This window comes from Hordeum vulgare, chromosome 6H (assembly GCF_904849725.1).
Source record: "Hordeum vulgare subsp. vulgare chromosome 6H, MorexV3_pseudomolecules_assembly, whole genome shotgun sequence".
NCBI lineage: Eukaryota > Viridiplantae > Streptophyta > Magnoliopsida > Poales > Poaceae > Hordeum > Hordeum vulgare.
Genome location: NC_058523.1, coordinates 145,525,837 through 145,597,925, shown reverse-complemented (window position 1 = coordinate 145,597,925; position 72,089 = coordinate 145,525,837).

Genomic DNA, 72,089 nt, shown 5'->3' with positions numbered 1-72,089 from the left:
GCTTATAGTGGTGCAATAGGAAGCTCGTTTAGACTATGGCTTAGACTTTAACATGTCATGTTAGATATTATCTTAATTATATGCTTAGTAGTTATTAATGTAGCATGACTTGTCTAAAATAGTTGAGAGTGCTTAATGTGTCATTGAAAGAATCATGTGTTGTTTTTATCATATCGAAGCATAATATTGTGGTATTCTCCTTTACTACTTTATTTGGGTTGACTTGGCGCATGCTCACACCATGTTATGACTACAAACTAGTCACTTATAGCCTTTATGATCATTTAGTTTTTGACTTGTAATATCATTTATTCTTTGATTAATAATGTTTTTGTCACTACGCATGATTATGGCCATTATTTCTCTCTTAATTTGTCGCTCTTCGTCTTTTGCTAGCCTCCACCTGTACTGAGTATGAGCTCTACTCGTGCATCCAACTCCGAGAAACCAAAGTTTACCAAATGTGTCCACCATACCTACCTACATCTGGTATTTAACCGCCACTCCAAGTAAATTTCTCATGTGCTACCTTTGAAACTTTCAAAATTATTCCTGTTTTGTGTCTCTGTTTTAGCTCATGAGGAAGTAGTAGATAATTCATGATCTTCTTATACCGGACAAGCTTTATCTTGGGTTTGCATGTCTAGTCCGTGAATCCCTAATACGAGGAGGGACTGGCATGAGTGCGCCCAGCTCGTAAAAGATAATAGCAACAAACAAAACCTCTTTCACGCTTTGTTCATGAGAAATCAGAATAGTGATAAACAAAGGAGACTAAGGGGATGTGATCGTCCCCACTTTGGGAGTCGTTCCTCAAAACTTGTCCAGCATGAGAAGTATTGGGCTATCTGCTAGCATTCGTTGACGAATTATGCACCTCCCAAAAGCTTGTTTTACAATCTTATTGATTTCAAAAATCTCTAAAAGCTCTAGCACATGAGTAATCCCTGCTTCCCTTTGTGCAGGGCCTTTCTTTTACTTTTATGTTGAGTCTTCATCTTCTAACTTTATGCACCAATTAAGAGAGCATAGTTGTCATTCTGAGTATAATGTGCATAGTCCCAAAATTTATTATTGATTGATTCATGATGTGTTATTACTTGCTCTCAAATTATTTGTTCTAGTTATCCACTTGAACTTTGAAGGTGTCCTGGCATTTATGTTTTGCCCCACTCTTAAGGACAAGCGAAATACCACTTTGCTATGTTTTATTTATGCTCGAAACAAACGTATAACTTTCGAGTGCATTATTATTCATGATCTTTTGTTTGTGTTACCTTTCATGTTGCAACATGGTTGCTAAGTTTCATTGTTAGAATTATATCTATCATGCCTATGTTTAGAGTGCTATGATCTCAGCTTACAGATCCTTTTACAAATATGATGATCAAGATTATGTCGGTAGCATGTCACCTCAAAAAATATTTTGTTTTTATCTTTTCACCTACTCGAGGACTAGTAGGAACTAAACTTGGGGATGTTGATACGTCCAAAACATATCTATAATTTTTGATGGTTTCATGCTACTTTTATGCTTTTGATAATTATTTTTGTATTAAGTTTATGATTTATTTGGACTAACCTATTAATAGTTGTAAAAGTGCACAACGTTCTTCTTTTACACTTTTATGTGTAGGAACTATCAATAATAGAAGAGGAAACCTTGTTGGAGTCGAATTGGGACTTTCCTGAAATATGTCTGAAAACTCTTTTTAAAGATTGCCATGTTATGGGTCGAATACGACCTCAACTCACAGAAGACACAAGTGCGGGGAATTTTATGCTGATAATTCTAGACATAAAATTAGGCCCATTTGGAGTTCGGATGCTCCAGGAAAGCCCGTTTTACTCGAGGACAGTTACGAGAATCGGTGACGTGGTTGAGTCCAACTCTTACCATATTTGATGGATTCGGCCAAGCCATGACTTTGGGACCTCATTAGGGTTGAGAGGGGTCACTAGGAAGGTTCAAGAGGTGCCCAAGAGCCCTTGGATCAAAGGGGCATCCCAGGGATTGACCGGCCCACCCAATCCCCTCGGCTCGGCAAAATACTATACTCCTTCCCCGGTGCCCTAACCCTTACCGACTACAAACCACAACCTGGCTATCCAGCCGGCGAGTGCACAAGATGAGGGGCGGGGCGGATAGGAAAAGTCAATAAGGGGCAGACCGGGTCCGGCCGCCCTACTTGGTTCGCTCAAAACCCAACTCGCAAGAGCCATAAGTACCAACACCCTTTCTCCCCCCAGCCTACTCCTCGCCCTGTCACAGTCCGCAAGCCAGCTGGCTGGTAGGAAAAGAGGCAAAGGGAGGAGGGCACATGGGAAAACCGACTAAGGCAAGAAAATTACCGAATGAACCAGCAGACGACAACCAAGTTAAAGATAAACTGCAGCACGTAAATAAAAGATAGAGGTGCCAGGCCGAGAGTGCATTACATCAAACCTACTACCCTAGTGGGTGGATGAAAGGACGTGGATGTCGCCTAGGGGGCTGATACGCCTCCAACGTATCTATAATTTATGAAGTATTCATGCCATGTTTACAATAATTCTATATGATTTTGGTATGATTTTATTAGAACTGACCCGGACTGACGTTCTTTTCAGCAGAACTACTATGGTGTTATTTTTTGTGCAGAAATAGAAGTTCTCAGAATGGGCTGCAAATTTACAGTGATTTTTTATGGACCAAAAGAGACCCCCAAAGCACCAGAGCTGGACCAGGAAGTGGATGAGGAAGCCACAAGCTTGCAGGGCGCGGCCACCCCCTAGGTCGCGCCCCTATGGCTTGTGACCTCTCGGGAACCTTCCTGACATGAGACCGACACCAAAAATTCCTACAAATACCAAAACTTCCAGAAAGAAACCTTGATCGGGAGTTCCGCCGTGATACGTCTCAAACGTATCTATACTTTTTGATGGTTTCATGTTGTTATCTTGTCATCTTTGGATGTTTTATGTACCTTTTATATCTTTTTTGGGACTAACTTATTAATTCAGTTCCAAGTGCCAGTTCCTGTTTTTTCTGTGTTTTTGGCTCTTTTCAGATATGATTTTGGAACGGAGTCCAGACGGAATAAAATCCCCGAAATGATTTTTTCCCGAACAGAAGAAGATCAGGGGGCTTGTGGGCCAAGCCAGGAGGGCTACAGGGAGCCCACAAGCCCCCCATCCGCCACCAAGGGGGCGGCGGTGGGCAGGCTTGTGGCCTCCCTGGCGCCCCCTGACCTAGATTCTTCGCCTATATATTCCCTAAAATACAGCAAAAAATTAGGGGATCCACGGAAATACTTTTCCGCCACCGCAAGCTTCCGTTTCCGCGAGATCTCATCTGGAGACCCTTCCCGGTGCCCTGCGAGAGGGTACTTTGGAGTTGGAGGGCTTCTTCATCATCATTATCGCCCCTCCAATGACTCGTGAGTAGTTCACTTCAGACCTACGGGTCCATTGATCTACTTGCCATTTTCATTTGCCTTTCTCCTTTGCCATTTTCTTTTGCCCGTTTCACTCTCTCTTCCTGCTCGTTTGTGTGTGAGATAGTCCATCAATGGCTAGACGCACCACTCCAAACGATACCCCTGAGAATGAAGTTCTCAATTTCAGGCAGAATGAGGAAGAAAATTTAAAGGACGCTTGGTACAGGATTTGCAATGCGTAAAGTAGATCTACTCGTAAGCAATCCACTATCGTCCTCCTTCGCAGTTTCTATGTTGGGATTTCTCCTTCGAATAGGTACATCCTAGATACCATTGTAGGCGGGAATTTTTTGGGGAGCCATACTGTTGACCCCTATGGAGCTATCATGAATTTGGTAGGCTCACCCCCGCTCATGGTTAATGGAACTACCTTGACCTTGGAACACGTGATGCAAAGGCTTGACGCTATTGAAAACAAAATTGCCACAGTTGAACTTATTGAGGGTTTGGATAGAAAGATCCACAATCAAATTACTCAGTACGGATCCAAAGTGGGAAATTTTTTGAAAAAATTAAGGGAGAAGGAACTTGTAGTTAATGATTCTTCTAGAATTGGCAAACTAGAAGATGTCATAACCAACTTGGGTTCCGCTTTTGCCGCTGTGCAAAATACTCCAAATCTCACTCTCAAAAAGACCGTCAAGTCTGTTTTTGTTCCTAAATATAGTGGTGAGTCATCCAATAAAGATGAAGATCTTAAGATGATAAATGATCACACTACTTATGGTTTGAGCACCAAAGATGACTATACGTGATTCCATCACCTTTTGCCTAGCCAAGGGCGTTAAACAAAAGCGCTTGTTGGGAGGCAACCCAACAAATCTATCCTTTTTCTTTCTGTGTTGTGTTTTCCACACTTTCGTAATTCTGTTATGATTGTGTTTTTTGTGTTTCTTTTTGCGTTTGTGCCAAGCAAAACCGTTATGATTAGTCTTGGGGATGATCGTTTGGTCATGCTGGAAAAGACAGAAACTCTCTGCTCACGAAAAGGATTTTCATTTTTTTCAGTAAGAGATTTTGAGTTGATTCGTTTTGCTTATGATTGCTATGCAAATTCTTCAGACTATCGTAATTTTTCAGAATTTTTGAAGTACCAGAAGTATACGAAATATGCAGATTGCTACACACTGGTTAACAGATTCTGTTTTTGTTGTGTTGGTTGCTTATTTTGATGAAACTATGGATAGTATCGGGGGGTATTAGCCATGGAAGATTGAAAATACAGTAACCCAACATCAGCATAAGTAGAATTTAAGTTTTCTGCAGTACCTAAGGAAGTGGTGGTTTGCTTTCTCATACTAATGTTATCACGAGTTTCTGTTTAAGTTTCGTGTTGTGAAGTTTTCGAGTTTTGGGTGAAGTTCTTATGGACAAGGAGATAAAGATTGGCAAGAGCTCAAGCTTGGGGATGCCCAAGGCACCCCAAGAGATTCAAGGATGCCGTAAAAGCCTAAGCTTGGGGAAGCCCCGGGAAGGCATCCCCTCTCTCGTCTTCAATCCATCGGTAACGTTACTTGGGGCTACATTTTTATTCACCACATGTTATGTGTTTTTGCTTGGAGCGTCTTGTATCGTAGGAGTCTTTTATTTTTGTTGTGTCACAATCATCCTTGCTGCACACCCAGAGAGAGACATGCACTTACCGTGATTTTGTCGAGCTTCAGTTATATCTTTTCGTAGACAATTCAGCTCACATGTGCTTCACTTATATCTTTTGAGCTAGATACTTTTGCTCTATGTGCTTCACTTATATCTTTTAGAGCACATCGGTGCGTGGCTTGGTAGTTGATCTATGATTTGAAAGTAGTCTCAAAAGGGGTAGTTATCCAAAGGGATACGAAAGCTTCTACCTTCATGTGCATTGAATAATTAGAGAAGTTTGATTCATCTCAATTAGTTTTGAGTTGTGGTTTTGGTAATATTGAAGTCATGCTAATGAGGTGTTGTGGATCTAGAAATACTTGTCTTGAAGTTAATGATTCCCGTAGCATGCACGTATGGTGAACCGCTATGTGATGAAAGCTGAGCATGATTAGTCTATTGATTGTCATCCTTTGCGTGGCGGTCGGGATCGCGCGATGGTTTATACCCTAGGTGTATGCGTTGAATGCTTTGTTTCGATTACTAATAAAACTTTTGCAACAAGTATATGAGTTCTTCATGACTAATGTTGAGTCCATGGTTTAGATGCACTTTCACCTTCCACCATCACTATCTTCTTAGTGTCGTGCAACTTTCGCCGGTGCACAAAACCCACCATTAGCCTCCCTCAAAACAGCCACCATACCTACCTACTATGGCTTTTTCAAAGTCATTCCGAGATATAGTTCCATGAAAATACCACCATGACATGTGCCACCACGTCTACATTGCCATTGCATGATCATAAGATAGCTAGCGTGATGTTTCCATTAATGTCTATGCCATGCTAGATCGTTGTCATGATACACTACCGAAGGCATTCCATATAGAGTCATCGTTGCTCTAAGTTTTGAGTTGAAAGTGTGATGATCATTATTGATGGAGCATTGTCCCATGTGAGGAAATAAAAGAGGCCAAAGAAGCCCACCAAAAAAAAGAGGCCAAAGAGCCCACCAAAAAATAAAAAATAAGAAAATGAGAGAAAAAGAGAGAAGGGACAATGTTACCACTTTTCCACACTTGTTCATATTAAGCACCATGATCTTCATGATTAGAGTCTCTCGTTTTGTCACCACCGTATAGCTAGTGGGAAATTTTAATTATATAACTTGGCTTGTATATTCCAATGATAGGCTTCCTCAAAATTGCCTTAGGTCTTCGTGAGCAAGCAAGTTGGATGCACACCCACTAGTTTTCTTTAAGAGCTTTCACATACTCTTAGCTCTAGTGCATCATTTGTATGGCAATCCCTACTCATTCACATTGATATCTATTGATGAGCATCTCCACAGCTCATTGATATGCCTAGTTAATGTGACCATCTTCTCCTTGTTTTGTCTTGCAACCTCCACCACACTCCACACCATCTATACTGCTAAAACCATGGCTCACGCTCATGTATTGCGTGAGACTTGAAAAGGTTTGAGAAAGTAAAGGTGTGAAACAATTACTTGGCCAATACCGGGGTTGTGCATGATTTAAATTCGTTGTGCAATGATGATAGAGCATAGCCAGACTATATGCTTTTGTAGGGATAACTTTCTTTTGGCCTTGTTATTTTGAAAGTTCATGATTACCTTGCTAGTTTGCTTGAATTATTATTGTTTCCACGTCAATATCAAACTATTGTTTTGAATCTAATGGATCTGAACATTCACGTCACATAAGAGGAGTTACAAAGGACATCTATGCTAGGTAGCATGAAAGCATCAAAAATTCATTCTTTATCACTTCCCTACTCGAGGACGAGCAGGAGTTAGGCTTGGGGATGCTTGATACGTCTCAAACATATCTATAATTTTTTATAGTTTCATATTGTTATCTTGTCATCTTTGGATGTTTTATGTACCTTTTATATCTTTTTTGGGACTAACTTATTAATTCAGTGCCAAGTGCCAGTTCCTGTTTTTTCTGTGTTTTTGGCTCTTTTCATATCTGATTTTAGAACAGAGTCCAAACGGAATAAAATCCCCGAAATGATTGTTTTCCTGAACGGAAGAAGATCAGGGGGCTTGTGGGCCAAGCCAGGAGGGCTACAGGGAGCCCACAAGCCCCCCATCCGTCACCAGGGGGCAGCGGTGGGCAGGCTTGTGGCCTCCCTGGCACCCCCCCTGACCTAGATTTTTCGCCTATATATTCCCTAAAATACAGCAAAAAATCAGGGGATCCACGAAAATACTTTTCCGCCGCTGCAAGCTTCCGTTTCCGCGAGATCTCAACTGGAGACCCTTCTCGGTGCCCTGCCGGAGGGGACTTTGGAGTTGGAGGGCTTCTTCATCATCATCATCGCCCCTCCAATGACTCGTGAGTAGTTCACTTCAGACCTACGGGTCCGTAGTTAATAGCTAGATGGCTTCTTCTCTCTCTTGGGTCTTCAATACAAAGTTCTCCATGATCTTCATGGAGATCTATCCGATGTAATCTTCTTTGGCGGTGTGTTTGTCGAGATCCGATGAATTGTGGATTTGTGATCAGATTATCTATGATATATATTTGAGTCTTTGCTGATTTCTTATATGCATGATTTGATATCCTTGTAAGTCTCTCCGAGTCTTGGGTTTTGTTTGGCCAACTAGATCTATGATTCTTGCAATGGGAGAAGTGCTTGGTTTTGGGTTCTTACCGTGTGGTGATCTTTCCCAGTGACAGTAGGGGCAGCAAGGCACACATCGTGTAGTTGCCATCAAGGGTAACAAGGTGGGCTCTGTCGTAGATATGAGATTGTCCATCTACATCATGTCATCTTGCTTAAGGCGTTACTCTATTCTTTTGGACTTAATACACTAGATGCATGCTGGATAGCGGTCGACTTGTGGAGTAATAGTAGTAGATGCAGAAAGTATCGGTCTACTTGTTTTGGACGTGATGCCTATAGATATAATTGCTCGACTTTGCGTGGTTCTATCAATTGCTCGACAGTAATTTGTTCACCCACCGTCTACTTGCTTTCATGAGAGAAGCCACTAGTAAACACTACGGCCCCCGGGTCTATTCACACCTATCGTTTCCACTTCCGCTTTTACTTTGCTTTGATGCTTTTAGTTCTCACTTGGCGAACAATCTATAAGGGATTGACAACCCCTTCATAGCGTTGGGAGCAAGTTTTAGTGTTTGTGCAGGCACTTGTGATACTCCTTCACTGGATCGATACCTTGGTTCTCAAAACTGAGGGAAATACTTACCACCGCTGCGCTACATCACCCTTTTCGCTTCGAGGGAACATCAACGCAAGGCTCCAAGGCCACGGGGGAAATCCTTTGCATATTTTCCTAGGAAGTCCCTTAAGGCGTAGCCGTAGCAGAAGGATTCCTGGTGCCATCGACACACCTATTTCTGGCGCCGTTGGAAGGTCTTTTGTTGCAGTAGCAGAAGTATTTCTGGCGCCGTTGCCGGGGAAGGAGAGATCTATCCAAGTATGTCTCACAAACTCATCTCTTGCATTTACTTTTTTGCCAGTTGCCTCTCGTTTTCCTCTCCCCCACTTCACATTTGCCGTTTTCATTTGCCTTTCTCCTTTGCCGTTTTCTTTTGCCCGTTTCACTCTCTCTTCCAGCTCGTTTGTGTGTGAGATAGTCCATCAATGGCTAGACGCACCACTCCAAACGATACCCCTGAGAATGAAGTTCTCAATTTCAGGCAGAATGAGGAAGAAAATTTAAAGGACGCTTGGTACAGGATTTGCAATTCTCAAAGTAGATCTACTCGTAAGCAATCCACTACCGTCCTCCTTCGCAGTTTCTATGTTGGGATTTCTCCTTGGAATAGGTACATCCTTGATACCACTGTAGGCGGGAATTTTTTGGGGAGCCATACTGTTGACTCCTATGGAGCTATCATGAATTTGGTAGGCTCACCCCCGCTCATGGTTAATGGTGTTGGGTAACGTAGCATAAATTCAAAAAATATCCTACGCATGTTCAGATCTTCCTATGGAGAGACCAGCAACGAGAGAGGGGTAAGAGCATCTTCGTACCTTTGAAGATTGCTAAGCGGAAGCGTTGCTAGAACGCGGTTGATGGAGTCGTACTCGCGGCGATTCCGATCTAGTGCCGAACAACGACACCTCCGCGTTCAACACACGTGCAGCCCGGTGACGTCTCCCGCACCTTGATCCAGCAAGGAGAAGGGAGAGGTTGGGGAAGAAGTCCAGCAACACGACGGTGTGGTGTCGGTGGAGAGACGAGGTCTCCCAGCAGGGCTTCGCCAAGCGCCGGCAGAGAGGAGGAGGGAGAGGAGCAGGGCTGCGCCCAGAGAGAGAGAAAACGGTGTTCTCCAAAAGCGAAAAGTGCCCACTATATATAGGGGAAGGGGAGAGGGGGTGCCACCCCTAGGGTTCCCACCCTAGGGGGTGCGGCAGCCCTCCCAGATGGGTGGTGCGGCGGCCAGAGGGGGAGGAGGGGTTGGCGCACCCACTGGTGGGCCTTAGGCCCACCTGGCCTAGGGTTTGCCCCCCCTTTTTCTTTCCCTTGCGCCATGGGCTGTGTGGGGAGGCGCACCAGCCCACCTAGGGGCTGGTTCCCACCCCCACTTGGCCCACCTTACCTCCCAGGGTCGTTGCCCCCCTTCGGTGGTCCCCCGGGACCACCTCCGGTGGTCCCGGTGGTCCCGGGACGTTACCGGTGATGCCCGAAACACTTCCGGTGTCCGAAACGATCCGTCCTATATATCAATATTTACCCCCGGAGCTCCTCGTGACGTCCGGGATCTCATCCGGGACTCCGAACAACTTTCGGTAACCTCGTATAACAATTCCCTATAACCCTAGCGTCATCGAACCTTAAGTGTGTAGACCCTACGGGTTCGGGAGACAGGCAGACATGACCGAGACACCTCTCTGGCCAATAACCATCAGCGGGGTCTGGATACCCATGGTGGCTCCCACTAGCTCCACGATGATCTCATCGGATGAACCACGATGTCAAGGATTCAATCAATCATGTATACGATTCCCTTTGTCTGTCGGTATAGAACTTGCCCGAGATTCGATCGTCGGTATACCTATACCTTGTTCAATCTCGTTACCGGTAAGTCTCTTTACTCGTTCCGTAGCACGTCATCGTGTGACTAACTCCTTAGTCACATTGAGCTCATGATGATGTTCTACCGAGTGGGCCCAGAGATACCTCTCCGTCACACGGAGTGACAAATCCCAATCTCGATTCGTACCAACCCAACAGACACTTTCGGAGGTACCCGTAGTGCACCTTTATAGTCACCCAGTTACGTTGTGACGTTTGATACACCCAAAGAACTCCTACGGTATCCGGGAGTTGCACAATCTCACGGTCGAAGGAAAAGATACTTGACATTAGAAAAGCTTTAGCATACGAACAATACGATCTAGTGCTAGGCTTAGGATTGGGTCTTGTCCATCACATCATTCTCCCAATGATGTGATCCCGTTATCAATGACATCTAATGCCCATGATCAGGAAACCATGATCATCTATTGACTAACGAGCTAGCCAACTAGAGGCTTGCTAGGGACACATTGTGATCTATTCATTCACACATGTATTACTGTTTCCTGTTAATACAATTATAGCATGAACGATAGACGATTATCATGAACAAGGAAATATGATAATAACCGTTTTATTATTGCCTCTAGGGCATATTTCCAACAGTCTCCCACTTGCACTAGAGTCAATAATCTAGTTACATTGTGATGTATCGAACACCCATAGCATTATGGTGTTGATCATGTTTTGCTCGTAGAAGAGGTTTAGTCAACGGGTCTGCAATATTCAGATCCGTGTGTACTTTACAAATATCTATCACTCCACTCTGGACATGGTCCTGGATGGAGTTGTAGCGGCGCTTGATGTGCTTCGTCTTCCGGTGAAACCTGGGCTCCTTGGCTATGGCAATGGCTCAAGTGTTATCACAGAAGAGTGTCATAGGACCCGACGCGCTTGGAACCACTCCAAGGTCGGTGATGAGCTCCTTCATCCAAATTCCTTCATGAGCCGCTTCTGAAGCAGCTATGTACTCCGCTTCACATGTAGATGCTGCCACGACTTCTTGCTTGCTGTTGCACCAGCTCACTGCCCCACCATTCAACACATATACGTATCCGGTTTGTGACTTAGAGTCATCCGGATCTATGTCGAAGCTAGCGTCGACGTAACCCTTTACGACGAGCTCTTCGTCACCTCCATAAACGAGAAACATTTCCTTAGTCCTTTTCAGGTACTTAAGGATATTCTTGACCGATGTCCAGTGTTCCGCACCGGGATTACTTTGGTACCTCCCTACCAAGCTTATGGCAAGGTTTATATCAGGTCTGGTACACAACATGGCATACATTAGAGAGCCCACGGCTGAAGCGTAGGGGACAGAACTCATCTTCTCTCTATCTGCTGCCGTGGTCGGTGACTGAGTCTTACTCAATCTCATACCTTGCAAAACTGGCAAGAACCCTTTCTTTGAGTTTTCCATATTGAACTTCTTCAATATCTTGTCAAGGTATGTACTTTGCGAAAGACCTATGAGGCGTCTCGATCTATCTCTATAGATCGTGATGCCTAATATGTATGCAGCTTGTCCAAGGTCCTTCATTGAAAAACTCTTGTTCAAATAGGCCTTTATGCTCTCCAACATCTCTATATCATTCCCCATCAATAATATGTCATCCACATATAGTACGAGGAAAGCTACAGAGCTCCCACTCACTTTCTTGTACAGACAGGCTTCTCCGTAAACCTGTATGAACCCAAACGCTTTAATCACCTCATTAAAGCGAATGTTCCAACTCCGAGATGCTTGCACCAACCCATAGATGGAGCGCTGGAGCTTGCACACTTTGTTAGCACCCTTAGGGTCGACAAAACCTTCTGGTTGCATCATATACAACTCTTCCTTAAGGTTCCTGTTAAGGAGCGCTGTTTTGACGTCCATTTGCCAAATTTCATAATCATAAAAGGCGGCAATTGCTAACATGATTCGGACTGATTTCAGCTTCGCTACGGGAGAGAAAGTCTCTTCGTAGTCAACTCCTTGAATTTGTCGAAAACCCTTTGCGACAAGTCGAGCTTTGTAAACGGTTAGGTTACCGTTTGCATCAGTCTTCTTCTTGAAGATCCATTTATTTCCTATGGCTCGCCGGTCATCGGGCAAGTCCACCAAAGTCCATACTTTGTTCTCATACATGGATCCTATCTCGGATTTCATGGCCTCAAGCCATTTGTTGGAATCCGGGCCCGCCATCGCTTCTTCATAGTTCGAAGGTTCACCGTTGTCTAACAACATGATTTCCATCACAGGGTTGCCGTACCACTCTGGTGCGGAGCGTACCCTTGTGGACCTTCGCGGTTCAGTAGTAACTTGATCCAAAGCTTCATGATCATCATCATTAACTTCCTCTTCAGTCGGTGTAGGCGCCACAGGAACAACTTCCTGTGCTGCTCTACTTTCCTGTTCGAGAGGGGGTGTAATTACCTCATCAAGTTCTACCTTCCTCCCACTTACTTCTTTCGAGAGAAACTCTTTCTCTAGAAAGGATCCGTTCTTGGCAACAAAGGTTTTACCTTCGGATCTAAGATAGAAGGTATACCCAATAGTTTCCTTAGGGTATCCTATGAATACGCATTTCTCCGCTTTGGGTTCGAGCTTTTCTAGTTGAAGTTTCTTCACATAAGCATCGCAGCCCCAAACTTTAAGAAACGACAACTTAGGTTTCTTGCCAAACCATAGTTCATACGGTGTCGTCTCAACGGATTTAGACGGTGCCCTATTTAAAGTGAATGCTGCAGTTTCTTATGCGTATCCCCAAAATGATAGCGGTAAGTCGGTGAGAGACATCATAGATCGCACCATATCTAATAAAGTGCGATTACGACGTTCAGACACTCCGTTGCGCTGCGGTGTGCCAGGCGGCGTCAGTTGTGAAACGATTCCACACTTTCTTATGTGTGTGCCAAACTCGTGACTCAAATATTCTCCTCCACGATCAGATCGTAGACATTTAATTTTTCTGTCACGTTGATTCTCAACCTCACTCTGAAATTCCTTGAACTTTTCAAATGTCTCAGATTTGTGCTTCATCAAGTAGATATACCCATACCTACTCAAATCATCGGTGAGAGTGAGAACATAACGATAACCACCGCGAGCTTCGACGTTCATTGGACCACACACATTAGTATGTATTATTTCCAATAAGTCAGTTGCTCTCTTCATTATTCCTGAGAATGGAGTCTTAGTCATCTTGCCCATGAGGCACGGTTCGCATGTGTCAAATGATTCAAAGTCAAGAGACTCTAGCAGTCCATCAGTATGGAGCTTCTTCATGCGCTTAATGCCGATATGACCAAGGCGGCAGTGCCACAAGTATGTGGGACTATCATTATCAACTTTGCATCTTTTGGTACTCACACTATGAATATGTGTAACATCACGATCGAGATTCATCAAGAATAAACCATTCACCAGCGGCGCATGACCATAAAACATATCACTCATATAAATAGAACAACCATTATTCTCTGACTTAAATGAGTAGCCGTCTCGCATTAAGCAAGACCCTGATACAATGTTCATGCTTAAAGCTGGTACTAAATAACAATTATTAAGGTTTAAAACTAATTCCGACGGTAGATGTAGAGGTAGCGTGCCGACGGCGATCACATCGACCTTTGAACCATTCCCGACGCGCATCGTCACCTCGTCCTTGGCCAGTCTCCGCTTATTCCGCAGTTCCTGCTTTGAGTTGCAAATGTGAGCAACAACACCGGTATCAAATACCCAGGAGCTACTACGAGCGCTGGTAGGGTACACATCAATAACATGTATATCACATATACCTTTTACGTTGCCGGCCTTCTTGTCCGCTAAGTATTTGGGGCAGTTCCGTTTCCAGTGACCCTTTCCCTTGCAATAGAAGCACTCAGTCTCAGGCTTGGGTCCGTTCTTTTTCTTCTTCCCGGTATCTGGCTTACCGGGCGCGGCAACAGCTTTGCCGTCTTTCTTGAAGTTCTTCTTACCCCTGCCTTTCTTGAAACTAGTGGTCTTGTTGACCATCAACACTTGATGCTCCTTCTTGATTTCTACTTCTGCAGACTTGAGCATCGAGTACAACTCGGGAATGGTTTTCTCCATCCCTTGCATGTTGTAGTTAAGCACAAAGCCTTTGTAGCTTGGTGGGAGAGACTGGAGGATTCTGTCAATGATAGCATCATCCGGAAGTTCGACTCCAAGTGAAGTCAGACAACCGTGTAACCCAGACATTTTGAGTATGTGCTCACTGACAGAACTGTTCTCCTCCATCTTACAGCTGAAGAACTTGTCGGAGACTTCATATCTCTCGACACGGGCATGAGCTTGAAAAACTAGCTTCAGCTCTTGGAACATCTCATATGCCCCGTGTTGCTCAAAACGTCTTTGGAGCCCCGTTTCTAAACTGTATAACATGCCACACCTGACCAGAGAGTAGTCATCACTCCGCGCTTGCCAGACGTTTAGAATGTCCTGGGCTGCTGCGGGAGCGGGAGGGTCGCCTAGCGGCGCATTAAGGACATAAGCCTTTTTAGCTGCTTCAAGGATGAGCTTCAGGTTGCGAACCCAGTCCGCATAGTTGCTACCATCATCTTTCAGCTTGTTTTTCTCTAGGAATGCGTTGAAGTTGACATTGACGTTGGACATCTACAATATTTGTAAAGACAACTTTTAGACTAAGTTCATGAAAATTAAGTTCATTTAATCAAATTAAGTATGAACTCCCACTTAAATCGACATCCCTCTAGTCATCTAAGTGATACATGATCCATGTTGACTAACCCGTGTCCGATCATCACGTGAGACGGACTAGTCACCATGGTGAGCAACTTCATGCTGATCGTATTCAACCATACGACTCATGTTCGACCTTTCGGTCTCTTGTATTCGAGGTCATGTCTGTACATGCTAAGCTCGTTGAGTCAACCTAGGTGTTTCTCGTGTGTAAATCTGGCTTACACCCGTTGTATGCGAACGTTAGAATCTATCACACCCGATCATCACGTGGTGCTTCGAGACAACGAACCTTCGCAACGGTGCACACTTAGGGGAATACGTTCTCAAAATTTTAAGAGGGATCATCTTATTATGCTACCGACGTTTTAAGCAATAAGATGTAAAACATGATAAACATCACAATGCAATCATATAGTGACATGATATGGCCATTATCATCTTTGCTCTTTCGATCTCCATCTTCAGGCATCGCATGATCATCATCGTCACCGGCGTGACACCATGATCTCCATCATCGTGTCTCCGTGAAGCCGTCACGCCAACTACTACTATCACTACTACTATAGCTAACCGTTAGCAATGAAGTAAAAGTAGTAAGCACATGGCGTTGCATCTCATACAATAAATTAAGACAACTCCTATGGCTCCTGCCGGTTGTCATACTCATCGACGTGCAAGTCGTGAAACCTATTACAATAACATGATCATATCATACATCATACATGCAACATCACAACTTTGGCCATATCACATCACATGTCAAACCTTGCAAAAACAAGTTAGACGTCCTCTAATTGTTGTTGCAAGTTTTACGTGGCTGATTTGGGTTTCTAGCAAGAACGCCTTCTTACCTACGTGATAGCCACAACGATGATATGCCAAAGCTATTTACCCTTCATAAGGACCCTTTTCATCAAATCCAATCCGACTAGAGTAGGAGAGACAGACACCCGCTAGCCACCTTTATGCACGATGTGCATGTCTGTCGGTGGAACCAGTCTCACGTAAGCGTACGTGTAAGGTCGGTCCGGGCCGCTTCATCCCACAATACCGCCGGAAAAGAATAAGACTAGTAACGGCAAGCAAATTGACAAACCATCGCCCACAACTTTTGTGTTCTACTCGTGCATAGAATCTACGCATAGAAAACCTGGCTCGGATGCCACTGTTGGGTAACGTAGCATAAATTCAAAAAATTTCCTACGCATGTTCAGATCTTCCTATGGAGAGACCAGCAACGAGAGAGGGGTAAGAGCATCTTCGTACCTTTGAAGATTGCTAAGCGGAAGCGTTGCTAGAACGCGGTTGATGGAGTCGTACTCGCGGCGATTCCGATCTAGTGCCGAACAACGACACCTCCGCGTTCAACACACGTGCAGCCCGGTGACGTCTCCCGCACCTTGATCCAGCAAGGAGAAGGGAGAGGTTGGGGAAGAAGTCCAGCAACACGACGGTGTGGTGTCGGTGGAGAGACGAGGTCTCCCAGCAGGGCTTCGCCAAGCGCCGGCAGAGAGGAGGAGGGAGAGGAGCAGGGCTGCGCCCAGAGAGAGAGAAAACGGTGTTCTCCAAAAGCGAAAAGTGCCCACTATATATAGGGGAAGGGGAGAGGGGGTGCCACCCCTAGGGTTCCCACCCTAGGGGGTGCGGCAGCCCTCCCAGATGGGTGGTGCGGCGGCCAGAGGGGGAGGAGGGGTTGGCGCACCCACTGGTGGGCCTTAGGCCCACCTGGCCTAGGGTTTGCCCCCCCTTTTTCTTTCCCTTGCGCCATGGGCTGTGTGGGGAGGCGCACCAGCCCACCTAGGGGCTCGTTCCCACCCCCACTTGGCCCACCTTACCTCCCCGGGTCGTTGCCCCCCTTCGGTGGTCCCCCGGGACCACCTCCGGTGGTCCCGGGACGTTACCGGTGATGCCCGAAACACTTCCGGTGTCCGAAACGATCCGTCCTATATATCAATATTTACCTCCGGAGCTCCTCGTGACGTCCGGGATCTCATCCGGGACTCCGAACAACTTTCGGTAACCTCGTATAACAATTCCCTATAACCCTAGCGTCATCGAACCTTAAGTGTGTAGACCCTACGGGTTCGGGAGACAGGCAGACATGACCGAGACACCTCTCTGGCCAATAACCATCAGCGGGGTCTGGATACCCATGGTGGCTCCCACTAGCTCCACGATGATCTCATCGGATGAACCACGATGTCAAGGATTCAATCAATCATGTATACGATTCCCTTTGTCTGTCGGTATAGAACTTGCCCGAGATTCGATCGTCGGTATACCTATACCTTGTTCAATCTCGTTACCGGTAAGTCTCTTTACTCGTTCCGTAGCACGTCATCGTGTGACTAACTCCTTAGTCACATTGAGCTCATGATGATGTTCTACCGAGTGGGCCTAGAGATACCTCTCCGTCACACGGAGTGACAAATCCCGATCTCGATTCGTACCAACCCAACAGACACTTTCGGAGGTACCCGTAGTGCACCTTTATAGTCACCCAGTTACGTTGTGACGTTTGATACACCCAAAGCACTCCTACGGTATCCGGGAGTTGCACAATCTCACGGTCGAAGGAAAGGATACTTGACATTAGAAAAGCTTTAGCATACGAACAATACGATCTAGTGCTAGGCTTAGGATTGGGTCTTGTCCATCACATCATTCTCCCAATGATGTGATCCCGTTATCAATGACATCTAATGCCCATGATCAGGAAACCATGATCATCTATTGACTAACGAGCTAGCCAACTAGAGGCTTGCTAGGGACACATTGTGATCTATTCATTCACACATGTATTACTGTTTCCTGTTAATACAATTATAGCATGAACGATAGACGATTATCATGAACAAGGAAATATGATAATAACCGTTTTATTATTGCCTCTAGGGCATATTTCCAACAAATGGAACTACCTTGACCTTGGAACACGTGATGGGGAAAGATCCAAGCATATATGGCCATTCAAATACATTTGATCATGAATTATTTTTGTTGACAATTATCTATATGATAAATAAGTTGGGAGGCAAACTTTAAGCCCCTATCTTTCTCTGTGTTCGACGGATTTCATTTGCTCTTAAAATATGCTTTGGGTGTTAGCAATCATGGAAGACTATATGATAGTTGAGTATGTGGAATTTGCTAAATCAAAGCTCTTACATAAACCCTTCCTGAAAATAAGATGAATTGCAATTGTTCGATGACTAGGATTATGGTTTGTTAGTTTTCAAGAAAATTTTTGGTCTATACTTTAACAAGTGCATAGCTTATTACTTGATCCTGAGAAGCTTTATGAGATGCGATACTATTTATGGTTTATATTGATGCTAGAAAAAGTGATTGGAAGTATCATTTGTCAAACTTGTGCACTTGCTAGCATTCACACTTCATAAATTATTTCTTTTATCATTTACCTACTCGAGGACGAGCAGGAATTAAGCTTGGGGATGTTGATACATCTCCAACGTATCTATAATTTATGAAGTATTCATGCCATGTTTACATTAATTCTATATGATTTTGGTATGATTTTATTAGAACTAACCCGGACTGACGCTATTTTGAGCAGAACTACCATGGTATTGTTTTTTGTGCAGAAATAAAAGTTCTCGGAATGGGTTCAAAATTTACAGTGATTTTTTATAGACCAAAAGAGAACCCCGAAGCACCAGAGCTGGGCCAGGAAGTGGATGAAGAAGCCACAAGCCTGCTGGCGCGACCACCCCCTAGGTCGCTCCCCTGTGGCTTGTGACCTCCTCGGGAACCTTCCTGGCGTGAGACCGATGCCAAAAATTCCTATAAATACCAAATCCTCGAGAAAGAAACCTAGATTGGGAGTTCCGCTGCCGCAAGCCTCCAGAAGCACGAAAAACCAATCGGGAGCCCATTCCGGCACCCTGCGAGAGGGGGAAACCATCTCCGGAGGCCATCTTCATCACCCCGACAGTCTCCATGACGAGGAGGGAGTAGTTCACCCTCGGGGCTGAGGGTATGTACCAGTAGCTATGTGTTTGATATCTCTCTCTCTCTCTCTCTCTCTCTCTCTCTCTCTCTCTATCTCTCGTGTTCTTGAGATGGCACGATCTTGATGTATTGCGAGCTTTATTAATATAGATGAATCATATGGAGTTTTCCCCTCTCTATCTTCTTGTGCTGAATTGGGTTTTCCCTTTACTAATATAGGTATGAGGAATCAAGTCTTTAAGGATTTTAGAACACTTGATGTATGTCTTGCGATGGGATATCTGTGGTGACAATGGGATGTTCTATTGATCCACTTGATGCATGTTTTGGTGATCAACTTGCGGGTTCCATGACCTTGGGAATCTATACATAGGGGTTGGCACATGTTTTCATCTTAACTTTCAGGTAAAATCTTTGGGGTGCGCAAACAAGATAAGAATGAATAGTAATGCATATTACAGCCTAAAAGATATTAACGAAGCATCAACCAAGCAAAGCGTATGTTCACACATCCATGTTACTCTGTTTGACTATAGTGGTCAACTCTCTTACCTTCACATCCATGTCATGAAACTAGTTTCCACGACTCTCTCTAAGCTCTTCCGATTTTGCAGCATCTCCGAGATGTTACTCTCCATACCTTGGACAGAGCAAACTAGAAATGCCATTTGGTCAGCTTGAGTTCTAAGCTGTGGAACTGGTGGTGGCACATTTCTAGCAGCCTCAACTTCTACTGCCTCTGCTGCCATTATAGCAGCAGCTGAGCTGGGATCATTGCCATCCACCACCACTTCTTTTTCTTCAAATTCTAGCTGAAGAGGTAAATGGGGACAATCAAGGAGATATGCATGCTTGCCTAGCTTGGCATTGATAAACATCTGAATATACGGGGCATATCCACAAGATCTTTTCTAATCAGCAGCAGTCCTCCGGATAGTCTCTACTATCAAGCCCATCACTCTGAATCTAGTGTGAGAGTCCAAATGGTGCAGCAAGTTAATGGAGTGACCTCTAATCATCCTATCATCACCTCATTTAGGCATCAAGGCGTGTCTCAGAATGGTGATAATTGTGGGTATTCCTGCTTGCTAGAAATATACCGAGCCCATCTTGTGAGTTGCCAAATACTTGTGAGGAATTGGCTTGTACATGCTGGCCATGGAGTTGTGACTCATCTTCGGCTCATAGTACACATCAACATCACTCTCTTTCTGCTTAGAGCACCACTGATTGTGGCCCACTCATCAATAGTTGACTCATACTTGTGACCATCAGTCATCCATGCAATAGAACCATCACCATACAAATGAGCAGTTGAGTAGAATTGCATAATTAGTTCATCATTCCATGGGGTCATCTCTTTTCCAACAAAATCTTCAATGTCTACTGACTTGAAATTGTCTTGCACAAGGCAAAAGAAATTTGCATTGGCTTTGATGTAAGCCCAGTCAACATACCTCATGTCACTAACAACTTGAATTTTGTCATACAAAACCGTCTCATAGAAATCTTGTTGTTCCTTTGTGTAAAACCTTGGATCAACAACAGTTCTTCTCCTTATGGCATATGGATCTGCAACTCCCCACTTCCTCAAACCTCCATCTTTCCTCTTCTTCATATCTTCAACTACTCGATGAGTAGCATTGTGAAGTGGCAGATTTGGTTGTAGCTTTCTGAGAATGGGTGCATTCTCTTGTTCTTCGTCTACAGCAAAGGTACTGGAAACAAGGCCTTTCTCCTTGGTAGTCGCAGGAATATCCTTTCTAGTCTTCTTATGAGATACAACGTCATTAGCCTTAGAAGGAGGCTTAGGAGCAGATTTCCTAAGCATGGCATCAACCATGAGCTTCTTCTTCTTAGGAGGAGCTAGGATCTCAACTTCTGAGCAGCATCTTCTGGGTCCTCATACATAGAAGTTTTTATCCCTACAATATGAATCACCCTCTTCCTGGCTCTCTTCACACCAGCCTTCTTAGCAGGTTTATCAATGGAGAGTGCCGCACTCTTCCTTGCAGACTCAGGAGCTCTAAGATCAGCAGGTCTTGCATACTCTTTCCTGATAGTCTTCTTAGGAGCCTTTGGAGGAGCTGAAGTTTCCTCTCGCACAAAATCTGAGTCCTCTTCATCTGAATTAAGCTTCTTCCTCTCCCTGATGGCCGCCTTGGGCAAGCCATGGGAGCTATAAGAACAAGGGTCAGAGTCTGTCTTCTCAGGACTTGTTCCCGAGTCCATGTCAACACTGTTTTTCGTGAAATCATTCTGGCTATCCTCAGATCCTGACATCTTGGCAGACAAGCAACAACTCACAAGCAAACCAGGAAAGAGCAACCCTTTGAAATAGATATAGATGAGCAGAAGGGTTGAGCATCACAAAACATAGAAGGATTTTTCAAAATTTGAATTCAGAAACTTAGGGTATGATCTTGTGCATAACATAAATCGGTAGCACCGGGTTGGTCATTTCGGAGTCATCAAGAAAATCTACTTGAATAATAGAGAATTGGCAGTCTTCTCGGTGTCATCGAAAAGAATTGTTCGGTCTCACCGGGTTGCTTCTCAGGAACCCTAAAATTGAAATTGGTGGAACCGATTTTACCAACTAGGTATCACCAACTTGCATGGTGCGGGAGATCAGATCCTAAATTCCATCGTTCTCTATGCTACGAGATTCTGTGGTGGAAAGGAGGGGTTTGCACATGGTGGCTTGTAGAGAAAAATTCCTAATGCGCATGAGTTGGATTAAAGGAGCTCAAGAAGAGATCAGAACAATACCCTATCTCGGTGGCGGCCCGACTACAACGGCGACAACGGTGAAGATTCCGTCGACAGTGGCGAATCCCAATGGCGGAGGTGCTTGGGGAGGCAAAGGTGATGACAAGTGGTCCTTCAGCGGCAACTTAGGGTTCGGGAACGAAACGTTTGAGGAGTGGATTTCAAAACGTCTGGTATGCGAGATTATATACCCGTCATTGTCGGTGTCACCGAGATTATAAACTTGGTGTCACCGAGTTCCTCCATTGTGAGCTGACAGGGAAACTCGGTGTAACCGAGTTGGTGATTTCGGTGGTACCGAGATTGAAAAACCAGATCAACTTTGGGAATTCGATGGAACCGATTCTGTGGGGTTGGTTTCACCAAGATTCACAAAGAGGTTTTGGAAGGCAGACTTTGACGATACGGAACTCCGAGTACTCCTTCACACAGAGGGATTGACAAGTGCTTGTTCAAGTTTTGTGATGAAGCATGAATAGAATGTAAGATGAGATAGCATAGATAGCTAGAGGGGGGTCATAGGCATTATTGTCCATCCAATTGGCAAAAGATAAATCAAGAGCCAAATAACAACAATTGGATGTCCTCGAATGAGAAGAAATATGGAGACCAACATGCTCACACAATAAGATGATAGATAAAATATGGTGAACATGCACAAACATCCTAGTATCTATCAAGCACTTGGGCGATGACAAAGTCATCTATATATGAGTATATTGACTTAGGAGCCAAGTAAGAATACTTGATCACATGTCATACTCATCGTTAAGCACAAGTGGGGTTACTACTTTTACATAAGCATTAATGTGTTCATATCCTTAGGAGATTCTTATACTCAAGATTTAGAGTAAAGCTCCCCCTTGACATGACATCCCCCCTAAGAGGGATAAACTAACCTTGGGTTTTGTCATAGAAGACTTCAAGTAGGTGAAGTAGTGGTGGATGCTCAATGTTGATGAAGATCATCTTGAGTTGGGAGCAATCCTTGTTGTTTCTTACTCTTCTCACCGACATGGTTTAGTCCCAAAGCACACGGAACATATGCAAGAACATCTATGGACATGGAGTGAAGTACATATGAGATGATGTCCAAAGATACATTAATTACCTTGTTCCTTGCTTACCTTTGAGGGAATGTGTGATTCCTTGAACTAATGCGTATGGTTGAGGTTGATTGCATATAGTTCTTGCCAAAATGAATAAGAGTAAATTTCATTGGCGGAGTCACCCCTCAAGACCTTTCTAGTTCTTCCTCTTGGGGATCCACATCAACTTGATGGGAATCCTTGGAGTTGTGGTAGCACTAGATGAGGTAGTGCTAGTAGTGTCCTTGGGAAACCACTTGACCTTGACTTGGGGTTCCTCTTCAAATAAGTCAATGTCCACTGGAAGCTTTCGCTTGCCCTTGTGGTCTTGTGGTAGAAGGCCATCTTGTGAGCTTGTTACTTTGGGAGGAGTAGGATCATACTTCTCATCTTGAGGAACAAACTTAGGAATGGGATATGGACCTTCTTTGCAATCACCTCCATTGACGTTGAAGTAGCAGACACCTTGTTTATTCCGATGTCCTCCTTTCTTGCGCATAATTTCCTCAAATTGCTTACTTACGGCAAGACTCTTGAAGACACCTCTCTCTACAATCCCTTTCAATAAATCATTTTCTTGCTCAAGTGTAACTTGGCTAAGAGAATCATTAGTGGAATCAAGAGAGCTACTAGCAACAACATCATTAGATTTAGCTTTAGCATTGTTGTTACTAAACGAAGAAACTTTCTTGCCTTTTTTACTAGTGTTCTTAGGTTTAAGTTGTGAAACAAAAGTACACAATAGTAACTGTTTGGCTCGATAAGAAGAACTCTTACTTCGAAGATCTTCATTGATCACTTTTATGAACTCATGCACTTGGTCCAAACTGAGCTTCTCGAATCGTAGTTTCTCATGAGTTCTTCCAAGCTCTCTATGATCTTCTAGAGTAGTTTCATGAGTTAACTTCAGAGTATATAATTCTTGAGTCAATCGTTCAATCTCTTTCTTATCATCATCACTCATTTTCTCTTGACTAGCATGATTATTAGCAAGTTCATTTTCAGTGCAATCACTAGTTTTATCAAAGAACAAGTCATCTTCTCCTAATAAGTCATTCTCATCACTACTAAAATCAAGATACTCGGGGTGTGATACCTTGTGGACTTTAGCCATGAAGCAGTTTCCGAACCCCTCATTTGGTGAATCAAATAAGTCGTAGGAGTAGGTGGAAACAAGTGCAATGTCGGCAACACCTTCATCTTGACTATAGTCGGAGTTGGAGTGGTAGCTTCTCTCGGATTGGTTGTCAAACTCAGAGCCAGAAACCCATTCACCAACATGAGCTTGATGTCTTCTTCTTGAGCCGCTCTTTGTGTATTTTTCCTTCTTCTCCGATTCCTTGCCTCTCCGTGAGTGTCTTCGTTCATAACGATATTCTCTATTCCTTCTCTCTTTGCGAGGTGACTCATCCCTTGAGCTTCGTCTTCGAGGTGACTCTTCTCATCATTTGTAGGGAGCTGAGCACTCATTGGAGTAGTGTTTGGGATTCCCACAGTTGTAGCAGTTCCGGTCATGACTAGACGAACGCTTCTCATCATGTCTTGAGCTTGAGCTTCTCTCTATCCCTCTACTCTTGTAGAACTTGTTGAATTTTCTGACCATGAGGCTTATCTCTTCCTTAGTGAAAAGATTATCCTTTGAAGTAGATGGAGCATCACATGAAGCTTTGTAAGCACCGCTTGACTTGTTGTGCAGCTCCCCTTTGTCTTTGAGTGACATCTCATGAGAAACAATCCTACCAATGACTTCAGTTGGCTTGAGATCTTTGTAGTATGGCATCATTTGGATCAACGTGCACACGGTGTCTCATACATCTCCAACGTATCTATAATTTTTGATGGTTCCATGCTATTATCTTGTCTACTTTGGATGTTTTGTATGCATGAATATGCTATTTTATATCTTTTTTGGGACTAACCTATTAACTCAGTGCCAAGTGCCAGTTCCTGTTTTTTCCGTGTTTTGACCCTTTTTCAGAGGATAATATTAAACGGAGTCCAAACGGAATAAAATCTCCAGAATGATTTTTTCCGTAACAGAAGATATGCAGGGAACTTGAGAAGCAAGGCAAAGGACCCCGGGGGAAGCCACACGCCCCCTAGCCACGGCCTGGGGGCGCCTACCAGGCTTGTGGGCTCCCCGTGGAAACTTTGCCCTACTTATTCCGCCTATAAATTACCTAAAAATCCAAAATTGCCAGAGAGAGCCACGAAAATACTTTTCCGCCGCCTCAAGCTTCTTTCTCCGCAAGATCCCATATGGGGACCGTTCTGGTGCCCTCACGGAGGGGGGATTCGGACATGGAGGGCTTCTTCATCAACACCATTGCCTCTCCGATGATGCGTGAGTAGTTCACCACAGACCTCCGGGTCCATAGCTAGTAGCTAGATGGCTTCTTCTCTCTCTTGGATCTTCAATACAAAGTTCTCCATGATCTTCATGGAGATCTATCTGATGTAATCTTCTTTTGCGGTGTGTTTGTCGAGATCCGATGAATTGTCGATTTATGATCAGATTATCTATGATTATTATTTGAGTCTCCTCTGATGTCTTATATGCATGATTTCGTATACTTGTAATTCTCTTTGAGTTGTGGGCTTCGTTTGTCCAACTTGATCTGTAATTCTTGCAACGGGAGAAGTGCTTTGTTTTGGGTTCATACCGTGCGGCGTCCTTACCTAGTGACAGAAGGGGTAGCGAGGCACGCATCATGTTGTTGCCATCAAGGGTAAAAAGATGGGTTTATATCTATTGCATGAATTTATCCCTCTACATCATGTCACCTTGCTTAAGGCGTTACTCTGTTTGTGATGAAATCAATACACTAGATGCATGCTGCATAACGGTCGATGTGTGGAGTAACAGTAGTAGATGCAGAAAGTATCGGTCTACTTGTCCCGGACGTGATGCCTATATGTATGATCATTGCCTTAGATATCATCATGACTTTGCGCGATTCTATCAGTTGCTCGACAGTAATTCGTTCACCCACCGTACTATTTGCTATGATGAGAGAAGCCTCTAGTGAACACTATGGCCCCCGGGTCTACTTCACATCATATTTTCAGCTCTACACTTTTACTTTGTTGCACCTTCCACCTTCAGATCTCACCTTGCAATTAATCGTCAAGGGGTTGACAACCGCTTTATAGCGTTGGGTGCAAGTTTGTTTGTTTTTGCGCAGGTACATTGGTGACTTGCCTTGATACTCCTATTGGATTGATACCTTGGTTCTCAAACTCAGGGAAATACTTATTGCTACTGTGCTACATCACCCTTTCCTCTTCGAGGGAAAAACCAACGCAAGCTCAAGAGGTAGCAAGAAGAATTTCTGACGCCGTTGCCGGGGTGTATCAAGTCAAGAATAGTCTTCCTTCAACGTGTCAATTTCTAGCACCAGGGACTATTCTAAGTGAAGCTTATCCAAGTAACTGTCGCAAACTCATCTCTTGCATTTACTTTTGTTTTGCCTTTTGCCTCTTGTTTTCCTCTCACCCACTTGTGAAAAAAAATACAAAAATATTTGCCTTTTTCGTTTGCCTTTCCTTTGCTTGTGTGCTAAGTGCCTTCAATATGCTTGCATCTTCGCTTGCTGAAAATCTATTGATATGGATCCTCATCCACTTGCTAATCTCTTTAAGAGATCCAATTATGTTGAACCAATTGCTAGTGAGTTGAGTGCACTTGACTATCTTTATGAAGTTTTTCTTGAGATGCGTGAATTTGAAAATTGTGATGAATAAATTTATGAAGTGATTCACGAGGGCTCCTTGAATGAAAAGCATGATTGCAATGGTTTCACTATGAATTCTATTAGTGTCAATCATGCTAAAAATATGCAAAACCCTAAGCTTGGGGATGCTAGTTTTGCTATGTCCACTACTTGTTGCAATGATCATGATTGGGGTGATGATTTTTCTTATGATCTTGAAAATTTGTTTAAGCCTCATAATGAATATGAAATTTGCAATAATTTTGAAAGTGGGTTTGGAGAAGTCATGACTTTAGTTGATGATAATCCCACTATTTTTGAAGAGCATCAACTTTGCATGCATGTGGATCATGAAAAGAATATCCTATGTGATAGCTATATTCCACATGTAATTATTATGAGAGAGGAAAATATTGTGGTAGAAACTTTCATGTTACTAAATTACCTCTCGTTATGTTGAGATTGACATTGTCTCTTTCTTCTTCCTTGCATTTGGTAGTTATTGCTCATCTTGATAATTTGTTTTCCTATAAAATTCCTATTCATAGGAATTAAGTTAGACTTATATGTGATTTTCACATGCTTTATGATGCTCTCGTTGGGCTTCAATTCTTGTCTTTTGTGTGAGCATCATTGAATTATCAATGCCTAGCTAAGGGCGTTAAACAATAGCGCTTGTTGGGAGGCAACCCAATGAATTTATCTTTGCTTTTTTCTTTATGTTTTGTTGTGTCCACACCATCATAATTCTGTTATGATTGTGCTTTTACGTTTCTTTTTGTGTTTGTGCCAAGTAAAACATTTATGACTAGTTTTGGTGATGGTTGTTTGATCATGCTGAAAAAGACAGAAACTTTGCGCTCACAAATTATTTTTAATTCCTATCCAGAAAGAGCTTTTGAGTTTATTATTTTTGCTGCTAGTTGATATATCAATTTCCCTAATGTTCATAAGTTTTCAGAATGTTTGAGATAACATAAGTATACGAAGTATACAGATTGCTACAGACTGGTCTGTTTTTGATAGATTCTGTTTTTTGTTGTGTTGATTGCTTATTTTGATGAAACTATGGATAATATTGGGGGTGCTAGCCATGGAAAAGTGAGAATAAAGTAATCTAACATCAATCTAAATAGAAATCAAGTTTACCACAGTACCTAAAAAGTTGGTAGTTTGTTTTCTTATGCTAATGATATCACGAGTTTCTGTTTAAGTTTTGTGTTGTGAAGTTTTCAAGTTTTGGGTGATGTTCTCATGGACGATGGGATAAAGAGTGGAAAGAGCTCAAGCTTGGGGATTCCCAAGGCATCCCAAGCCAAATTCAAGGACACCAAAAAGCCTAATCTTGGGGATGCCCCGGGAAGGCATCCCCTCTTTCGTCTTCAATCCATCGGTAACGTTACTTGGAGCTATATTTTTATTCACCACATGATATGTGTTTTGCTTGGAGCGTCGTGTATTATAGGAGTCTTTTATTTTTTTGTGTCACAATCATCCTTGGTGCACACCTTTTTGATATAAACATGCACTCATCGTGAATTTGCTAGAATACTCATTAAGCTTCACTTATATCTTTTGAGTTAGGCAATTTAGCTGGCATGTGCTTCAGTTATATATTTTGAGCTAGATAACTTTGCTCTAGTGCTTCACTTAGATATTTTTAGAGCATGGCGGTGTCATATTTTGGAGAAATAAGAACTCTCGATATTCACTTATATCTTTTTGAGAGTGCTCTCTCTGAGTAACTTGGTAGTTGGCTTGTTCTATGAAATTGTCCTAAAGATGATAGGCATCCAAAGAGGATAGAATAAAAACTTCCATATTCAAGTGCATTGATTGGTAAGAGAAGTTTGATTCCTAACAATTAGTTTTGAGACATGGATTTGGTGATATTAGAGTTATGTTAGTAGGGTGTTGTGAATCTAGAAATACTTGTGTTGAAGTTAGTGATTCCCGTAGCATGCACGTATGTTGAACCGCTATGTTAGGAAGTCGGAGCATAATTGATTTATTGATTGTCATCCTTTGTGTTGCGGTCAGGATCGCGCGATGGTTAACACCTACCATCTCTTCCCCTAGGAGTATGCGCTTAGCACTTTGTTTCGATTACTAATAAAACTTTCACAATAAGTATATGAGTTCTTCATGACTAATGTGAGTCCATGGTATACATGCACTTTCTCCTTCCACCATTGCTAGCCTCTCTAGTGTCGCGCAACTTTCGCCGGTGCACAAACCCACCATATACCTTCCTCAAAACAGCCACCATACCTACCTATTATGGCATTTTCATAGCCATTCCGATATATATTTCCATGCAACTCCCACCGTTCCGTCTCATGACTTGTGCCGTCACTTACATATTGCCATTGCATGATCGTAAGATAGCTAGCGAGATGTTTCAACGTCATACGCCAAGCTAGATCGTTGCACATCCCGATACACTGCCGGAGGCATTTCCTATAGAGTCATCATTGCTCTAAGTATTGAGTTGTGAGTAAATAAAAGTGTGATGATCATAATTATTAGAGCATTGTCCCATGTGAGGAAATAAAAAAAAGAGGCCAAAGATTCCCACCAAAAAAATGAAAAGAGGCCAAAGAGCCCATAAAAAAAAGAGAGAAAAAGAGAGAAGGGGCAATGCTACTATCTTTTTCCACACCTGTGCTTCACAATAGCACCATGTTCTTCATGATAGAGAGTCTCTTGTTTTGACACTTCCATATACTAGTGGGAATCTTCATTATATAACTTGGCTTGTATATTCCGATGATGGGCTTCCTGAAATTGCCCTAGGTATTTGTGAGCAAGCAAGTTGGGTGCACACCCACTAGTTTTCCTCTTGACCTTTCACACACTTGTAGATCTAAGTGCATCCGTAGCATGGTAATCCCTACTCATTCACATTGATATCTATTGATGGGCATCTCCATAGCCCGTTGATACGCCGAGTCGATGTGACCATCTCCTCCTTTTTTCTTCACAACCTCCACCACACTCTATTCCACCTATAGTGCTAAATCCATGGCTCACGCTCATGTATTGCGTGAGAGTTGAAAAAGTTTGAGAAAGTAAGAGTGCGAAAACAATTACTTGGCCAATACCGGGGTTGTGCATGATTTAAATTCGTTGTATGGGGATGATGGAGCATAGCCAGACTATATGATTTTGTAGGGATAACTTTCTTTGGCCTTGTTATTTCAAATGTTCATGATCACTTTGATAGTTTGCTTGAAGTATTATTGTTTTCATGTCAATAGTAAACTGTTGTTTTGAATTTACGGATCTGAACATTCATGTCATAAGAAATAAGTTACAAAGGAAAAATATGTTAGGTAGAATTCCACATCAAAAATTCAGTCTTTATCACTTCCCTACTTGAGGACGAGCAGGTGTTAAGCTTCGGGATGCTTGATACGTCTCCAACGTATCTATAGTTTTTGATGGTTCCATGCTATTATCTTGTCAACTTTGGATGTTTTGTATGCATGAATATGCTATTTTATATCTTTTTTGGGACTAACCTATTAACTCAGTGCCAAGTGCCAGTTCCTGTTTTTTCCGTGTTTTTGACCCTTTTCAGAGGAGAATATTAAACGGAGTCCAAACGGAATAAAATCTTCACAATGATTTTTTTCGTAACAGAAGATACACAGGGAACTTGAGAACCAAGGCAAAGGACCCCGGGGGAGGCCACAAGCCCCCTAGCCATGGCCTAGGGGCGCCTACTAGGCTTGCGGGCCCCCCATGGCTCCATTGCCCTACTTCTTCCGCCTAAAAATTCCCTAAAAATCCAAAACTGCCAGAGAGAGCCACGAAAATACTTTTCCACCGCCGCAAGCCTCTATCTCCGCAAGATCCCATATGGGGACCGTTCTGGTGCCCTGTCGGAGGGGGATTCGGACATGGAGGGCTTCTTCATCAACACCATTGCCTCTCCGATGATGCGTGAGTAGTTCACCACAGACCTCCGGGTCCATAGCTAGTAGCTAGATGGCTTCCTCTCTCTCTCTCTTGGATCTTCAATACAAAGTTCTCCATGATCTTCATGGAGATGTATCCGATGTAATGTTCTTTTGCGGTGTGTTTGTCGAGATCCGATGAATTGTGCATTTATGATCAGATTATATATGATTATTATTTGAGTCTCCTATGATCTCTTATATGCATGATTTCGTATCCTTGTAATTCTCTTCGAGTTGTGGGTTTCGTTTAGTAAACTTGATCTATAATTCTTGCAATGGAAGAAGTGCTTGGTTTTGGGTTCATACGTGTGGTGTCCTCACCCAGTGACAGAAGGGGTAGCGAGGCACGCATCGTGTTGTTGCCATCAAGAGTAAAAAAGATGGGGTTTATATCTATTGCATGAATTTATCCCTGTACATCATGTCATCTTGCTTAAGGCATTACTCTGTTTGTTATGAACTCAATACACTAGATGCATGCTGGATAGCGGTCGATGTGTGGAGTAATAGTAGTAGATGAAGAAAGTATCGGTCTACTTGTCTCGGACGTGATGCCTATATGTATGATCATTTCCTTATATATCTTCATGACTTTGCATGATTCTATCAATTGCTCGACAGTAATTCGTTCACCCACCGTAATATTTGCTATCATGAGAGAAGCCTCTAGTGAACACTATGGCCCCCGGGTCTACTTCACATCATATTTTCTGCTCTACACTTTTAATTTGTTGCACCTTCCACCTTCAGATTTCACCTTGCAATTAATCGTGAAGGGATTGACAACCCTTTATAGCGTTCGGTGCAAGTTTGTTTGTTTTTGCGCAGGTACATTGGTGACTTGCCTTGATACTCCTATTGGATTGATACCTTCCTTCTTAAACTAAGGGAAATACTTACTGCTACTGTGCTGTATCACCCTTTCCTCTTCAAGGGAAAAACCAACGCAAGCTCAAGAGGTAGCAGTGTCATACTTTCCATCAAGAGATCTAAATTTCTTCTTGATGATGAATTTGTCGGTCATGTGTTCGCTTCCTAAGCCGACAATCTCATTGGCGATGAGAGCTAGACTAGAGTACATTTCAGCGACACCTTCACCATCCTTCATCTTGAACTCGTCAAGCTGACTTCGAAGCACATCCAACTTAGATTCTTTGACAGAATCAGTACCTTCGTGCACATCGATCAAAGTATCCCAAATTTCTTTTGCATTCTCAAGGCGGCTGATTTTGTTGAATTCTTAGGGGCATAGACAGGTGAAGATGATGTCGCAGGCTTGTGCATTGAGTTGCAACATCTTCGGTTCATCAGTTGTCGCATAACGATCCGGTTCATGCCCTTCTCCGAACAAATTACCTTGCACACTAACATGAATAACAGCCCATACGTGAGGATTAAAACCAAGAATTTGCATTTTAATCTTATGCTTCCAACTAACAAAATTAGTGCCATCGAAGTATGGACCTCTATGGTGATAAATTCCCTCACTAGACGCCATACTCTCCTAGGTTGTGAAACCAATGCAATGGAGACCAAAGCTTGGATACCGGTTGTAGGATCGAAAGTATGTCTAGAGGGTGGGGTGATTAGAATACTTGACAAGATAAAAATTTAGCGTTTTCCCAATTTTAGTTGAGGGGCAGTTTTGGCAGTTATGGAAAGTCAAGTACGCCCTACACATGTAGTTCTAAGAGTGTAGCAGCAGAATGTAAAACATGCTAGTGTAAAGTAAAGGAGTAATGTAGGGAGATCAAACGGATGAGGTTGACACGATGATTTTCGGCATGGTTCCGATAGGTGGCGCTATCGTACGTCCATGTTAATGAAGACTTCAACCCACATAGGGTAACGGTTGCGAGAGTCCACGAAGGGCTCCACCCACAAGTGGTCCACGAAGAAGCGGCCTTGTCTATTCCACCATGGCTCCCGCCCACGAAGGACTAGCCTTACTCAAGGTAGATCTTCACGAAGTAGGCGATCTCCTTGCCCTTACAAACCTCTTGGTTCAACTCCACAACACGAAGTAGGAGGCTCCCAAGCAACACCTAACCAATCTAGGAGGCACCACCCTCCAAAAGGTAATAGATGTGGTAGAGCGATGAACCCCTTGCTCTTGTGCTTCTAAAGATAGTCTCCTCAACATAAAATCACTCTCTCACATAATAGGCATGGGTGGGAGAGATTGATTTGGTGGAAAGTAACTTGGGGAGCCTAGATATCAAGTTTCAAATGATTGGATTGGAATATCTTGGTCTCAACACATGAGTAGGTGGCTCTCTCTCAGAAAAATGGATCTGGCTATGAAGTGTGTGTTCCATGAATGAGAGGTGGGTGAAGGGTTATATATAGGCAGTCACACAAAATCCAACCGTGACACCTAAAGTGGCCAGCTCGGTGACGCCGAAGTCCTCAACTCGATGGTACCGACTTGCACTAAAGGCAACAACTTTTGAATCTCGGTGGAACCGATATACACAACTCGGTGGCACAAAAAAGGTGGATAACGGTCAGATGACATAACTCGGTGACACCGATACTCAAACTCAAAAATTCCGATTTGTGTACCAAGGCAATAGAAAGTTGGTCACCTAAACTCGGTAGCACCGACATGGTTTCAGTTGCACTGAGGTGGGAGTGGCTAGGGTTTTGTCTGAGATGAAACTGGTGGTGCTGAAATGGGAAAGTTGGTGGCACCGAATTTGAGTGTGTGGCATTGGACAGAATGGTTATGCAGGAAAAATGTGTGAGTATTTTGGTGGCAAACTTTGAGCACTTAAGAAATTAGTTCATTTTAATACCTCACCCCCTTTTAATAATATTGGCTTTCCTATGGACTCAAAAGTGATTTCTCAAAAATATAAAATGAAGAGTCTTCTTGCTTGAAGCTTGAGCCAATCTTATTTCTTTCTTGCATCAAGGGGCTTCTCCACATAAGCCTTTAGCCAAAGCATCTATTGAACTTTCTGAAATATACTTGGATAAACATATTAGTCCAATGATGCATATGTTGTGATCAATTATCAAAACCACCCTAGGGATCAATTATGCTTTAAATCTCCCCCTTTTTGGTAATTGATAACAACATATAGATCAAAGCTTCGGCAAAAGATATAATCAATGATTTGCATCGATGTTTTGAGGCGTATGTGAAAAACAAGAGCTCACCCTAAATTTGTGCATTATTTAAAATTTGCGTTTGAATGCAAATGCACAATCAATTAGGATCATGGGTCACTCTTCCATGTCACATACATCTTGGCCGTGCACAAACAATATAAGAATGAATAGTAATGCACATGACAGCAACAAGATAAGTGAATGATAATCACATAGATAGCTAAAAAGATAACAACGTAGCATCAACCAAGAAAAGCATATGATCACACACAGAATCCAAAAGACCAAAGTTTTGTAAAACCGAATGAGAACAAATAAAGTCTAAAGCTTTCTCTCTCTCTTGAAGCCCTATGATCTATACATTTTCTCCCCCTTTGGCAACAAGTTACCAAAAAGTTCAAAAGTATAGAGCTAATCGTCTCTTTGGGATGCTGATGACAGAGACGATAGAAGAGCATCCACGAAGGCTTTTGTTGAGTGTCTTGGAGCTGCAGGAGTGGATACTGGAGGTGCTTGAGCTGGAGTTGGAGATGGAGGTGCAGATGCTTGAGCTGGTGAAGTTTGTCTTGTCCCCGGAGTAGGTACAACAGCTGACATAGGCCTGGTGTCGAACCGAGTGGTAGTGAGAGGAGGCGAGTCTTCATCATTGTCATCATCGTCATCATCATCATCATTTGGGTGTGGAATCTTCACTGAGTCAACTTCATGTTGAAACTGTTTGACTGTAGTGGTCAACTCTGTTACTTCACATCCTTGTCATGAAACTTGTTTCCACGACACTCTATAGGCTCTTCTGATTATGCAACATCTCCAAGATGTTCTTCTCCATACCTTGGACAGAGCTAATTAGAAATGCCATTTGCTTAGCTTGAGTTCTGAGCTCTGGAACTGGTGGTGGCACAATTCTAGCAGCCTCAGCTTATGCTGCCTCTGCTGCTATTCTAGATGCACGTGAGCTAGGATCATTGTCATCCATCACCACTTCACTGTCTTCAAATTCTGGCTGAAGAGGTAAATGGGGATGATCAAGGAAATATGCATGCTTGCCTATCTTGGCATTGATAAGCATCTAAATGTATGGGGCATATACACAAGATCTTTTCTGATCAGCAGCAGTCCTCGGGATAGTCTCTACTATCAAGTCTATCACTATGAATCTAGTGTGAGAGTCCAAATGGTGCAGCAAGTTGATGGAGTGACTCTAATCATCCTATCATTATATGATTTAGGCATCAACGTATGTGTCAGAATGGTGTTAGTTGTGGGTATTCCTGCTTGCAAGAAATATACCGAGCCCATCTTGTGAGTTGCTAAAAATTGTGAGGAATTGGCTTGTACATGTTGGCCATGGAGTTCTGACTCATCTTTGGCTCAGAGTACACATCAACATCACTCTCTTTATGCTTAGGGGCACCAATGATTGTGGCCCACTCATTAATAGTTGACTCATACTTGTGACCATCAGACATCCACACAATAGAACCATCTTCATAGAAATGAACAGTTGAGTAGAATTGCATGATTTGTCCATCCTTCCATGGGGTCATCTCTTTTCCAACAAAATCTTCAATGTCTACTGACTTGAAATTGTCTTGCACATGGGGAAATAAATTTTCATTTGCTTTGATGTAAGCCCAGTCAACATACCTCATGTCACTAACACCTGGACTTTTTTCATACAAAACAGTCACATAGAAATCTTGTTGTTCCTTGGTGTGAAACCTTGGATCAACAGCAGCCCTTCTCCTTGTGGCATATGGATCTGCAGCTCCACACTTCCTCAAACCTGCATCTTTCCTCTTCTTTATATCTTCATCTACTGCATGTGTAGCATTGTGTAGTGGCATATTTGGTCAGAGATTTCTGGGAATGGGTGCATTCTCTTCTTCTTCCTCTACATCAAAGGTACTGGAAGCATGGCCTTTCTCCTTGGCAGCTCCAGGAATATCCTTTGTAGTCTTCTTATGAGCTAGAGCATTTTTAGCCTTAGAAGGACGCTTAGGAGTAGATTTCCTGGGCATGGCATCTGCCATGAGCTTCTTGTTCTTAGGAGGAGCTGGGATCTCATCTTCTCCAGCAACATCTTATGGGTCCTCATACATAGAACTTTTTCTCCCAACAACATGAACCACCCTATTCCTGGCTCTCTTCACACCAGCCTTCTTAGCAGGTTTATCAGTGGAGAGTGCCTTACTCTGCCTTGTAGACTCTGGACCGCTAAGATCAGCAGGTCTTGCATACTCTTTCCTAACAGTCTTCTTAGGAGCCTTTGGAGGAACTAAAGTTTCCTATGGCATAAAATATGAGTCTTCTTCATCTGAATTAAGCTTCTTCCTCTGCCTGGTGGCTGCCTTGGGCAAGCCATTGGAGCTGTAAGGACCAGGGTTGGAGTGTGTCTTCTCAGGACTTGTGCGTGAGTCCATCTCAACACTGTTTTCTCTGAAACCATTTTGGCTATCCTCAGACTGTGACATCTTTGCATACAAGCAACAACACAGTAGCAAACTAGCAAACAGCAACCCTATGAAACAGAAATAGAGGAGCAGAAGGCTTGAGCATCACAAAACACAAAAGGATTTTTCAAAATTTGAATTCAGAAACTTAGGGTATGATCTTGTGCAGAATATAAATCTGTAGCACCGGATTGGTCATTTTGGAGTCACCGAGAAAATCTACTCGAGTCACACAGACTTGGCACTCTTTACGGTGTCACCAAAAAGAAGTATTCGGTCTCACCGAGTTGCTTCTCAGGAACCCTAAAACTAAAATCGGTGGAACCGATTTTACCAACTCGGTCTCACCGATTTGCATGTTGCGGGAGATAAGATCCTGAACTCCATCATTCTCTATGCTACGAGATTTTATGGTGGAAAGGAGGCATTTGCACATGATTCCAGGAAGCGGTACTACCGCTTGGATCATTCCAAGTAGACCACAGGAAACAAATGAAAAGCGTGATTACGAGAACTGCCATAAATTTTGCATACGAGATCCGAATTGAGCAAACTCAATCTTGTTGGATTCAAGACGACAAGAGCTATCCAACATCGAGTGAAGAACTGGCAAAAACTCCAACATCGCGAAACTCTATGAGTGAAGAACCGACAAAAACTCTAACATCGAAAACATCATAGAAGATGCATATGGACTCTGTTTTTGATGAACTCGAGCTTGTCATAATGATGACCATAAGCTCTAAAACTCACAAAGAGAAACACCAAACAAGAACCAAGAAATATGATGCAAGGATACAAATTGTTTGAGCTCTCAATGAACGATACGGTCAAGCTACTCACTTGAGAGCCCCCCTTGATAGTATGAGAATCTATCCTAAAATAGAAAACCTATCAAGGGAAAACCAATACCTTGCACTGAAAGTGCGTTATATCGACTAGAGGGGGGTGAATAGGAGATTTTTAGAATTTCATCACTAAGGAAATTCCTTTTGAGGAAATTCCTCACTGATGACTAACTTACAGCGGAAACAGTTAAGGATCAGTCGTGCAAACGTTCACAACAGCAGTATTACAGAGTGAAGATTATGAAAACAGATTGCACAGTAAGCAGGCACGCAGAATACAGATGATGATTAACTCAAGTGAAGAATTTGGGGTTGAGGAAATTCAGAGAAAGTCTTCAGCAAATTCTTCAAACAGTCACAGTGAAAGTCATCAACACATAATACAGAGAATGTAAAGAGTTGAGGAATTAGAACCTGATTCTTGGTGAAGACTGTTGTTGATAACCCAGTTCCAACTGTTGTGACAGTTTTACATCTGGTTTGGAGCGGCTTGGTATTGAAACCAAAGGACACCCAGTCCCGGGACACACAGTCCCTACCGTATTCTCCTTGAGCTAAGGACACACAGTCCTCGCCCAACACTCGTGGTAAGTCTTCAGGGCAGACTTCCAAACCCTCACAAACTTGGTCACTCGGCGATCCACAATTGACTGCTGGATTTCTCTAGACCATGACGCCTAACCGTCTGGAGGATGCACAGTCCTCAAAGGTAAAAGGCTTCAGTCCCACACAGGAACAACTTCTTCAGTGATGCTCAATCACTAGGTTTGGTTTGTGGTTTCGGTGGGTGGTGTATTTCCTCACTGATGATTTACTCTCGAAGGCTCTGAGGAATTTGGGTTGCTCTTATGACAAGTGTCAGTTTCTAACGGAGCAGCCAACCAGCTAGTGGTTGTGGGGGGTGGCTATTTATAGCCTGGGAGCATCCCGACATGATTTGACACTAATGCCCTTAAATAATATGACCGTTGGAGTGGATAAGACCAGTGACTTGGCGTGGTTATCGAAACGGTCGGGACCCTCAACTGTGAGAGTCCTCATGTCACTCATATTCCTCACTTGAGGCTTTTGGTAGGATTTGGCTTGGGTTGAGCATCATGAGGAAATCCATTCCATAGTGTTACTTTGACCCCCTTTAACAGTACGGTGTTCCTATTCATCAAATGCGAAGAAGGTAAAACAGAAAACGTAAATCTTCACGCTTCAATTTCTTCAGAATGATTTTCTTCAGGAAACACCGATCTTCTCAATATCAATATCTTCATGAGGAATATCAATTTCATCGCAGATTCCTCGCGATTCATTTCTTCAGCTTCAGACCAATTTCTTCAACTGAAGATATACATTTTTAGGGGTCGATATTCTTCAAATATCTCAAACTCCTCAATGACTTATAGATCATGTGTATACTCACAAACACATTAGATACTTAACCTATAAGTCTTGAAACCACCAAAATCACTAAGGGGCACTAGATGCACTTACAATCTCCCCCTTTTTGGTGGTTGATGACAATTAGGTTAAGTCTTCAACAGGGATCAAAAATATGAAGTGTAAATACTCATTTGAGGAATTTGAAAACAAGATTCACAGAGACTCCCCCTGAAGATGTGCATACCTTGAGGATTCTGCTTTTATAGCAGATGCACACTAATGATTTATATCATGGAGATCTCCCCCTGAATCTTGTAAATCATGCATACATATAACATATCATATGAAGAAAATGAAGATGCATGATGGCAAATGGTATCTGACGAATTCCAGCATGCGTGCATTAAAACTTGAGGAATAAGCATGCGAAGAAAAACGTTCAAAAGCGTCAGAGTACCATCGGGCTTAAGTTACAACTCTTTACATCAAAACTTCAGAAGAGCCAAGAGTTTGTAACTTAAATATAGTTCATAAGCCCCAAAAATAAATCCCGTTTGAAGACTAACTCTCAAGTTTCTCCACCTTTGTCATCAAGTGACAAAAAGGGACAAACTGAGGACTAACGCCTGTGAAGACTTCATTTCTTGGCGGTTGATGAAGATCCTTGACGCTTCTTGGGTGTAGTCTTCTTCCTTGGGTCGGTTGCTGTGTCGAGTTGTTCCTCATCAGATTCGGCGGTGCGGAATGAAGAGAAGGAGCTGTCTTCAAGATCTGGCACGGGAATGGGCCTGAACTTCTTCTTGGGAGGCCACGACCAGTCAAAGTCCTGCTCAAAGTTCATTTCTTCAAGCTCAGTCTGGGTCTTCAGATGTGCAAGTGTAGCCCAGATGCGATCAAAAGCCTCATGCAGATAGTGATGATTAATCTTCACAGAGTTCTGGGTTTCAGTGAGGGTTTTCAAAATGGCACCAAACTGGCGTTTGACCCATTTGTGGTTGTGATCCACCTTCTGATGAAGACTGAGGAGAAGCTCTCTGGTGTTTAGCACGCGAGGAGGAACAGGGCTGGGTGGACGAGTCTCAGTATCGTCCCATGAAGAATAAGCGTCTGGTTCTTTAAACTAGCCATCAAGGGGCTTGCTGCCTTCGTCAATCATAGACTTTCCTTTTCCCTCAATGGGCTCGAAAGTATTCTTGTTGACCCGGATAGGAGGCATATAACCAGCATGGTTTTGGAAATCAGCGTGGAAGTTGATGCATGTCCTTGTCCTGAGGAATCTCATGATCCATGGTGCATAAATCTTGTGATCATAGGGGCACATTGCATTGTCAGCCAAAGTCCTCAAGAAGAAATCATGGATATTCATAGGAATACCGTGAATGATGTTGAAGAGGACATTCTTCATGAGGCCTACAACATCTTCTTCATCGTCATGGCCTTTGATTGGCGCGAGCACACTGCAGAGAATGCGGTAGACAGACCGGGGTGTGTACTTGAGCTCATGGACGAGGAATGTGGTTCTTGAGGGTTTTCCTGTAGCCAAAGGCTTCATGAGTACTTCCATCATTCCATTTGGCAGCTCACGCTCACCATAAAGCTTCACTGCCCCGTCTGAAGGAATTGGTACGGGCAGTTCTCTGAGGAGTTCAGAAGCGGGAGCCTTGTAGTGAGTGTTTTGGGTCATCCAGTCGAACACCCAAGTGTTGATGTCATCAGCGTTGCCAGAGATGTGCAGAGTTGCATAGAACTGAAGAATAAGTTCACTATTCCAGTCTGATATATCTGAGCACATAGGGAGCAAACCTGCATCGTGGAGTACACTGAGGACTGGTTCCATGCAGGGTATTTCTTCAAGCTCATCATGAGGAATGTGCCTGTGCTGGAATATCTTGTTGCGTCCACGGAGCACAAAAGCATAGTAGTTCATCTGAGTCCTTGTCCAAAACTTCAGATGCCTCATTTGAGGCTTGTCGTATGGGTTTTCTCCGATGAAATACATGCGTTCCTCAAAGAAATTTTCTTTCTGAAACTTTGGACGCTTGGAGAAGGGCTGGCGCTGAACTGGCTTGATAGTGTGCTGAGGAATGGGAGGGGAAACAACCAGGGCGGTCTCTGGGTTGAGTACAATGAAGTCATTGTCAGGGGCGGGAACATTTTCTTCAGCAGTTTCCTCAGGTTGAGGAATTTCATCAGCTGGTACTTCTTGCTCTGGCTGAGCTTCAGGCTGAGGAATTTCTGCTTCCTTCTCAGCTTGAGGAGTTTGGTCAGCCTGTTCAGAGTGAGGAGCCTGCTCAGGATGGACATTTTCATCAGCTTGTTTTTCTTCAGCTGGCTTTGTGGCAGAGGCATTTTCATCAGCTGCTACAGCTGAAGTTTGAGGAATCTCTCTCTGAGGAACATGAGGTTGAGGACTGTCATCAATCTGGATTTCCTTATCAGTGTGTTCCTCAGAGGCGACATCCTTCATTTCCTCATCTGCCCTTGTAGTTTGGTCACCAATGACGACCATTTCATATGAAGGTGCAACATTTAGAGGCACCGGGTCCAGAGGGGAAGATTCTTCAGTTTCTTTGAGGCGCTTTGCCTCTATCTTTTCTTCTGCTGAAGAAGCTTTTCTCTTCTTTGCTTCCTTCTCAGCAGCTCTTGTCTTCTTCGTGTCTGATGCAGACGGGATTATCTTCTTCACCTTTGAAGCTTTTGGTGAAGGTGTTCTTTCTGCAGATTCTTCAGCTGGTAGTGAGGAACCAGCTGGAACAGAGTCATCAGCCTGCTTTGATGAAGCAGCTGGATCAGGAGCAGTTGCATCAGGGGTTGCGGTTTCATCAGTAGCGGTCTCGGTGATGATTTCTTCAATGGCCGACTCATTAGCACGACGCTCTTGGTGTTGTTCCTCAGCTTGAGGAATTTCCTCCTCATCAGGAGATGTATCTTCTGGCTGCTCAACCAGGGGCTGAGGAGTTGGTGCTGGTGGTGGGTGTCGTTTGTTGTAGTCATCAACAGCACTAGTGGCTAGCTTGATGAAATTGCGCTTGATGCTTTTGCGGTCTGATAGTTTGTCACACTTGTCAGTCAAGACTTGCAGCTCTGCCTGGGTTGACACCTATGCATCAGGAGTCAGCTTGAGGAGATTTTGCCTGAGGAATTTCTCCTTTTTGGCCTTTGCAATCTTTGCCTGCTTGGCCTTCTGTTCCTCTGATGTGGCTGATGCCAGGAGGAAGTTTCAAATCATCAATGGGTGTGTTTGGGTCTTCATACCATACATTGATGAAGTCGAGGAGGACCTTGGGGTCCATTGCCAGAGGAATAGCACTGCCTGATGCTTGTGCTACCCGTTCTTGCTTGTTTCTGATGATGGCTTGCAAGGTTTCATCATCATACTCATCACTTCCCTCTGATGCAGACGGGACTGCGATGATTTTGCTGGGGCTTGGCAGAGGTGCACGTTCAGTAGTGGCCAAAGTCTTCACAAGTGGTGTTGAAGACTTTGTCTCCGAGCTTGTTGCAGCTGGGAGTGAGGAGCTGGAGCTGGCGGTCATAGGCTTCACGACATGCTTCTGTACTGGCTTTGGAGGTGGAGCTGAGGATTTTGGTGCAGAGGAGATGGGTGCTGAGGGTTTTGGCGCTGATGGTTTTGGTGTTGATGGTTTTGGAACCGAGGGTTTTGGAGCTGAGGGTTTTGTGACCGAAGCCTGTGCAGACTTCTCTTGAGGCTTTGGAGCCTTTGGCTTTGTTGGCGCAGACTGCTTTTGAGGAATCTCTGAGCCTGATGTTTCTGCTACTGAGGAATGAGCAGCACCGGAGGCAGCAGCTGAGGATTCGTTAAATTTCTTCACTTCAGCTTCTGCTTGCTTCTTGAGCTTGGCCAGATGCCTTTCTTTTTCATCTGGGTAGTCATCAAGTGTCATAAGGCTAGAGGGATGTGCTTCTTGATGATCCTCAAGTGGGGCTCTTCTGCCAGGAGGCTTCAAAGCAAATTTCTTCGCATATTTTGGAGTCACAAACCTATACTCCTTCCATTCCTTCGCCCATCTGCGTTCAATCTTCTGCAGCCTGATCTTTCTCTTGGCCATTGTCTCAGGTTCTTCATCAGGCATACAATAGTCCAAGTATATGTCCTCAGGAATATCAGCAGCTGTGTTCTGCTCCAGTTTCTTTCCTCCCTTCTGTTTCCTTTCTTCCTCCATTTTCTTCAGACGAGGAATTTGCTGATGATTTTGAACTCTTGAGGATTCTGATGAGCCTTGAAGAGTTTCTTCCAGAAACGCTGCAAATGAGTTAATGTGATGAGAACTGATAGATTCATCAGCTGACATGTGTGTACCTGTGAACAGAGTATAGTTGCGAGGAATTTGGAGAGGTCATATGCGTTCTCAGATTTGAAGAAAATGAAAAAGTTCGACAGTTTGAGGAATATAACCAGTGGTTGAGGAATTTGTCTAAGCATACTGTTCTTGGGTTCCAGAGTTGTACAGATCCGAAAATTTGCACAATTGAGGAATCTCATGAAAATCTTAGATGCTTAGCTAGTTCATCAGTGATTGCGGTGATAGGTAGTGTTTGAGGAATCATGTGCGCTTCGTATCTGGAGGAAAAACAGATTTCACATGGGAGAGGTAAAATTTCAGATCTAATCTGCTGTAAAAATGGGGTATATTTACCCTAGAAGGTGCGAGCGAAGAACACAGAAAGTGGTGTTGGAGAGGCTCTTCGGTCGAGTGTCCAATGCACCCTAACTTGGCAGCAGAGGACGTCTACGGCGGTGGTGGACGTAGATGGTCCGACTCCGGCGTGATCCTGGCGACGAAAAGGTCGAGGCAGTGAAGCTCTTCCTCACCGGCGACAAGACTACCAGCGGTGGCACTAGGGTTCGGTGGAGTGTGCTGTGGCAGGAGAGTGATGAGGCGAAGAAGATGATACCGAGGGGGATAAGGACATATTTATAGCCCGAAAGTTACTGTTTGGCGTGAAAGTTTCGGACCAAATAGCCCTTGCCTCTACGTCTCCGCAGGACACGTGTAGCTCCTGTACGATGCGGTGGAGATAGTGGAGATCGTGGTTATCCGATCGTGGGAAGTGGGGGTTCAGTTACTGTTCCTTTGAAGAAAACAATTTTTGAAGATTTGAGGATTTTTGTTACAAAATCATCAGCTGACAAGGATGCAGTGAGGATTTTGAACAAAGTTTCAAGTAGAACGCATATGAAGAGTTGAATAGACTGGATAAGTATAGCATAGAGGGAAAGTAGGGTCCGATCACATTCACTTAGCAGAAACATCAACTTGAAGAAATAGCAATAAGTGAATGCTCTTGAGGACTAGAAATCACAGTCTACCTAGGCAAATGAAAGTCATCAAGTGTTTTTGAAGATTTTGTAATCGATCATCACAATGAAGAATAACTGTTTTGAAGAAAAATGCATTGTGAGTAAATTGATCATTTGAAGAAAATCAACTTGGGGAATTTCACATTGGGCGGTGGCGTTACCCACCATATAAGAATGTTGATTACAGACGCCGCGTACAATTGTCGTAGGGCCCTGAGAATCAATTTCTTCGTTAATTTCTTCACATTCAGAGTGACTTTCTTCATCTGTTGAAGAAAATCGTTGCATCATGTGTTGCACATCTAAGTCATCAACTTTGCATAAGTGTTAGGATGTGTGCATGTTTTTACAAAACATTTGAAGACTCTAAGATATTTAGCTCACATCGCAACTTGCAAAACCTTTTCTCGTCCAAGGGCTTAGTGAAGATATCAGCCAGTTGATCATCAGTCTTCACATGGTCGATGAGGATATTGCCCTTGAGGACATGGTCCCGAAGAAAATGATGACGAATCTGGATGTGCTTGGTCTTCGAGTGCTGTACTGGGTTATATGCAATCTTGATAGCACTCTCATTGTCAGAGTAGAGAGGCACATTCTTCATGTTGATGCCGTAGTACTTGAGGGTTTGCTTCATCCATAGTAATTGAGCACAGCAAGAACCAGCAGCAATGTACTCAGCTTCGGCAGTGGAGAGTGATACGCAGTTCTGCTTCTTTGAGGACCAGCAAACTAGTGATCTTCCGAGAAAATGGCATGTTCCAGACGTTGACTTGCGATCCACACGGTCGCCAGCATAGTCTGAATCAGAATACCCTACCAGATGAAGATTGGAGACCTTGGGATACCATAATCCTAGTGTTGGTGTGTGAGCTAAGTATCGAAGAATATGTTTCACAGCCTTATGGTGTGATTCCTTCGGTTTTGCTTGAAAACGTGCACACATGCAAACACTAAGCATTATATCTGGCCTAGATGCACATAGATACAATAAAGAGCCAATCATAGAACGGTATACCTGCTGATCGAAGTCTTTACCATTTTCATCAGTGTCGAGGTGGCCGTTGGTAGGCATCGGAGTCTTGGCACCTTTGCATTCGTGCATGTAGAATTTCCTCAGAACATCCTTGAGGTATTTCTCTTGTGATATGAAGATTCAATTGCTTTGTTGACGAATTTGAAGACCTAAGAAGAATTTCAGCTCCCCCATCATGGACATCTGATATTCTTCACTCATCATGTAGGCAAATTCATCACTTTATCTTTTGTCAGTAAAGCCAAATATGATATCATCAACATATATTTGACATACAAACAGCTCATTATCATAAGATTTTGTGAAAAGAGTTGGGTCGAGTGAACTAGGTTTGAAGCCTTTCTTCATGAGGAATTCCTTCAATGTATCATACCATGCCCAAGGGGCTTTCTTGAGGCCATACAGAGCCTTTTTGAGTCTGAAGACTTTGTCTGGATTCTTTGGATCCTCAAAACCTGGGGGCTGAGCAACATATACTTCTTCCTCAAGCTTACCATTGAGGAATGCACTTTTCACATCCATTTGATATAAGGTGATGTTATGATGATTAGCATAAGCAAGTAGAATTCGAATAGCTTCAAGTCTAGCAACAGGTGCAAAAGTTTCATCGAAATCTATTCCTTCAACCTGGGTGTAGCCTTGGGCTACAAGTCGTGCCTTGTTCCTCACCACTTGACCGTCCTCATCTTGCTTGTTTCGAAAAATCCACTTGGTGCCGATGTTGTTATGCTTGCGAGGATCTGGTCGTTTGACGAGCTCCCATACGTCATTCGGCTTGAATTGAAGAAGTTCGTCTTGCATGGCTTGGATCCACTCCGGTTCCAGAAAAGCCTCAGCTACTTTTGAGGGTTCTGTGATGGATACAAAGGAAAAATGCCCACAAAAGTTAACTAAGTGTGAAGCTTTTGAGCGAGTGAGAGGACCTGGCATGTTGATGTCTTTGAGGATTTTGTCAAGTTCTACTTCATTTGCAATCCTCGGATGAGCTGGTTGAGGATTTTGTCTCAGTTGAGGAAGTGGTGCTGTTGCAATTTCCTCAGGAGCATCTTCTTGGTTTTCATCAGCGATGGGAATCGTTTCTTCACCAATTTCCTCAGTGGGGACAATGTCTTCAGTAGGCTTAAGCTTTATTGCTTCCTCAGGAGACAGCTTATCTGGATCAGAAGGCAATTGCTCTCTTTGCGAGCCATTAGTTTCATCGAACCGCACATCTAACAGTCTCAACAACTTTGTTGTGATAGTTGTTGAAGACTCTGTAGGTGTGCGAGTCCTTTCCATAACCGAGCATAAAACCTTCATGTGCCTTAGGTGCAAATTTTGAGCTATGATGAGGATCTCTAATCCAGCAGTTTGCACCGAAGACTTTGAAATAACTTACATTGGGTTTCTTGTCAGTGAGGAGTTCATATGAGGTTTTCTTGAGGAATTTGTGAAGATATACCCTGTTGATGATATGACATGCAGTGTTGATTGCTTCAGGCCAGAAGCGACGAGGAGTTTGATATTCTTCAAGCATAGTTCTTGCCATTTCAACCAGAGTCCTGTTCTTTCTTTCGACGACACCATTCTGCTGAGGAGTATAAGGAGCAGACAATTCGTGAGTAATACCAAGTTCATCAAGATAATCATCAAGACCAGTGTTTTTGAACTCGGTTCCATTATCACTCCTGATATGTTTGATCTTGATGCCGAAGTTGATCGAGGCCCTTGAAGAAAATCGTTTGAAGATTTCCTACACTTCAGTTTTATACACTATAATATGCACCCAAGTGTATCTGGAATAATCATCAACTATGACAAAGCCATATAGAGATGTTGCATTGGTTAGTGTTGCATAGTGGGTAGGTCCAAATAAATCCATATGAAGCAATTCAAATGGACGTGTAGTGGTCATGATGGTTTTGGAGGGATGCTTGGATCTGGTCATTTTCCCAGATTCACAAGCACCGCAGAGATGATCCTTGAGGAATTTGACTGATTCGATGCCAATGACATGCTTTTTCTTTGCAAGTGTGTGCAAATTCCTCATGCCTGCATGACCTAGTCTTCGGTGCCACAACCATCCTTCTGAGGTTTTTGCTAGTAAGCAAGTGGCTGGTTGAGGACCTGTAGAGAAATCAACAATGTACAAATCCCCTCTTCTTACACCTTCGAAGACTTTGGATCTGTCAGATTCCATGATGACTACACATCTATATCTACCAAAGATAACAATCGTATCAAGATCACAAAGCATCGAGACTGGCATGAGGTTAAAACCAAGGGATTCAACAAGCATCACTTTGTCCATATGCCTATCCTTGGAAATAGCTACTTTGCCAAGTCCCAATACCTTGCTTTTACCTTTATCAGCATATGTGATTTGCTTCAGAGGTGATGGAGTTAGTGGCATATTCATCAGTAGGCTTTTATCACCAGTCATGTGATGTGTGCAGCCACTATCGAGAACCCACTCAGTATTTTTGGGTTTGTCATCCTGCAGATGAATTAGTACAGCTTACCATCTCATATGCTTCAGATTTGAAGAATATGATACTAATTTCATCAGTTCAGTGATTTCATCATAACAGAAATGTAAGGACGTGTGAAATATTTCTATTTCATCAATCATTAGCTTGCGTCCTATCAAGCGTTTCTCAGGTCTCCAGCAAATTCTTCAGATGATGATTTTCATCTGGAGACCTGACCTGCAGAAGTGATTAGTTTGATTTCTTCACCACCCACATTTGAAGGGGTGGCAAAGCGTTCATCATCCTGCGAGCACCATATGAGAAAGGTGGCATTGAAGCTAATGCACTTCTCTTAACATTAGGGGGGTTAAAGTACTCATATGAGTATGCAGAGAACTGGTTTGAGGATTTATGAACATAATGATTTGAGGAGTAGCGCTCATAATCATATTCCTTGTAGTTTCCCTGCATGTTAGACGCATAAGCATGGGTACGAGCATAGTTTTGACCAATTGAGGATTTTGATCCTCTTGAAGACTTTGGTCCTCCTTAGGAATTTGATCTGGGGTTCAGATTCTTCAGAGGTGATGTCATGAGGACATTCACTTGAAGATTTTCAAGACAACTTTTGGGAACCCAGATTTTCCTCAGAGGAGGGCCATTCCTGCAGTTAGTTCCAACATATCGAGCAAATACTTCACCAGATTGATTTTTGAACAGTTTATAGTTGGAATCAAATGACAAAGGGTTTTTGAGCACATCACAAAGGGTTTGGTGTCCTTTGAGGATTTTGTACATGCCTGTCACGTACAATTCCTTCAACCCTGCATTTTCATCAGTAACATTTCTGTTTTTCTCAAGTGAGGAAATAGACACAGCAGGTGCAGTTGAAGAATTTGTAGCATTTGATGTTTCTGGTGAGGAATTAGCAGTTTCACATTCAATGCATTTAAGACATGGAGGAATAAATTCAACTTGACTAGCGCTAATCTGTTGAGCTAGTAATGGATCATTTTCCATATGAAGATCATCATGAGACATCCTCAGCTTCTCAAGATCAAGCTTTCTTTGAAGGAATTCGTAGGAAAGCTTATCATGATCAGTGAGGAGTGTATCATGACTATCGTGAAGATTATCAAATCTAGACTGAAGATTTTTCATGTCATCAGCGAGGATTTGATTAAGATTCATTTCATCATTCAACAGATCATCACTTTTGTCTAGCAGTTTTTGAAGCTTTTCCAGAGCAGTTTGTTGTTTAGTGGCAATGATGGCAAGTTTACTGTAACTGGGTTTTTCTAATCATCATGTTCACAGTCACTTGAATCAGAGGAGGAGGTATTATTTGATACCTTTGAACCTTTTGCCATGAAGCAATAGGTTGGAGCGAAGTCATCAGCATGGTCATCAGTATGGATGGTGCACTCATTTTCTTCAAGATTGAAGATTGACTTGCTGACGAAATTGGTTGCTAGTGCAAGACTAGCCTGTCCGGATTCTGAGTCTTCTCCAGAGCCTTCTTCATCACATTCCTCTGATTCTGCCTTGGAATCCATTTCCTTGCCAATAAGTGCCCGAGCCTTTCTGAAGCTAGTCTTCTTGTGTGAGGAGGACTTTGAAGATGAGGATTTTGAAGATTTCTTCTTCTTCTTTGAGTCATCAGAACTGTCATCCTTGTATTTCTTCTTCTTTGATTCCTTTCCCCAGCGGGGACAATCAACAATGTAATGACCTGATTTCTTGAACTTGTGACAGGTCCGTTTCTTGTAGTCCTCAGATGCAGATTCTGATTTCCTCATGTCTCTTCTTGATGATTTACCGAACTGGCCTCGTCGTGTAAATCTCTGGAATTTCCTCACAAGCATTGCAAGCTCCTGACCAAATTCTTCAGGGTCACAACTGTTGTCATCTGTGTCTTCTTCTTCAGATGAGGAAATTGCTCTTGCCTTCAGTGCACGTGGTCTGGAATAGCTTTGTCCATATAGATCTCTCTTTTCTTCTAGCTGGAATTCACGAGTATTTAGCCTTTCGAGGATATCAGCTGGATCTAGCATCTTGTAGTCTGGTCTTTCTTGAATCATCAGAACTAGAGTGTCAAATGAAGAATCCAAACATCTCAGCAGTTTCTTCACAACTTCGTGATCAGTGATGTCTCGAGCTCCCAGTGCTTGCAGTTCATTTGATATGTCAGTGAGGCGATCAAAGGTGTCTTGGCAGCTTTCATTGTCATGTCTCTTGAAGCGATTGAAGAGATTGCGAAGAATATCAACACGAGAGTCACGTTGGGTTGATACTCCTTCATTTACCTTGCACAGTCTCTCCCAGATCAGTGTTGCAGAGCCTAAGGCACTTACTCTTCCAAACTGGCCAGGGCTCAGATGACCACAGATGATGTTCTTCGCTTGAGAGTCGAGTTGCTTGAATTTCTTCACATCAGCTGCAGTGACACTGGCAGAAATGATGGGGACACCATTTTCCACAATATACCAGAGATCATTGTCTATAGCTTGTAGATGCATTTGCATTTTGTTCTTCCAGAAGGGAAAGTTCTTTCCCTCGTAGGTAGGACATGTTGCAGTCACCTTAAACATGCCTGCAGTCGACATAACTAAAACTCCAGGTGGTTAAACCAAAATCACACAGAACAAGGGAGTACCTTGCTCTGATACCAATTGAAAGTGCGTTATATCGACTAGAGGGGGGTGAATAGGAGATTTTTAGAATTTCATAACTGAGAAAATTCCTTTTGAGGAAATTCCTCACTGATGACTAACTTACAGCGGAAACAGTTAAGGATCAGTCGTGCAAACGTTCACAACAGCAGTATTACAGAGTGAAGATTATGAAAACAGATTGCACAGTAAGCAGGCACGCAGAATACAGATGATGATTAACTCAAGTGAAGAATTTGGGGTTGAGGAAATTCAGAGAAAGTCTTCAGCAAATTCTTCAAACAGTCACAGTGAAAGTCATCAACACATAATACACAGAATGTAAAGAGTTGAGGAATTAGAACCCGATTCTTGGTGAAGACTGTTGTTGATGACCCAGTTCCAACTGTTGTGACAATTGTACATCTGGTTTGGAGCGGCTTGGTATTGAAACCAAAGGACACCCAGTCCCGGGACACACAGTCCCTACCGTATTCTCCTTGAGCTAAGGACACACAGTCCTCGCCCAACACTCGTGGTAAGTCTTCAGGGCAGACTTCCAAACCCTCACAAACTCGGTAACCCGGCGATCCACAATTGACTGCTGGATTGCTCTAGACCATGACGCCTAACCGTCTGGAGGATGCACAGTCCTCAAAGGTAAAAGGCTTCAGTCCCACACAGGAACAACTTCTTCAGTGATGCTCAATCACTAGGTTTGGTTTGTGGTTTCGGTGGGTGGTGTATTTCCTCATTGATGATTTACTCTCGAAGGCTCTGAGGAATTTGGGTTGCTCTTATGACAAGTGTCAGTTTCTAAGGTAGCATCCAACCAGCTAGTGGTTGTGGGGGGTGGCTATTTATAGCCTGGGAGCATCCCGACATGATTTGACACTAATGCCCTTAAATAATATGACCGTTGGAGTGGATAAGACCAGTGACTTGGCGTGGTTATCGAAACGGTCGGGACCCTCAACTATGAGAGTCCTCATGTCACTCATATTCCTCACTTGAGGCTTTTGGTAGGATTTGGCTTGGGTTGAGCATCATGAGGAAATCCATTCCATAGTGTTACTTTGACCCCCTTTAACAGTACGGTGTTCCTATTCATCAAATGCGAAGAAGGTAAAACAAAAAACGTAAATCTTCACGCTTCAGTTTCTTCAGAATGATTTTCTTCAGGAAACACTGATCTTCTCAATATCAATATCTTCATGAGGAATATCAATTTCATCGCAGATTCCTCGCGATTCATTTCTTCAGCTTCAGACCAATTTCTTCAACTGAAGATATACATTTTTAGGGGTCGATATTCTTCAAATATCTCAAACTCCTTAATGACTTATAGATCCTGTGTATACTCACAACACATTACATACTTAACCTATAAGTCTTCAAACCACCAAAATCACTAAGGGGCACTAGATGCACTTACATGCACATAGTCCACTTGAGCTAGATGATGACGATCTTGACTTCCTCAAGATGTACCACCTTTCTTGATTGTGTTGGATTGATGAAGACTAGTTAATTGCCCCCCCATACTCATTATGGGTGAGCCACTCTTCAACACATCTTCACAAGTCCATTGCCACCACAATGGACGACAAGCTTCAAGCATGATATCTTCGTGATGCTCCACTTGAACTTGCACACCACAGTCTTGATGACGATCACCACTTGATGTCATCCTCCATGAGTTGTATGAGTTCTTCCTCTTGGCGCAAGCCCGTGGAAACACACCTAACCCCACATAGAACTTTCATGAAAACCATGGGTTAGTACACAAAGAGTAATGGCCAGTGCTTACCATACCATGGGATCACTTGATCCCTCTCGGTACATCTTGTACGCTTTGTGTGTTGATCAACTTGATTCACTCTTTGACTTAGTCTTGATCAACCTTGTGTCTTTATGACCAATCTTTGGGTAAAACCTTGAATGCCACCTTGGTCATCATATAAACTCCTTGAAACCAACAGATGGACTTCAAGAAGTGCCTATGGACAAATCCTTCGAATATAACTCAAGGCAACCATTAGTTCATAGGGATTGTCATCAATTACTAAAACCACATATGGAGAAATAGGCTCTAATAGTGTACTTGTTCATAACAAAGTTCATGAGTAAGGAAAGCAGGAAGCTAAAAATCACATAACGGGCGGCTGCGATGCAGCGTCCCCATCACCAACCGATGGGGGAGTCTCACCCACGGCTAAGTCACCGGTCTATGGAATATGTCGGTGATACGTCTCCAACGTATCTATAATTTTTGATGGTTCCATGATATTATCTTGTCAAACTTTGGATGTTTTGTATGCCTTTTATATCTTTTTGGGACTAACTTATTAACTCGGTGCCAAGTGCTAGTTCCTGTTTTTTCCGTGTTTTTGACCCTTTTCAGAGGAGGTTTTGAAACGGAGTTCAAACGGAAGAAAAACCCCGAAAATATTTTTTCTGGAATGGAAGAAGATCGGGAAGCTTGGGAGCCAAGGCAGGGGAGCCCCAGGGGCCCCACAAGCCCCCACCCATTGGCCAGGTGGGAGGTCGTTCCATCCAGGCTTGTGGGCCCCCTGGACGCCCTTTGCCCTAGGTCTTTCGCCTATATATTCCCATAAATTCCAGAAAAAATCAGGAGATCATGGAAAGTACTTTTCCGCCGCCGCAAACTTCTATCTCCGCAAGATCCCATCTGGGGCACGTTCTGGTGCCTTGCCGGAGGGGGATTCGGACACGGAGGGCTTCTCCATCAACACCATGACCTCTTCGATGATGCGTGAGTAGTTCACCATAGACCTACGGGTCCATAGCTAGTAACTAGATGGCTTCTTCTCTCTCTTGGATCTTCAATACAAAGTTCTCCATGATCTTCATGGAGATCTATGCGATGTAATCTTCTTTTGCAGTGTGTTTGTCGAGATCCGATGAATTGTGGATTTATGATCAGATTATCTATGAATCTTATTTGAGTTTCTTCTGATCTCTCTTATGCATGATTTCATATCCTTGTAATTCTCTTTGAATTGTGGGTTTTGTCTGGCCAACTAGATCTATGATTCTTGCAATGGGAGAAGTGCTTGGTTTTGGGTTTGTACCGTGCGGTGACCTCACCCAGTGACAGAAGGGGTAGCGAGGCACGCATCGTGTTGTTGCCATCAAGGGTAAAAAGATGGGGTGTTCATCATTGGTTTGAGATTATCCCTCTACATCATGTCATCTTGCTTAAAGCGTTACTCTGTTCGTCATGAACTCAATACACTAGATGCATGCTGGATAGGGGTCGATGTGTGGAGTAATAGTAGTAGATGCAGAAAGTATCGGTCTACTTGTATCGGACGTGATGCATATATGTATGATCATTGCCTTAGATATCGTCATGAATTTGCGCGGTTCCATCAATTGCTCGGCAGTAATTTGTTCACCCACCGTAACACTTGCTATTTTGTGAGAAGCCTCTAGTGAACACTATGGCCCCCAGGGTCTACTCCACACCATATTTTCAGCCTTACACTTTTTACTTCGTTGCACTTTCCGCCTTCAGATCTCACTTTGCAAACAATCTTGAAGGGATTGACAACCCCTTTATAGCGTTGGGTGCAAGCTCTTTTGTGTTTGCGCATGTACTCTGGACTTGACGAGACCCTCCTTCTGGATCGATACCTTGGTTCTCAAACTCAGGGAAATACTTACTACTCCTATGCTGCATCACCCTTTCCTCTTCAAGGGAAAAACCAACGCAAGCCCAGCCTCTGTCAATGTGTCAATTTCTGGCGCTGTTGTCTGTGGGAAAGCAGAGATCATGACGAGTTGTATATGTAACTTGTGTAGAATTTTGTGTAGATTAATATTTCACAACTTGCATGCATGTTTGAAGTGGTTTGACCTACCATGTGCCTAAATTTGCGTGTTGTCCTAATATGTTAGATATTCCGTATATATTTTGTGCGCGTCCGGATTGTTCAAATCCCATAGATAAAAAGTTCATGATGTTCATGACCCTTTGCCATGTATTTTAGAGTACTTGCTTGCATTTTTTTGCATGTAGGAGCTGTCAATAGCTTGTTATGTCGTGTTTAGGACATATTCTCGCATATTTGTGTGGCGTAGTTTTATTTTTCGAACCCCATATATTATATATGTTTTCGGGGTAGAAAAATCCATAGAATCTAACGGTGCATTTATTTTTGCCTTCCGAGTACGTCAGCATGCATGATATTTTGCCATGTTGCCCTTTTGCTTATTTTGTGTGTTTATTCCGTGCATGATATGAATTACTTGTGAACTATAGATACGCCCTTGGATATGCATGCTAGCCCCTGGTAATTTTGGTTGTTATAGAAATCTATGTTTAGGTGTTGTTTGCTTCTTGCCAACATGCTAGAAAATAGTGCTGATTTGGAGATGCTGAAATATTTCTAAGTCTGAGATATGTTATATTTTGTTGCTATCTTTCCATGAGTTTTGCTAGTGATCTACAACTCCTTTGGGGTTGGTGCAATAGAGTTATTTGTAGTCCTTAAGATTCTCTAGCATGATGTAAATTTTCATGCCATTCTATGCCATGTAGCATATAGTTTTGCAGCTGTCAATATGCCCTCAGATCAAAAACTGCACTATCAAAACTGTTATTTTCTCTAAGTCTGAAACTGTGTGTGAGATGCCATTTTGTGAGTTATTTTCCTAGTGTTCCATGCTTCCATGCTAGTTGTATTTAGTAGGGTGATATTTTTCATCTTGACCACTACTTCCTCATGTCTTGTTTGAGCATTTAAGAATTATGTAGCTTGTTGTTTTGGAGTGTAGAAAATGTCATGTTGCTGTTTTTGGCAGATTGTAGTCATTTCTTGTTTAGCTTGTATTTGTTGAACCGTTGCTCCGTTTGGAACGTGTCATATAAGAAACTTGCTTGGAATCTCGTGTAGGTTCATATTATGTTGCTACCTTCTTGGTTTGGAATGCTTGTGACTGTCATTGCATACATATTGCATTCATGGCATCATATCTTGTGGTGTTCGTATCTTTTGAACCGTAGCTCCGTTAGAGATGTTCCATATATGTAAATGGACTAGTACGACGCGTAGAATCACGTGAACCACTTTATTTTGTTGTTTAATAAATATTGAAACGTGTTAGTTCAGATCTGGACAGAATTATAAATTAACGTATGGGGTCAGTTCGGAGATCTATAAGTCGTTTCCGACCTCATTTAAAATGCCTAGATAGGTAGCTTAATTATGCTTCACCTCTTGCCATGTTTAACCAACATTTAATATGGCCGTGAAAATAAATGGGAGTGAACTAAATAATTAAATGTGGAGTTTCGTCGATATGCAACTCGTTGCACATTGGACTTCACTTAATGTGTAGTGTTTGATTGTGTGAATTGCCATGTCATACCGTGCATAATTGAAACCGTTCATGCGTCATATGTGTTTTACATCGTGTGTTGATTCTTGTTTCCGGTTTGCTTCGTCTCGATAGAGTTTCGCAAGCGTGTCGGAATGTGAGGACCCGTTCGACTACGTCGGTTTGTCTGCTTCACGGAGTCGTTCTTTTTCCAAGCGGGATCTCAGGCAAGAGGACCATTTCCCTAGATACCATTACTATCATTGCCATGCTAGTTGTTTCGTTTCTATCGTTATGTCTCGCTGCCTACCACCTGTTAAATATCAGCCTCTCAACATTGTCTTGAAAACCTTCAACCTGTTCCCCACCTAGCAAACCACTGATTGGCTATGTTACCGCTTGCTTAACCTTTTTGATAGCGTTGCTAGTTGCAGGTGCAGTTTCTTCCATGTGATTACATGGGTTCCTTGTTATATCACCCTATTAATTGCTATTTAATTTAATGCACCTATATACTTTGTAAAAGGTGGAAGGCTCGGCCTTTCTAGCCTGGTGTTTTGTTCCACCTTTGCTGCCTTAGTTTCGGCTACCGGTGTTATATTCCATAATTGAGCGCTCCTGACACGATCGGGGTTGTTATGGGGACCCCCTTGATAATTCTCCTTAGATTAAAACTGGTCTGGCAAGGCCCAACTTTGGTACTACATTTTCCTAATAACCTAATAAAAATGCATAGGGACCCGCCGGCACCCATGGATTAATTAATCAACCCCCAGGCTAGTGCTCTGCATGAGTGTTGGTCCAAACCGGGTGATGTCCGGCGCCCCCTGGTCACCCAGGGTTTAGCCAACCCGACGTCCCGCCCATCCGTCGTGTCCTGAGAACGAGATACGCGGCTCCTATCGGGATCATTGACATGTCGGGCGGCCTTGCTAGATCAGTTTTACCTTTGACGAATGTCCTGTGCATCGGGATTCCGGTGATGCTTTGGGTAATCTCAGAGTTGAGGTTTTCCACTAAGGAGTCCGACGAGATGGAGAGTTTCGTGATCGAGGATTTCTATGCGGCTTGTGCTAATTTGTGATGGACCAGTTGGAGCACCCCTGCAGGGTTAAATCTTTCGAAAAGCCGTTCCCGCGGTTATGTGGCAACGCGGAAACTTTGCTTAACATCCAGTTCTAGATAACTTGAAACAAGCTTAACTAAAATATGCCAACTGAGTGTATAACCGTGACTGTCTCTTTCGTGAGCTCCTTTTTCGACCGAGTACAGGGTGGGGTTATGTCTGACGTATGTAGGTGTTCAGGATCATTCATTTGATCATTATTAGTTCACGTCCATTGTTGCATAGATCATCCCCCTCTTATTTCTTGTACTCGGAAGTTAGCCACCAAATAAATGCTTAGTCGCTTGCTGCAGCCTCACCACTTAACCATACCCCGCCCATTAAGCTCTGCTAGTCTTGATACCTTTGCAAATGAGATTGCCGACTCCCCAGCGGCTCACAGATTACTACAACACCAGTTGCAGGTACAAGTAAGGTGATATTATGATGTGAGCGTGATGATTGTTCTTTTGGAGTTTCTTCTTCATCATCATAGATCTAGGATGGGTTCCAGGCCGGCAGCCTGGGATAGCAAGGATGGACGTCATTATTTTATCATTTGATTTCATTCGTAGTCGGACCCTGCTCTTCTACACGATGTTTATGTATTGTACTGATGTGACTTTGATGTAGCCTGTCATGAGTGTAAGACAATTCCATATATCTCTTCTTTTCAGTACATGTACTTGTAATGATATCCATTCTTGTGAAACGACGAGATGCGCTTCTATCCCTGTCGAGGCCCTAGTGTCAAATAAGGATAGGGTCGCATCTTGGGCGTTGCACGGCGTGAATAGAGAAAGAACTAAATCCGAAGGCAGTGCTCATGGAGAACAGTGATGCCTTAGCTCTTCTCAGGCTGGAAGCCCGCATCGACTATGTGCTGGGTTCCTTCAAGTGGCTTCAGTCGGTCGTTGGGGAGATAGACCAAGAGAAAACCCCTCACAATGTACTCCCAAAGGATGCCCAGACCATCGTGAAACACATGAAGGCCATCCCCAGAGAACTCAAATCTTGGAAGAAGTCATCAGCGAGGGCCGGAGCCAACATCGCCCTCTCACTCGTCCGCATCCATTGTAAAGGAGTGGATGAAGAGAAGGTGAAGAATCTCCGGGCCGTTAACAGGAAAAGTGCCAAGGTCGAGGATTTCATGGAGATTCTCATGGTGGCCGCCACCCGGATTGCGGATGGGATCGACCTCGACACCTTCATGGAGGCAGTGGATTCTTCGGCCTCCAAGTGATGCTCGGAGGAAAAAACATTTAAGTTTCAATTTGCCTCGGGATGCCGAGTGGTTTTATGTAACCCCTAACTTTGAGCGGGCCTTGAGCTCTCCCTTATGCGCACCTTTTGCTGAACTTGGTTTTGTTCATCCACATTCAGGTTTGGATCTTATTTGCTTGGTTTTATTTATTCTCGGTCACTTTTACTCGGTCGAAAGCGGGTTCGAATCCGAGTCTCCGAGTGTGGAGGTTACCCGCACTCGGGGTTGTTTTTAACTAAGGCGAAAGCTAGTTCGCAGCTGAGTCCTCGAGTGTGGAAGTTGTCCTCACTCGGGATGGTTTTTAACTTAGGCAAAAGCTGGTTCGCAGCTAAGCCCTCGAGTGTGGAAGTTGTCCTCACTCGGGATGGTTTTTGACTTAGGCGAAAGCTGATTCGCATCTAAGCCCTCGAGTGTGGAAGTTGTCCTCACTCGGGATGGTTTTTAACTTAGGCGAAAGCTGATTCGCATCTAAGCCCCCAAGTGTGGAAGTCGTCCTCACTCATGATGGTTTTTAACTTATGCCAAAGATGGTTCGCAACTAAGCTCCCGAGTGTGGAAGTTGTCCTCACTCGGGATGGTTTTTAACTTAGGCGAAAGCTGATTCGCAACTAAGCCCTCGAGTATGGAACTTGTCCTCACTCGGGATGGTTTTCGATTTAGGCAAAAGCTGGTCCGCAGCTATGCCCCCAAGTGTGGAAGTTGTCCTCACTCGGGATGGTTTTTGACTTAGGTGAAATCTGGTTCACGGCTAAGCCCCCGAGTGTGGAAGTTGTCCTCACTCGGGATGGTTTTTTGACTTAGGCGAAAGCTGGTCCGCAGTTAAGACCCTGAGTGTAGAAATTGTCCTCACTCGGGATGGTTTTTTGACTTAGGCAAAAGATGGTTCACAGCTAAGTCCCCAAGTGTGGAAGTTGTCTTCACTCAGGATGGTTTCTTGACTTAGGCAAAATCTGGTTCGAAGCTAAGCCCCTTAGTGTGGAAGTTGTCATCACTCGGGATGGTTGTTTGACTTAGGAGAAAGGTGGTTCGTAGCTAAGCCCCCAAGTGTGGAAGTTGTCCTCACTCGGGATGGTTTTTGACTTAGGAGAAAGCTGGTTCACAGCTAAGTCCCCGAGTGTGGAAGTTGTCCTCACTCGGGATGGTTTTGTTCATCTTGGCGACTGAATGAAGAGCTTGGTACATTCGGAACCGCTTTAACTTAGGCGAAAGTTGGTTTGTAGCTAAGTCCCTGAGCCTGGAGGTTGTCCCCACTAGGGGCCAGTTTTTGTCCCTTAGGCGAAAACAGGTTCGCTACCAAGAAATGATTTTTCTCTTCATCTTGGCGATCATAGGATCGAAAGTATGTCTAGACGGGGGGGGGGGGGGGGTGATTAGACTACTTCACAAGATATTTTTTCCTTTTCCAAATTTTAGTTGTGAGGTAGCTTTGACAGTTATAACAAGTCAAGTAGACCCTACACATGCAGTTCTAAGAGTATAGCAGCGGAATGTAAAACATGCAAGTGTAAAGTAAAGGAGTAAGGTAGGGATATCAAATGCATGAGGTTGACACAGCGGTTTTTGGCATGATTCCGATAGGTGGCGCTATCGTACGTCCATGTTAGTGGAGACTTCAACCCACGGAGGGTAACATCTACAAGAGTCCATGGAGGGCTCCACCCACAAGGGGTCCATGAAGAAGCGGCCTTGTCTATTCGACCACAGCTTCTACCCACGAAGGACTAGCCTTACTCACGGTAGATCTTCACAAAGTAGGCAATTTCTTTACCCTTAAAAACATCTTGGTTCCACTCCACAACTCGAAGTAGGAGGCTCCCAAGCGACACCTAACCAATCTAGGAGGCACCACCCTCCAAAAGGTAATAGATGTGGTAGATCAATGAACTCCTTGCTCTTATGCTTCTAAAGATAGTCTCCTCAACACAAAATCACTCTCTCACAGAATATGCATGGGTAGGAGAGATTGATTTGGTGGAAAGCAGTTTGGGGAGGCTAGAGATCAAGTTTCAATTGGTTGGATTGGAATATCTTGGTCTCAACACACGAGTACGTGGTTCTCTCTTAGAAAATGAATCTAGCAATGAAGTGTGTGTTCTGACTGCTTCTCCCATGAGTGAGAGGTGGGTGAAGGGGTATGTATAGGCAGTACACAAAACCAACTGTTACACATAAAGTGGCAAACTCAGTGACACCGAAGTTACAAACTCGATGGTACCGATTAGCACAAAAGGCATAACTTTTGAATCTCGGTGAGACCGATATACACAACTCGATGGCACCGAAACGGTGGCTAACAATTAGATTCCCAAACTCGGTGGCACGATACTCAAACTCGGAAATTCCGATTTTCTGTACCGAGGCATCAGAATGTTGGTCACACTGAATTCGGTAGCACCGACATGGATTCGGTTGCATTGATTTGGTGGGAATGGCTAGGGTTTATGTGTGAGGTCAAACTCGGTGCGTCCAAAATTTGGAAATTGGTGACACCGAATTTGAGTATGTGGAATTTGATAGAATGGATATGTGGGAAAATGACTGAGTATTTTGGTGGCTAACTTTGAGCACTTTGAGCAATTAGTTCATTTTACTACCTCACCCCCTTTTAATAGTATTGGCTTTCCTATGAACTGAAAAGTGATTTCTCACAAATATAAAATGAAGAGTCTTTTAGCTTGAAGCTTGAGCCAATATTACTCCTTTCTTGCATCAAGGGGCATCTCCACATAAGCCTATAGCCATAACATCTTTTGAACTTTTCTAAGATAAAATTGGAAAACATATTAGTCCAGTGATGCATGTGTTCTGATCAATTATCAAAACCACCCCAGGGAGCAATTGTGCTTTCAGTCTCCCCCTTTTTGGTACTTGATGACAACATATAGATCAAAGCTTCGACAAAAGATATAATCAATGATTAGCATCGACGCTTTGAGAAGTATTTGAAAACCAAGAGCCCCCCTAAATTTGTGCATTATTTAAAATTTGAATTTGAATGCAAATGCACAATCGATTATGATCATGGGTCACTCTTCCATGTCACATACATCTTGGTGGTGCGCAAACAAGATAAGAATGAATAGTAATGCACATGACACCAACAAGATAAGTGAATGATAATCACATAGATAGCTAAAAAGATAATAACGTAGCATCAACAAAGCAAAGCGTATGTTGACACACAGAATCCAAAAGACCAATTTTTTGTAAAACCAAATGAGAGCAAATAAAGTCAAAAGCTCTCTCTTTCTCTCGAAGTCCTATGATCTATACATTTTCTCCCCCTTTGGCAACAATTTACCAAAAAGTTCAAAAGTATAGAGCTAATAGTCTCTCTAGGCAGCTGATGACAGAGTCGACAGAAGAGCGTCCACCAAGGCTTCTGTTGAGTGTCTTGGAGTGGGAGGAGTGGATACTGGAGGTGCTTGAGCTGGAGCTGGAGATGAAGGTGCAGATGCTTGAGCTGATGAAGTATGTCTTCTCTTCGGAGCAGGTACATGAGCTGACCTAGGCCTGGTGCTGAACCGAGTGGCAGTGAGAGGAGGCAACTCTTCATCATCATCATCATCAACATATGGGTGTGGAATCTGCACTCAGTCAACTTCATAGTGGTCAACTCCGTTACCTTCACATCCATGTCATGAAACTTGTTTCCATGACTCTATCTAAGCTCTTCTGATTATGCAGCATCTCTGAGATGTTCTTCTCCATACCTTGGATAGAGCTAACTAGAAATGCCATTTGCTCAGCTTGAGTTCTGAGCTGTGGAACTGGCGGTGGCACATTTCAGCAGCCTCAACTTCTGCTGCCTCTCCTACCATTCTAGCTGCAGCTGAGCTGGGATCATTTTCATCCATCACCACAACATTGTCAACAAATTCTGGTTGAAGGGGTAGATGGGGATGATCAAGGAGATATGCATTCTTGCCTAGCTTGGCATTGATAAGCATCTGAATGTAAGGTGCATATGCACATGATCTTTTCTAATCAGCAACAGTCCTCCGAATAGTCTCTACTATCAAGTGCATCACTCCGAATCTAGTGTGAGAGTCCAAATGGTGCAGCAGATTGATGGAGTGTCCTCAAATCATGCCATCATCACCTGACTTGGGTATCAAGGTGTTTCTCAGAAGAGTGTTAGTGGTGGGCATCCCTGCTTGTAAGAAGTATACTGAGCCCATCTTGTGACTAGCCAAATAAACGTGAGGAATTGGCTTGTACATATTTGCCATGGTGTTGCGGCTCATCTTTGCTTCAGAATACACATCCACATCACTATCTTTCTGCTTGGGGGCACCAATGATAGTGGCCCACTCATCAATCGTAGACTCGTATTTGTGACCATCAATCATCCAGACCAAAGAACCATCTTCATAGAAATGAACAGTTGAGTAGAATTGCATGATCAGCACATCATTCCATGGGGTCATCTCTTTTCCAACAAAGTCTTCAATGTCCACTAGCCTGAAATTTTCTTGGACATGGTGAAAGAAATTCTCATTCTCCTTGATATATTCCCAGTCAACATACCTCATATCACTGACACAAGGACTCTTGTCAAATGGGACAGTCTCATAAAAATCTTGTTGTTCCTTGGTGTGAAACCTTGGAACAACAACGGTTCTTCTTCTGACAGCATATGGGTCAAGACCTCTCCATTTCCTCAAACCTGCATCTTTCCTCTTCCTCGTATTATGTGTTACTGGGTGAGCAACATTGTGTACTGGTAGGGTTGGTCGGAGCTTCCTGAGAATAGATGCATTCTCATCTTCTACCTCTTCTACAGCAGGGGCACTAGAAGCAGTGCCTTTCTCTTTGGCGGCTGTAGGACTATCCTTTGTAGTCTTTCGACGAGCTACAACCTTGTTTGCCTTGGCAGGAGGCTTAGGAGCAGATTCCATGGCATCAGTGATGACCTTCTTCTTCTTAGGAGGAACTCGGATCTCATCTTCACCAGCATCTTCTACACGGTCCTCATACATGGAAGTTTGTCTCCCCACAAGATGAACTACCCGATTCCTGGGTCTCTTCACACCAGCCTTCTTAGCAAGCTTGTCAGTGGAAAGTGCAGTGCTCTGCCTTGCAGATTCAGGTGTTCTAAGATCAGGAGGTTTAGCATATTCTTTCCCGGCAGTCTTGCTTGGAGCCTTGGGAGGAATTGAAGTTTCCTCCGACACGAAGTCTGAGTCCTCTTCGTCGGAATTTAGTTTCTTCCTCTGCCTGGTGGCTGCCTCGGGCAATCCTGTGGAGCTGTAGGATCCAGGGTCAGAGTCAGACTTCTCCGGACTAGTGCCTGAGTCCATCTCAACACTTGGCTCTATGAAATCATTCTGACTATCATCTGATCTAGACATCTTGACACACAAGCAGAAACTCACCAGCAAGCAGAAAGACGTGTGAAGTAGATATAGGAAAGACAGAAGGGTTGAGCATCACAAAATTCAGATGTTTTCGAAAAATTGAACAAAGAAATCCTTAGTTTTAGCTTTTTGTAGATCACATTTCGGTAGCATTGAGTTTGAATTTTTGGAGTCACCGAGACTAATGAACTCCTTTACAGAAACTTGGTCATCACTTTCGGTGGCACCAAAAGTGAAAACTCGGTCTCACCGAGTCCATTCTGTGTAACCCTAGATTCAAATCGGTGGAACTGAGTTTTGCAACTTGGTGGAACCAAGATGAGTTCTGCGGATGGCTAAGCCTAAAAACTTCTCGTTCGCTAATCTACAGGAATTTCTGGTGGATGGAGAGGTTTGCACACTGTGACCTGTGGATAAAATTTCTAATGTGCATGAGATAGATCAAGGGAACGCAAGAGAAAGGCGCATACGTACCCTAAATCGGCGATGGTCCGGCTACAGAGGCGGTGGCGGTGAAGAATCCGTTGGTGGCGGCGATTCCTAGTGTCGGAGACGCACGGGGAGTCAAGGGCGACGGCGAGGGGTGCAGGGGATAGCATAGGGCTTGAGGTGAAACGGTTTTGACGATATGAATACAAAGATCCGATCCACTCGAATATATACCGTTTCACTGTCAATGTCACCAAGATTACGAAATCGGGGTCACTAAGTTCCTCTACTGTCAGTTGACAGTTAAACTCAGTGTAACAGAGTTTGTGATTTCGGTGGTACCGAGATGGGAGAACCAGATCAGCTTTGGAAATTCGGTGGTACCGATTTTGTGAAGTTGGTCTCACCAAGATTTTCAAAGAGGTTTTGGAAGGAAGCCTTTGACGATACGGAACACCGAGTGCACCTTCACACAGAGGGATCGCCAAGTGCTTGTTCAAGTTTTGTGATGAAACATGAATAGAACTTGAGATGAGGTAGCATATATAACTAGAGAAGGGTCCTAGGCATTCTTGTCCATCCAATTGGCAAGAGATAAATCAAGAGCCAAATAACAGCAATTGGATGTCCTCGAATGAGCAAACACATGCAGACCAACATGCTCACACAATAAAAATGATAGATAAAACATGGTGAACATGCACAAACATCCTAGCAGCTATCAAACACTTGGGCAATGACAAAGTCATGTATATATGAGTATATTGACTTAGGAGCCAAGTTAGAATACTTGATCGTAGGTCAGACTCATCGTTAAGCACAAGTGGGGTTACCACTTTTACATAAGCATTAATGTGTTCATATCCTTAGGAGATGCTTATACTCAAGATCTAGAGTAAAGCTCCCCCTTGATATGGCATCCCCCCTAAGAGGGGTCAACTAACCTTGGTTTTGTCGTAGAAGACTTCAAGTAGGTGAAGTAGTGGTGGAAGCTCAATGTTGATGAAAATCATCTTGAGTTGGGAGCAATCCTTGTTGTTTCTTACTCTTCTCACCTACATGGGTTAGTCCCGAAGCAAAAGGAACATATGTAAGAATATCTATGGACATGGAGTGAAACACATATGGGAATATGTCCAAAGATGCATTAATTACCTTATTCCTTGCTTACCTTTGAGGGAATGTGTGACTCCTTGAGATAATGCATATGGTTGAGGTTAATTGTGTATTGTTCTTGCCAAAAATGAATAAGAGTGAATTTCATCGGCGGAGTTACCCCTCGAGAACTTGCTAGGTCTTCCTCTTGGGGATCCACATAAAATTGATGGGAATCCTTGGAGTTGTGGTAGCACTAGTTGAGGTAGATCTAGTAGTGTCCTTGGGAATCCACTTGACCTTGGCTTGGGGTTCTTCTTCAAATAGGTCAATGTCATCTTGAAGCTTTCCCTTGCCCTTGTGATCTTCTGGTAGAAGGCTATCTTGTGAGCTTGTTCCTTCGGGTGGAGTAGGATCATATTTCTCCTCTTGGGGAACAAACTTAGGAATGGGGTATGGACCTTCTTCCCAATCATCTCCGTTGACGTTAAAGTAGCCAACACCTTGCTTCTTCCGATGTCCTCCTTGCTTGCGCACAATTTCATCAAACTGCTTACTTCCGGCAAGACTCTTGAAGACACCTCTCTCTATAATCCCTTTCAATAAATAGTTTTCTTGCTCAAGTGTAACTTTGCTAGGAGAATCATTAGTGGAATCAATAGAGCTACTAACAACAACATTATTGGATTTAGATTTAGCATTGTTGTTACCAGATGAAGAAACTTTCTTGCCTTTGTTACTAGTGCTCCTAGGTTTAACTTGTGGAACAAAGATAGATAGGAGTAACTGTTTGGCTAGATAAGAAGAACTCTTCTTTTGAAGATCATGATTGATCGCTGATGTTTGATGTGTTTCCCTTGCAACGGCGCCAGAAATAGTTGTGTCGACGGCACCAGGAATCCTTCAGCTGCGGCTACGCCTTAAGGGACTTCCTAGGCAAGTATGCAAAGGATTTCCCCTGTGGCCTTGGAGCCTTGAGTTGGTGTTCCCTCGAAGCGGAAAGGGTGATGTAGCACAACGACGGTAAGTATTTCCCTCAGTTTGAGAACCAAGGTATCAATCCGGCAGAAGAGTATCTCAACATCCTGCACAAGCACAAAAGCTTGCACCCAACGCTATGAAGGGGTTGTCAATCCCTTATAGATTGTTTGCCAAGTGAGAACTGAAAGCAACAAAGTAACAAAGCAAAGTAAAAGCGGAGGTGTAAACGATGGATGTGAATAGACCCGGGGGCCGTAGTGTTTACTAGTGGCTTCTCTCATGAAAGCAAGTAGACGGTGGGTGAACAAATTACTGTCGAGCAATTGATAGAACCGCCCAAAGTCGTGACGATATCTATGCAATGATTATATCTATAGGCATCACGTCCGAAACAAGTAGACCGATACTTTCTGCATCTACTACTATTACTCCACACGTCGACCGCTATCCAGCATGCATCTAGTGTATTAAGTCCATAAGAACAGAGTAACGCCTTAAGCAAGATGACATGATGTAGAGGGATAATCTCAAACTAATGATAAAAACCCCATCTTTTTACCCTTGATGGCAACTACTTGATGTGTGCCTTGCTGCCCCTACTGTCACTGGGAAAGGTCACCATAAGGCTTATCTCTTCATCAGTGACAAGATTGTCCTTTGAAGTAGCGGGAGAATCACATGAAGCTTTGTAAGCACCGCTTGACTTGTTGTGCAGCTCATCTTTGTCCTTGAGTGACATCTCATGAGCAACAATCCTACCAATGACTTCAGTTGGCTTGAGATCTTTGTAGTTTGGCATCATTTGGATCAATGTGCACACTGTATCATACTTTCCATCAAGAGCTCTAAGTATCTTCTTGATGATGAATTTTTCGGTCATCTCTTCGCTTCCTAAGCCGACAATCTCATTGGTGATGAGAGCTATCCTAGAGTACATTTCAGCGACACCTTCACCATCCTTCATCTTGAACTTGTCAAGCTCACTATGAAGCACATCTAACTTAGATTCTGTTACAGAATCAGTAACTTCGTGCATATCAACCAAAGTATCCCAAATTTCTTTTGCATTCTCAAGACGACTGATTTTGTTGAATTCTTTGGCGCATAGACAATTGAAGATGATGTCATAGGCTTGAGCATTGAGTTGCAACATCTTCAGTTCATCAGTTGTCGCATCACGATCAGGTTCATGCCCTTCTCCAAAGAAGTTACCTTGCACACCAACACGAATAACAACCCAAACATGAGGATTAAAACCAAGAATACACATTTTCATCTTATGCTTCCAACTAGCACAATTAGTGCCATCAAAATATGGACCTCTACGGTGATAATTTCCCTCACTAGACGCCATACTCTCCTAGGTTGTGAAATCAATGCAATAGAGACCAAATCTCTGATGCCACTTGTAGGATCTAAAGTATGTCTAGAGGGGGGTGATTAGACTACTTGACAAGATAAAAAATTATTTTCCCAATTTTAGTTGAGAGGGAGCTTTGGCAGTTATAACAAGTCATGTACACCCTACACATGCAGTTCTAAGAGTATAGCAGCGGAATGTAAAAAATGCAAGTGTAAAGTAAAGGAGTAGATCATACACATGAGGTTGACACAACAATTTTTGGCATGGTTCCGATAGGTGGCGCTATCGTACGTTCATGTTAGTGGAGACTTCAACCCACGGAGGGTAACGGCTACGAGAGTCCACGGAGTGCTCCACCCACAAGGGGACCATGAAGAAGCGACCTTGTCTATTCCACCATGGCTTCTGCCCACGAAGGACTAGCCTTACTCACGGTAGATCTTCACAAAGTAGGCAATTTCTTTGCCCTTAAAAACATCTTGGTTCCACTCCACAACACAAAGTAGGAGGCTCCCAAGCGACACCTAACCAATCTAGGAGGCACCACCCACCAAAAGGTAATAGATGTGGTAGATCAATGAACTCCTTGCTCTTGTGCTTCTAAAGATAGTCTCCTCAACACAAAATCACTCTCTCACAGAATATGCATTGACAGGAGATATTGAGTTGGTGGAAAGCAGTTTGGGGAGGCTAGAGATCAAGTTTCAAATGGTTGGATTGGAATATCTTGGTCTCAACACATGAGTTGGTGGTTCTTTCAGAAAATTAATCTGGCAATGAAGTGTGTGTTCTGAGTGCTTCTCCAATGAGTGAGAGGTGGGTGAAGGGGTATATATAGGCAGGACACAAAATCCAACCGTTACACCTAAAGTGGCAAACTCGGTGACACCAAAGTTACAAACTCGATGGTACCGATTAGCACAAAAGGAAGAACTTTTAAACCTCGGTGAGACCAATATACACAACTCGGTGGCACCGAAACGGTGGCTAACGTTGAGATACCCAAACTCCATGGCACCGATACTCAAACTCATAAATTCCGATTTTGTGTACCGAGGCAACAGAATGTTGGTCACACTAAACTCGGTAGCACCGACATGGATTCGGTTGCACCGATTTGGTGGGAATGGCTAGGGTTTCTGTTTGAGGTCAAACTCGTTGGGTCCGAAATGTGGAAGTTGGTGACACCGAATTTGAGTATGTGGAATTTGACAGAATGGATATGTGGGTTTGTACATTCTAAATTCTTCTTGTACATACTTCTCTTATATATGGGAATAAAAGAAAAACAGGCTGTGGGGGGTTTTCCCTACAGTAGCCGATCAAAAAAACGACTGAGTATTTTGGTGGCTGCAATGAGTTCATTTTACTACCTCATCCCCTTTTGTAGTAATGAAATCAGTTCATTTTACTACCTCATCCCCTTTTCAGTTCATATCCAAATGTGTAAGTTGGTGACACCGAATTTGAGTATGTGGAATTTGAGCAATCAGTTCATTTTACTACCTCATCCCCTTTTAATAGTATTGGCTTTCCTATGGACTCAAAAGTGATTTCTCACAAATATAAAATGAAGAGTATTCTAGCTTGAAGCTTGAGCCAAGATTATTCCTTTCTCGCATGAAGGGGCATCTCCACATAAGCCTATAGCCATAGCATCTTTTGCACTTTTCTAAAATATACTTGGAAAACATATTAGTCCAATGATGCATATGTTGTGATCAATTATCAAAACCACCCTAGGGAGTAATTGTGCTTTCAGCGACCGAATGAAGAGCTTACTTCATTCGGAACCGTTTTAACTTAGCCAAAAGTTGGTACGTAGCTAAGTCCCCGACCGTGGAGTTTGTCCTCACTCGGGGCCGGTTTTTGTCCCTTAGGCGAAAACAGGTTCGCTACCAAGAAATGATTTTTCTGTTCATCTCTACGACCGAATGAAGAGCTTGCTTCATTCGGAACCATTTTAACTTAGGCGAAAGCTGGTTTGCTACTAAGTCCCCGAGCATGGAGGTTGTCTTCACTCGGGGCTGGTTTTTGTCCCTTGGGAGAAAACAGGTTCGCTACCAAGAAATGATTTACGCCAACTGGGGGTGTGTTTCACCGGAGTGAGAGGTTTGACCATAGTTGAAGAAAAGGAATATTTTATTATTCTAACCATTCGAGTTCATTACATGGATGAAATGATATGTTCTAAGTATAGAAGTTGCGGAGCAGGTCCGCGTTCCAGGTTCTAGGCTCTTCCACCCCATCCTCGATGTTTTATAATCGATAAGCTCCATTGTGACGACTTTTGAGATGGCGTATGGCCCTTTCTATGGAGGTGCCAGCTTGTGGGGGCTTTGTTGGTCCAATCGGAGGACCGAGTCCCCTTCTTGAAAAAAGCTCGCCCCTAAATTGCTTGTCATGGTAGCGCCGTAGGTCTTGCTGGTAAAGTGTGGACCGAATGAGGGCTATCTCTCTCTCTTCTTCCAAGAGATCCAAACTGTCTTGGCGTGCTTCTTCGGCTTCAACTTCGTTGTACTGCTCCACTCGGGGCGAGTTGTGACGTAAGTCCCTCGGCAGAACAACTTCCGACCCATACACCATGAAGAAAGGAGTACGCTTGGTTGAACGATTCGGAGTCATTCGCATACCCCACAAGACGGATGGTAACTCTTCTACCCATGTGCGTGCGGCGTATTTGAGATCTCTCATCAGTCGGGGTTTCAATCCCTGGAGTATCATACAATTCGCCTGTTCTGCCTTCCCATTCGACTGCGAGCAAGCCACGGAGGCGTAATTAACCCGAGTGCCTTGGGAGTGACAGAACTCGCGAAACTCATCCGAGTCGAAGTTAGTTCCTTTGTCGGTGATGATGTCATGAGGGACTCAGAATCTGAAGATAATCTGCCGAATGAAGCTGACGGCAGTTGCTGAATCCAGGCTTTTGATGGGTTTCGCTTCGACCCACTTGGTGAAGTTATCCACCGCAACTAGCAAGTGGGTGAATCGACTCGTCCCGGTGCGCAAAGGGACAACCATGTCGAGGCCCCACACGGCGAACGGTCAGGTCAGCGAAATCATTTTCAGCGTGGATGCAGGCTTGTGCGACTGATTTTTATAGAACTGGCATCCAACGCATAGTTCGACCAAGTCTCTTTCTTCCTCATTGGCTCAGGGCCAATAAAAACCTGCTCGGAAGGCCTTGGCCACCAGGGTCCGAGATGTCGTGTGATGTCCACAGGTTCCCGAGTGAATCTCATGCAAGATCTGCAGTCCTTCCTCTGGGGAAATGCACTTTTGACTAACTCATGTAACACTCTTCTTGTATAGTTTGTCTCCGAGGACTTTGAAAGCTTTAGACCGCCGAACGATTTTGCGGGCTTCATATTTGTATTCGGGGATTTCTTGTCGGAGCAAGTAAGCCAGATAAGGCTGAGTCCATTCGGGTGTGAAGACCACCATCTCGTGGATGAGGTCAACCACGGCTGGGACATCAATTTCAGTCGAATTTGATGGGACGATTGCTTGCAGAGGCTCATCTGTAAAGGGATCCTCTTTGACTAAGGGGGTGCACAGGTGGTCGAGGAACACGCCATTCAGAACAATTAATTTCAGAAAATTGCATGATTTTCAGACGGCCGTAGTTTTAAATCTATGCATTGGATCGCGGAGAGTTAGATATGTAGAATGTGTAGAATTTTGCGTAGAATAATATTTTTCAACTTGCGTGCATAATTAAAGATGTTAGATGTATTGTTTGCATCGGTTTGCGTGTCATCATGATAAAAATGGTTTAGGTCGTAGTTATTTAACCGTAGCTCCGTTGGAGATGAGCCATATATGTAAATGGTCTAGAACGACGAGTAGAATCATGTGAACCACTTTGTTTTGCCGTTTAACAAACATAAAATGTGATTAGGACAAGTCTGGACAGATTACAAAGTTAACATGTGGGGTCTGTTCGGAGATGTTATATGTCGTTTCCGGCCTCATTTAAAATGCCTAGATAGGTAGTTTAATTTGTCCTTCACCCCTTGCCATGTTTAACAACATTTAATATTGACATGTAAATAAATGGGAGTGAACTAAATAATTAAACGTGAAGTTCCGTCAATATGCAAGTCATTGCATATTGAGCTTCACTTAATGTGTAGTGTTTGACTGTGTGAATTGCCATGCCATGCCTTGCATATTTGAACTGATCATGCATCATATTAGGTTGTGCATCATGTCGTTCTTGTGTTGTGGTGAATATCGTGTGTTGATGCTTGTTTCCGGTTTGCTTCGTCTCGATAGAGTTCCGCAAGCTTGCCGTGGTGAACCTGTTGGAATTATGCCCTAGAGGCAATAATAAATATAGTTATTATTATAATTCCTGTATCAAGATAATCGTTTATTATCCATGCTATAATTGTATTGAATGAAGACTCATTTACATGTGTGGATACATAGACAAAACACTGTCCCTAGCAAGCCTCTAGTTGGCTAGCCAGTTGATCAAAGATAGTCAGTGTCTTCTGATTATGAACAAGGTGTTGTTGCTTGATAACTGGATCACGTCATTAGGAGAATCACGTGATGGACTAGACCCAAACTAATAGACGTAGCATGTTGATCGTGTCATTTTGTTCCTACTGTTTTCTTCGTGTCAAGTATTTGTTCCTATGACCATGAGATCATATAACTCACTGACACCGGAGGAATACTTTGTGTGTATCAAACGTCGCAACGTAATTGGGCGACTATAAAGATGCTCTACAGGTATCTCCGAAGGTGTTAGTTGAGTTAGTATGGATCAAGACTGGGATTTGTCACTCCGTGTGACGGAGAGGTATCTCGGGGCCCACTCGGTAATACAACATCACACACAAGCCTTGCAAGCAATGTGACTTAGTGTAAGTTGCGGGATCTTGTATTACGGAAGGAGTAAAGAGACTTGCCGGTAAACGAGATTGAAATAGGTATGCGGATACTAACGATCGAATCTCGGGCAAGTAACATACCGAAGGACAAAGGGAATGACATACGGGATTATATGAATCCTTGACACTGAGGTTCAAACGATAAGTTCTTCGTAGAATATGTAGGATCCAATATGGGCATCCAGGTCCCGCTATTGGATATTGACCGAGGAGTCTCTCGGGTCATGTCTACATAGTTCTCGAACCCGCAGGGTCTGCACACTTAAGGTTCGACGTTGTTTTATGCATATTTGAGTTATATGGTTGGTTACCGAATGTTGTTTGGAGTCCCGGATGAGATCACGGACATCACGAGGGTTTCCGGAATGGTCCGGAAACAAAGATTGATATATAGGATGACCTCATTTGATTACCGGAAGGTTTTCGGAGTTCCCGGGAATGTACCGGGAATGACGAATGGGTTCCGGGAGTTCACCGGAGGGGGCAACCCACCCCGGGGAAGCCCATAGGCTTTAAGGGTGGCGCACCAGCCCTTAGTGGGCTGGTGGGACAGCCCAAAAGGGGCCCTATGCGCATTGGAAGAAAAATCAAAGAGAAAGAAAAAAAAAAGAGGAGGTGGGAAGGGAAG